The sequence below is a fragment of the Zingiber officinale genome, chromosome 2B (genome assembly GCF_018446385.1).
Source record: "Zingiber officinale cultivar Zhangliang chromosome 2B, Zo_v1.1, whole genome shotgun sequence".
Classification (NCBI taxonomy): domain Eukaryota; kingdom Viridiplantae; phylum Streptophyta; class Magnoliopsida; order Zingiberales; family Zingiberaceae; genus Zingiber; species Zingiber officinale.
The window spans coordinates 15,096,233-15,168,321 of record NC_055989.1 but is presented as its reverse complement, the minus strand read 5'-3'; the positions used below and the strand labels follow the sequence as shown (position 1 = coordinate 15,168,321).

The 72,089-nt window shown below is 40.7% G+C and overlaps 2 protein-coding genes across 3 annotated transcripts; one reads left to right on the top strand and one right to left on the bottom strand.

Moving 5' to 3' along the window:
• The first annotated feature begins 28,714 nt into the window (after window positions 1-28,714).
• Window positions 28,715-31,066, top strand: LOC122045375 (probable pectinesterase/pectinesterase inhibitor 34). The gene is made up of 2 exons (XM_042605569.1): window positions 28,715-30,111; window positions 30,195-31,066. The coding sequence occupies exons 1-2, from the start codon at window positions 29,016-29,018 to the stop codon at window positions 30,890-30,892; spliced, it is 1,794 nt and encodes a 597-aa protein (XP_042461503.1). The 5' UTR covers window positions 28,715-29,015; the 3' UTR covers window positions 30,893-31,066.
• Window positions 31,067-31,728: 662 nt separating this feature from the next.
• On the bottom strand, window positions 31,729-40,260 carry LOC122045374 (dipeptidyl aminopeptidase 4-like). 2 transcript variants are annotated; one of them, XM_042605567.1, is made up of 5 exons: window positions 39,646-40,258; window positions 39,250-39,444; window positions 36,587-36,616; window positions 35,381-36,490; window positions 31,729-32,628 (listed from the first exon to the last, which is right to left on the bottom strand). In XM_042605567.1, the coding sequence occupies exons 1-5, from the start codon at window positions 40,105-40,107 to the stop codon at window positions 32,077-32,079; spliced, it is 2,349 nt and encodes a 782-aa protein (XP_042461501.1). In that variant the 5' UTR covers window positions 40,108-40,258; the 3' UTR covers window positions 31,729-32,076. The 2 variants fall into 2 exon arrangements, with proteins under 2 accessions (XP_042461501.1, XP_042461502.1); XM_042605568.1 differs by lacking the exon at window positions 31,729-32,628 and adding an exon at window positions 33,427-33,504 and having other exon boundaries at window positions 39,646-40,260.
• Window positions 40,261-72,089: the final 31,829 nt, after the last annotated feature.

Here is a 72,089-nt window from a genome sequence, read left to right as displayed (position 1 = left end):
AGAGCAAAGGGAAAGGGAGAAGGGAGAGGGCTGACCACCAAGAGATCTCCAAGCAAGAGAATAAGAGTTGTATCTCATGAAGCCCCCTCACCCCTTCTTTTATATTACTTGCCCAAGGCAAATAAGGAAAAATCTTTTATAAAAAATAAAATCATCCAAGAGTTTTTCCTTTTTCCTTTTTATTTTTCTTTTTCTTTCCTCTTGATTGAATCAATCACCAATCAATGGTTGTGATCAATCCTATTTGGTTTAGGATTAAGCTTGGCCGACCCTTTGCTTGGGCACCAAGCAAGGTGGCCGACCACCATATTTAGGAAAGGAATAATAATTTTTTTTATAAAATTTTACAAGAGAAAAAACTCTTATAAAATTTTACAAGCTCTATTTTCTAGAGTTAAAAAAGGAAAGTTTTTTAAAAATTAAAATCATGTTTTAAAATTTAAAACTTCTCTTATAAAATTTCATTTTTTAACATGATGATAGAAAATTTTAATTTTAAAACTTATCTCCTTTTTTTCTTAAACCATGAGGATGGTTAAAAAAGAAAAGTTTTAAAACTTTTAAAACTCTCTATTAAAACATGTGGCCTAATTTAAATAAAGAAGGTTTTAAAAATTAAAATCTCTCTTTTAAAACTTATAGTTTTCTACAAAGAGAAGATTTTAAAAATTCAAAAACCCCTCCTATTTGAATTAATCTTGGCCGACCCCTACAAGCTTGGTCACCAAGCAATGGGGCCAGCCCCTATAAGAGGATGTGGCCGGCCATTGCTTGGTCACCAAGCAATGGTCCGCCCCCCTTCTTGGACACCAAGAAGAGCCTTACATTTGGATGGACTTGAGGCTATAATGAGGCTACGATATGGACCTAAAGGAGAAATTGATTTTGGCCTTCCGATGAGCTTGAGTATCCCGTGCTCACCCCGAACACACAACTCAAGTTCATCGATAACAACTCATTCCACTAGAAAGTTATTACCGCACTACCGCACCAATCCCAAATTACATTATGAGCTCCTTCTTATCATGAGTGTGTTAGTCTCCCTGTGTTTAAGATTACGAATGTCCACTAATTAAGTAAGTTACTGACAACTCACTTAATTAATATCTAGCTCCAAGAGTAGTACTACTCAACTTTATTGTCATGTCGGACTAGGTCCACCTGCAGGGTTTAACATGGCAATCCTTATGAGCTCCTCTTGGGGACATTCTCAACCTAGATAACTAGGACACAGATTCCTTCTATAATCAACAACACACACTATAAGTAATATCATTTCTCAACTTATCGGGCATATTGATTTATCGAGCTAAACCTCACCCTTTGATAAATCAAAGAAATAAATATTAAATATATGTGCTTGTTATTATATTAGGATTAAGAGCACACACTTCCATAATAACTAAGGTCTAGTTCTTTTACTAAGTCAGTACAAAAAGAACTTACCTAAATGATCCTACTCAATACACTTAAAGTGTATCAGTATAAGTTATTAGTTAAGATAAACTAATACTTAATTACACTACGACTATTCTGATGGTTTGTTCCTTTCCATCTTAGTCATGAGCAACTTGTTTATAATTTATAGAGAACCGACAACATGATCTTCTGAGTGTGACACCACACTCCATGTTATCTACTATATAAATTAATTAAACAATTACATTTAACAAATAAATACAGATATTGACCAATGTAATTCTTTATTTCTAAATAAATGTTTATACAAAAGCTAGACTTTTAGTATACACTTCAACAATCTCCCACTTATACTAAAAGACTATGCTGCCATTAAAGCTGCCATACATCTGATTCCCAACCTTTCAACATATCCATTAAAAGCTCTTGCCTTAAGGACCTTAGTGAAAGGATCTATAGGTCATCACCTGATGCAATCTAGGCGGCAACAACTTCTCCTCGTTTATACGATTTCTCGTATTGGGTGGTACTTGCACTCTATTGTGTTTACTTGCCTTATGGACTTATGGTTTCTTCGAGTTTGCTACTGCACCAAATTATTTTGGGTAAACCAGAAATCATATCTAAGTCTATCTTGAAGTATCTGAGCCATACAACTTCTATGGCTACCTAAGAGGCTGCTATATACTCAGCTTCTATGGTGGAGTCCGAAAAAGCACCTATGCTTATCACTCTTCCATAGTTATGACTTCACCTCCTAAAGTAAACACAAAACCCTGAGGTCGACTTACTATTGTCCCTATCTGATTGGAAGTCAAAATCCGTGCAACCCACAGGGACCAAATTATCTGCCTTGTAAGCTAGCATATAATCTCAAGTGCCTCTAAGGTACTTCAATATATGCTTTACTGCAGTCCAATATCCTTGTCCAGGGTTACTTTGATATCTGCTAACTATGCCCTTCGGCAAAACAGATTTCTGATCTCGTGCATAGCATACATTAGGCTTCCGACAGTCGAAGCATAAGGAACTGCCTTCATTTCCTCAATCTCCTTTGATGTTTTCGGAGACATCTCTTTAGATAAAACTACTCCATGCTGAAAAGGTAAGAAACCTTTCTTGGAGTTTTGCATGCTTAAAATGAGCAAGGATTGTTTCGATATATGAAGTTTGGGATAAGTAAAATATTCTTTTCTTGTGATCCCTTATTACTTTGATCCCAAGAATATATGCATTCTCCCAAGTCCTTCATATCGAATTGTTTGGACAACTATACCCTTACTTCTGACAATACTTTGATATTGTTTCCAACTACCAAAAATATTATCTGTGTATAGTACAAGAAATACCACCACGTTTCCATCACACTTCTTGTATACACAAGACTCATTCGGTTATTAAATAAATCCATAGGTTTGGATTACTTTATTAAACCAGATGTTCCAAGACCTTGAAGCTTTACTTCAGTCCATAGACTGATTGAGCTTACACACAAGATGCTCTTTGCTCTTTGCAATGAACCCTTCTGGTTGCTATATATGGATGTTTTTTTTTAAGACTTCCATTAAGGAAAGCTGTCTTGACATCCACTTGCCAAATCTCATAATCCATATGAGAAGTAATAGATAAAAGAATCCGGATAGACTTAAGCATGACTACCGGTTAAAAAGTTTCCTTTTCCAACAAGCCTTGCTTTGAAAGTTTCTACTTTCTTGTCTATCCCTCTTTTCCTATTGTAGACTTATTTTCACCCAATGGCTTTTACACCATTTGGTGATTTTATAAGCTCCCAGACTCTATTAGAATATATATATTCTAATTCTATATTTATTGCTCTTTGCAAAGATGCTGCATCTTTATCTTGGAGTGTTTCGTCATATGTTCGGGGATCAGATTCATGTCCACCAGGGATCGAGTCCAAAGACTCTCCCAAAACATGAATCTTTTAGGTTGCCTAACAACCCTCCCACTACGACGAGGCACTTTCTGTAATTGTGTATCATTTGTGATACGTGTTGCAGTTTCTTGTGATATTTCATCTTGTACGGTTGGTACTAGGTTAGACATGCCCTTTAATTTCCTTAAGAACAATTTTTACTCATGGGCTTGTGGTTTATAGTATAGTCCTTTTTCTAAAATCGGGCATTGGTGCCAACAATGATCTTCCGATTTTAAGGACTAAAAACCTCTTTTCGTTTTTCTAGGATAACTCACAACAAGTGAACTCATGTCCAACTTATCAGTGTCTCTCACGTGCTAGACCATCCAAATCTGAATATGCTTCAGACTAGGCTTACGCCCATTCTGCAATTCTGTGGGAGTAGAGAGTTCTGACTTAGAAGGTACTATATTCACTTCCGTTTCCAGTGTATATCCTTAAAATAAATTTGATAATTTTCTGAATAACTCATCTTCGATCTAATTATTCCATAAGAGCCTTATACCTTCTTTCTACTACACCATTCTATTGGGGTGTACCATGTGCAGTTAGTTGGGATTAAATCCCGTCTTCTAATAAGTGACTCTTAAACTCTCCTAAGAGGTACTCGCTACTACGATTTCACCGTCGTGTCTTGATACTTTTACTTTGACGTTACTTCATATCAGCCTAGTACTCTTTGAACTAATCAAAGCACTTAGACTTGTGGCGCGTTAAGTAAATGTATCCTTATCTCGAATAGTCATCTATAAAAGAGATGAAATATTCGAAACAACCTCTTGCCTGGATAGTCAAAGGTCTCCACAAATTAGAATAAACCAATTCCAACATATTTTTGGCTTCATACCCCTTAGACTTAAAAGCTTCTTGGTTATTTTTCCTTTCAAGTAAGACTCGCAGGTTGGAAAGATTTCCACTACCAATGAACCCAAGAGTTCATTGGTTATTATCCTTTGAATCCTACTCAAGTTAATATAACCTAGCCTTAGATGCCAAAAATATGATTGGTTCATTTCCGAAAGTTACTTTCTCTTATTTAGAAAATGTGTTATTAATTTTCATTTATTGCATTGTGGGAGCTATTGGATTATAAATTGTCAACCAACGCACTAGAACAGATAACTTCCCTATTTTTCTTGATAACAAGTTTGTTATCAAAATAGACAGAATATCTATTCTTTAATAGTTTAGAAATCGAAATCAGGTTCTTTCTAAACTTAGTACGTAAAGACAATTTCTAAAAATCCATATTTTATTCCTATCATAGGATAAGCATCTCCCACTGCAACAGTTACCACTTTTGCAGCAGTGCCTATGTAGACGGTGATTTCCCCTTCATATAGTTATCGGGTTTCCTGGAACCTCTGCAATGAATTGTAGACATGATCAGTGGCTCCCATATCTACACACCAGGTACCGGTAGATAACACCACTAATCATGTATTAACTAATGAATGAAATACACCTATTTTGGTCTTAGTTCTAAGAGGGCAGTCTACCTAAATGTCCAAGTCATATTTCCAATCATTACAATTGGGACTACTAAATCTATTCTATAGTATAACAACTAGGGGATTGACAAACATTTTAAATCCTAAGAATCACAAAAATATTTGGTCAAGACCAACGCCTTAAAATCCCCATGAATTTTGTATGTCATGATAGTGTGGACGTATACAAAATCAAAGAGGAGATTTTATCCATTAATTTTATTATCTCGTCATCCTAACTTTATGACAAATAAAATTAATAATTGGTCTATCAAATATTTGGTCAAAACTTTGAATTTGAAATAACATTGATTCCTCAAACAATATTATTTAAATTCACCAACACCTCAAACACTGGGAATTTTGCATGCCACGATAGTGTGGACGTATACAAAATTGAACATTTGTAAGAGGAGGGTTATACCCATTAATGACCTTGTCAACCTATCTTTATGACAAATAAAATTACCTCAAACACCGTGAATTTTATATGTCACGATAGTGTGGACGTATACAAATTCAAACATTTGTAAGAGGAATTTTACCCATTAATTTTATTATCTTGTCAACCTGACAAATAAAATTTCCTCAAACACCGTGAATTTTGTATGTCACGATAGTGTGGACGTATACAAAACTAAACATTTATAAGAGGAGTTTTTCCCATTAATTTTATTTTCTTGTCATCCTGACAAATAAAATTACCTCATATATCGTGAATTTTGTATGCCACGATAGTGTGGACGTATACAAAAACTCGATATTTGTAAGAGGGGGTTTTAATTTTATTATCTTGTCAACTTATCTTTTTGACAAATTAATAGTTGGTTTTCTTCGGTCACACAAATAATAGCAGTGACTCCGATGGGGAGGATACTATTGGACGTGCCTAAGTGTATACCATTATTTGACACTAAGTCCATTAATAAGATTGTGCCCCTTCCGATGGGGAAGATCACACGCTCTTAATTAATTTTCTATAGTCATCCTAAATGGAATTTTGATCTAGTGAACCGCAAACAAACAAACTCATCCGATATGGAGGAAGACACTCAGAGCCAACGCGTAAGTTTGCTTACATCACTTACAAACCAGTAATGGAGACCGTGGAATTTATTAAAATAAATCCCTCTCCCACTTAGTTATTTAAAATGAGGAATTTTAAACTATCCTAGCATACATCACATGCATATAAACATCACAGTAAATAAAAGTAATAAATTTAGAAATTAATTTTCCAACTATTATGACATTTTCCATCACTGTCTTCAGTATGCTCCAACCCTAGCTGTTACCATCTTTAGCCATCGCCATCGAGTCGAGTTGTCGCATCCATCTTGCTTCTTATTCTGCTGTGCCTCTGGTGCTCCAAAAGTACCACGCCTCGCAAGAATCCGATCTGCAACAAAAATAGAATTTTACATATATCGATCCTATATTCCACGAGGGAATGTACATGTATTCTAGATCGAAAAAATAAAATTCTAAAAATAATACAGCTCCTGCTGTATTTTATACATACAATCATGCACACAAATAATGCCCTTGACATGTCCAAGGGTCCAATCACACACAATATCAATAAGCCATAATAGTTGGAGCCTGTAACCAAAGAGTTAGCACATCCTACTATTTTCCTGCCTAAATTATGTATGGCATGTGCATAACCTATTTGAATTCTAAAAATACACAGAGGCAAACCCTAGCTCTGATACCAATTGTTAGTTAGTCCTAGGAAAACATACTGGTTCCACTGTACAAAAATTTTTGTACAAGTGTCGAACCTTTCCTTAAATAACCTATTGTGTTCTTTAGAAATTAAATTAGGAATCGCATATGGAACTTAACATCATTGATTCCAAATTTAACTTATCTGTTCTTAATGGTTTAGATTTGAATCACAAACGGAACTTAACACTATTGATTCAAATCTACCTAAGTTATTAATTCCATAAATATTAATTTCCAAAATTGGCTTCCAGGACTGCATGGCGAGGCATATGGCCTTCTTGGATATGGGAGCAACCACCACCGCCTAGGCAAAGCCTTTTAAGGAAAGCTAATATTTATTTCCTTAAATAACTCTAGGTTAACCAAAAAGAACAATCGAATCACAAATTTGAAAAAGAAGAAAACACAAACTCAAAAAACTATTTCAAAAAACTAGATCTAATTGCCTCTTGTATTTAGAATTCTTACAAAGAAAATAACTAGTATAATGCGGAAGAAAACTACTAGTTATACCTTCTCTTTGTAAGCTAATGACCTCGAGATCTTCTGCCGTATTCCTCGCCTCACCTTGGACGTCATGTGGGCGACGATCCTCCAAGATGAACACCACCCAAAAGAGTCCTTCCTCCTCCTCTAGAATTCGGCCACCACCACCACCAAGGAGAAGAGAGCAAAGGGAAAGGGAGAAGGGAGAGGGCCGGCCACCAAGAGATTTCCAAGCAAGAGAATAAGAGTTGTATCTCATGAAGCCCCCTCACCCCTTCTTTTATATTACTTGCCCAAGGCAAATAAGGAAAAACCTTTTACAAAAAATAAAATCATCCAAGAGTTTTTCCTTTTTCCTTTTTATTTTTCCTTTTCTTTCCTCTTGATTGAATCAATCACCAATCAATGGTTGTGATCAATCCTATTTGGTTTAGGATTAAGCTTGGCTGACCCTTTGCTTGGGCACCAAGCAAGGTGGCCGACCACCATATTTAGGAAAGGAATAATAATTTTTTTTATAAAATTTTACAAGAGAAAAAACTCTTATAAAATTTTACAAGCTCTCTTTTCTAGAGTTAAAAAAGGGAAGCTTTTTAAAAATTAAAACCATATTTTAAAATTTAAAACTTCTCTTATAAAATTCCATTTTTTAACATGATGATAGAAAATTTTAATTTTAAAACTTATCTTCCTTTTTTCTAAAACCATGAGGATGGTTTAAAAAGGAAAGTTTTAAAACTTTTAAAACTCTCTATTAAAACATGTGGCCTAATTCAAATAAGGAAAGTTTTAAAAATTAAAATCTCTCTTTTAAAACTTATAGTTTTCTACAAAGAGAAGATTTTAAAAATTCAAAACACCCCTCCTATTTGAATTAATCTTGGCTGGCCCCTACAAGCTTGGTCACCAAGCAGTGGGGCCGACCCCTATAATAGGATGTGGCCGGCCATTGCTTGGTCACCAAGCAATGGCCCGACCCCCTTCTTGGACACCAAGAAGAGTCTTACATTTGGATGGACTTGAGACTATAATGAGGCTACGCCAGAGACCTAGAGGAGAAATTGGTTTTGGCCTTCCGATGAGTTTGAGTATCCCGTGCTCACCCCGAACACAAACTCAAGCTCATCGATAACAACTCATTCCACTAGAGAGTTATTACCGCACTACCACACCAATCCCAAATTACATTATGGGCTTCTTCTTATCATGAGTGTGTTAGTCTCCCTGTGTTAGTCTCCCAAATTATATACTTGTACCTTGATCCATTTCCACCTTAATTTTTTGGGATGGTTTTGGCTCCTTAAGCAAAATTTTGTGTAACCGCAAGACAGAGTTCAAAACTAAATGAAATTGTCTACTAATGTCTCCCCGGATTTGGCCGCGCGTTTCCACCTTATTCTTCATATTTTGTGCAATAATGTGAAGAAAAGATATTGCAAATTCATCAATTGAGATATTTATGTTTTCTTTCAATTTTGTATGCGTCGTTAGAAAATAACAAAGTTTGCTTAAAGACCTTCTATCCATCCTACAGTTATCAACACATTGTTGATAACTATGAAAAGTCATCTTATTTATGTTTATAGATCTATAATATTATATCTAGACAATGTCTGATAAGCATATGATATGCTCGTCCTCAATCTAGCACTCCTCTTAATAGCTAAGACAATCGCCAACAATAAAAGCATATAACTTGCTTTCCATTATCTTCATGTGCATAATGAGTACATAAATCATTTTCACTTCCTGTCTTATTGCTAACCGAGCCATATCGGCCTATCATGTAAATAGGGCAATGAACTAAACAGTAAATTAACAAGGTAGAAAATCTCAAATTCCAATAAAATTGGAAAACTAATAATACTGAATAGATACCTACGGATCGGTTGAAATAAAATTTGTAGGTTCAACTTACAAGTTGCAAGAACTAAACAACAACTAAACAACACCAAAACAAGTACTAAACATCGACTAAACAACAAAAACTAAATAGCAAGATCTAAACAAAAACTAAATAGCAACTAAACATCAAGAACTAAATAGAACCTAAAACAAAAGGGCAACAAGATAATGCTAAAGCAAACATGAAGAATGCCGGTAGGGTTCTTTCATGGGGAAAAATAAGTAGACCAGATTTTGAACTGTTGAACTTGTTCAATGCAACCTTACAACAAAATTCATCATGGGATTTGCTATGGAAATAAATACAGGTAAAAGCAACCCCTTATTATGATCAACAATTAAATGTGAACTTTTTAAAGAAAACTATTTTAGCTAGAATTATTTCACACCCATGCACAGGCTCTACACTCTTGCCCGTTCATGAGCTCTTCACCCTTTACCAATATTTGTGAGCTCTACCCCATAATACTGTAAAAAAATGATTAAAAGTCTAAGGTACATATTAACAGGGTTGAAGATCATACCTTTTCCAAGAAGGCGAGTGGGGATGTTCGCGAATGGGATACCTTTTGAGCAGGGAGGGAGCCGCTAGGGTTCTTCGCGGGGGTTGGGGGGTGCTAGGGTTCTTCGCTAGTGGAGAAGCCCTCGCGAGAGTAGGGAACACCTTAGCGAGAGGGAGTAACGCAGCTAGGGTGTTACGAATGGGGATGCCTTCATGACAGGGAGGAATGCCGCTAGGTCACCGCGAGAGGAAGGATCGCTGCGACAGGGAGGAACACTGCGTGTACGCGAGAGGGAGGATCACCACGGAGAACGTTGCGTATGCTAGGGTTTTTTGTGAATTGGGAATACACTCGGGTTGATTATATCTAAGGGAAAATTGAGATTTGATAAACCTGTAGGGTTATTTTTGTTTCAATGGGTAAATATTGAAAGCTAATTTTGATTAAAAAAATTTCGTTAACCCTGGAATCAAGAAAATCCCACTTTTCTGAAGTTTTCCGATTTCAGATTATATGTCTAAATTACTGACGTGTCAGACATGCATCATGACTTGGGAATCACCAATTACCTAAACCAAATAAGGTTTTGGTTAATAACTTTAGATGGATAACCAAGGTTATCAAGGATACCCTTAATCAAACATCCCTTAAAAGAATTGATACACTCTGGAGGACTCTTTATAATATGTTTCTTCATCATTTGAGCTAAAACATCATATGTAATAATTACGTGGTTACATATGTTTTTTTAATAGGTGGTTGATCTAAAAACGGTAGATTGATGAATTATCCATGAGTACTCTCGATTTACCCTAGTGATTAGTATGAAACTTTTATATATCGAATCAATCGGCATAAGATTAATCGACATAAACTGAATATCCGATCTCAATTATAAAAAAAATAAAAAATTATGTTGTCAAATTTATTATATAGGCATATGAGATAAGTTGATCATTCTTGTGAGTGAATAGAAAAATATTGATAAATTTGAAATTATAGATACATAAATATATTTTGATTACATCGTAGCAATTTGAGTTAGAAAAGTTACAATTCCATCCTTTGAGATTATATTAATGCTATATAATTATAATTTTTCTCATGTTACAATTTCTCGTGGTATAGTGTTTACATTCTGGTATAATTTAAATATAAAAAACAATTTTAGAAAAAAAAAATGATAAAGAATTCTGTTATCTTTCATGAACCCTCTAAACTCGTATAATGCATTTATTTTATAATTTAGACTAATTTAAGGCCCATATGATAAATTTCGATAAAACTACTATATTGATCTAAACTTGTCAAATTTTACAAGCAAAAACTTCTGTGTTCCTTAGTCCTTCTAAACTAATACAATGCGTTCCCTTTATAAGTTAAATTAGTTTAGGTTTATACAATAATTCTATTAATGTAGCAATTTTTGATAAAACTGTTAAATAAAACTAAATGATTAACATACATAAATACTACTCCTATAAACATTCTTAATCAAGCGTGCTTAGACGAGAATAATACTAAGATGAATAACTCATGGAAAGTCCTCGTGTTATATATTTTTTTCCCACATGATCTCAAGTTGACTAGAGGAACAATACTAGGATGGATGATCCTGGGAAGTCCTCGTGTTGCGTTGCAATTTTTTTTTTCACATTATGTCTAATTGATTAGAAGATCACAGATTTGTTATAGTAAAATAAGAGATTAATCTCCAATCGATACATATTCTCGGAAAAAAAATTCCTTTCATCCCTAACTAACTTAGCAACTGACTATAAATTAATCTAGCAATTTATATCTCCTTTATAATCTGGAAACTAATTACCAAGCATCCGAAGTCAGCAAATTATTATTTTTGGTAAGTTTTTTTTGCTACAGTTAACCTTCTAAATGAATAATTTATTCCTTTTCAAATTTCATGCAATATAAAACTAAAATAGCTAAATTTCACATCAACATCTCTTGTATGTGCGTTAACCATCTACAATTATTCAATTTCTTTCTTTTTCAATTTATATCATTATGATCCTGTCCAAACATGAGTAGACGGACGCTGAAAAGATACCGCTCACGTTGACTGGATATCGATTGAAGATGGTGTGAACCTCCGACGAGCTAAGCTGTGGCTACAGTAGTGAAAGCATACCTCCAATGAAGTTCTAGGGCTCCTTATATAGAGCTACCAGGGGCGCGTGCACGCTTCCCAAGGCGCACACGCTTCTCAAAGCATACCTGGAGAGGTCGTGTCAAAAAAGTGTGTCTGACGTCGTATCTTAACAACCCAAGCATATTCCTGACGTGACAGTGGAAGCTTCTACCGTACGATCCTTTGTCTGACCATGTTGTCGACCATGCTGTCTGCCGATGCTATTGATCCCTAGGAAAATATCGCCACTTGCTCCTTTTGTCTGCTATTGGGTCGAGCGGGAGATCCGCTCGGCCACTCTGCCGCCAAAGTGATGCAACCGTCGGGCCGAACGTCCGCTCGGCTAATGATTTGATGTCCGGCTCCGTCTTGTCAGGCTAAGGCTTCTTCTCCTGCCGGGTCGAGGCTGCGTCCACTGCTTGGCCAAGCGGGGCGGACGCTCGGCCCTTGTCTTTCCCTGCTTGAGTTTCATGAGCGTCGGAAGCTCGGTGTTCGACCGAGCTGTCGAACTGTCGGGTCGGCTACTCTTCCTGCTGATCGAGAAGGTAGTTCGCCCGATCGGACGCTTGCTCAGGACGTTGACCACTTTGATCTCCTACCGGACGGGCCCCATCTTATCACTAGATCACGTGCCTCCCCCTCAAGTCTAGTCGAAGGAGGCTGCAAGTCCGATTGGCTGGACAAGTAGTCTGGTGACCAATTGGCCGATCAGTCAATGGGCTGGTTGGATCCCGATCGGCCCGTGTAGGACTGCTTTTTCTAGGCCGACCGACTCTTTGAGCCTTTGTACTTGGATTTTTTCCTCATCGCTTTCGGAAGGGCACGAGTCGGGCTGTCAATGCTGACGTCGCCCAAATCTCCTCGTGATATGCGCAAATCACCCCTATTAAGGCCGAGCACGCGCTCACGCCCATTAAATGCTGCCCTGTGGGAGGACGACACATGTTGCCGGTGCAGCCGCCGCATGTCCGAGGTGACAGCTGTTGATGTGACGTTTGGCGGTTCGAATTCAACGGCCGGATGTGTGCTTCGATTCCCGTGCCCTAGATTGGACGACTACGGTCGGCCGCGCCCATCTTTATAAAGCCTCAGCGTTGCCGTTTCTTCCTCTGCATTTTCTTTGTGCTCTTCGACAACTCTGCTCCGATGGTTACTCTGCGTCCAGTGCCTCGGCGATCCCCGGTTGTCCACTGTGGCAATTTCTTGCTCCTTGCGGTGGTTTCCTCTCCCTCGTAAGCTTTCACTCCTCATTGCTGCTTTCCCGCCGCTTCTTTTTCGCCACTGTATTTTCCAGCTTTCTGTGTTTTCCGGCCATCTTTCCCTTCGTATCCTCTGCCTTTTCATTTCCCAGTAATGGCGAGCTCCTCGCAGTCGTTCGACCCCATTTTCGGTCTCTGGTACGCCACCATGGAGACTCGGTTCGACGCGGGCGACGCCGTGAGTCTGATAAATGCCTACGACATCCCTTCTGACCACGAAATAATTTTACCCTCCCCATCCGAACGGCCCAATGACCCGCCGAACGACATGGTTTTCTTCTTCTGAGACCAATTCATGGTTGGTCTTCGGTTTCCCATTCACCCCTTCATAACCGAGGTTTGTAACTACTTCCGTGTCCTGCTTGCCCAGCTTGTCCCTAACTCTTTCCGCGTGTTGTGCGGCGTGGTAGTGTTGTTCCGAGTGCACAACATTCCACTGACCCCTCAGGTCTTCCATTACTTTTATTACTCCAAACAGTCCGAGCTAGGCACTTACCTGTTCCAATCCGTATCGGTCTGGTCTTCTTCAACAAGATGCCCTCCTCCAACAAACACTGGAAAGAGTACTTCTTCTATTTGAGACTCCCCAAGCGGCCAAGCTCCTGGTCCAAATGGCAAGTCGGACTTCCTACTCAACCCGATTTGAAGAAATACAAGACCCGGCCGAACTACCTCAACGCTGCTAATATGCTGGCTGGCCTGAAGTTTGACATTCATAAGTTGTTGCCGGAGGGGGTGATGTACGCATTCAGGCTAAGTCCGATCCGAACGAAGCTCCCGAGCAGCCTAGGTATGAAATTTCTCTAACTTTCTTCCTTTGAGTCTAACTTATTCTGTTCTTCTTTTGCAACCGATATCATGATGCACGCCCGGGCGGTAGACATAATGAAGGCTAAGCAAGCCGAGATCGAAGCAGCTGCTGCCAAGGAGATGGGGCGCCTTGGCTTGACCCCGGTCGGCTCGCAAGAGGGCACAGTTGAGGAGACCGCAGCTGTGGGTGACGGGACCGCCGAGCGAACGCCCAGCACAGGAGGAGCGCGACCCAGGATTGGTCCGAGAAGTGCCACCCATCATCCCTGCTGAGGGCTTGGGCTCCTCAGGCGATGAAGTGCCGCTCACCTGTAAGAGGCGCTGAACGGACGCGCCTTCCCGATCCGCCACCTCAGCCGTCCAAGCCTCTGCGAGGGGAGGACCCCGTCTCCAGCTCCCGTAATAGTGGAGGTTACTTCCTCCGATCGAACTCCGCTCGTGGCTGAGCTGCAGGAGCAGCTCCTCATTCAGCCGATCACCTCCCTTCCTCCGGCTAGGTGGAGGATAACACGATCCGCCATTCTTCCAGTTCCCCCTGCTCAAGCTTCCGGCCCGTCGACCTTCGCTCAATCGGTGCCGAGCGGGAAACGATCCATCACTGTCACCCTTCGCCTGTCGACTGAGGATTTTCTCGCGCCAGGCGACCAGCCCAGCTCTCCTCAGCATCAAGTTTACATTCAAGGTCAGCTCGCCCACGTCTGGGAGGAACCTAGGGCACGAGCGGCGATGAAACTGTAGGTGCAGCGGAAGCCGGCAAGAAGGGGGTGAATTGCTGAAAACAAAAATAAAATATACCCTCCTCGGATTTCAACTCAATAAATAGCAACTATACAAATAAAACAGGAAAGTAAAGTAAAACAGAATTTCAACCTGGTTACAACCAAGGAGGTTGTTAATTCAGGGCGATGAAAAGCTCCACTAGCAGAATCTCCTCTACCGTAGGTGGAGAAGCCTTTTTACACTTAGAACGCTCACTTAGTTGCTAGGAATTGATTAGAAGTTGGATGCTTGAGTTGTTGTTTAATTCATAGCTCCAGGGGCCTTTAAATAGCCTCTGGAAATTCTATCCCGAGGGTCCAAGGCGCCTCCAACAAGGTCCAAGGTGCATCTAGCTCGGTGAGTGGATAGAATTCTATCCGGTGCTCGAACGGTCATTCTGACCTGGCTCAAGACGCCTTCAACAAGCAATGAAGGCGCCTTCAATGTTGAAAGCGCGTTCAATGCATGTTTAAGGCGCCTTCAAGTTCCTGCTACAGTAACTTCCTGCTACAGTAATTTCCAGCCTCTTTTGACTCCTTTTCTTCTTCGCTTTGGCTTCCGAAGCTCCGTTCTTTTGGGTGATTGCGGCCAACCGAAATAGGGCTCACCCGAACCCAATTCCCGGCCTTCTCCTCGAGCAGGCTTCCGTCCGGCTTCTCGTCCCTCGAACGTCGCACACGTTCTTCTCGCTCCACCGGAGTACTCTTCCGCAGCTCTCTCGTCCTTCGGACGCATCAGGCCAGTCGGCTCCCTTCCCGTGTCGTCCTTCTCGTTAGCTGCGTCTTCCGCTCGACTTCCTGCGCTCCTAAGCTCCTGCACACTCAGACACAGGGATCAAACACAAAGCAGGACCTAACCAACTTGGTTGATCACATCAAAACACTACGGGGTCCAACAATCTCCCCCTTTTTGATGTGCATCAATCCAAGTTCAAGTTAGGGAAAAAATAGACATAAAAATAATTTTAAAGAAAAATTACTAAACTAACCAGTTAAGCATAACTTTTGCAATAAATAAAATTGCAACACATTTTCAAAAATAAGTTAAAATTTAATTTTCCTAACTCCCCCTAAACTTGTACCTTTCTCTCCCCCTTTGATCACAGCAAAAATGGGATAACACAAATGAATTTTAGTATTTTCCAGGAAAAAAAAATTTATAAGGATTTAAAAAGAATTTCTAAGTAAACTGAATTTTTGGAATTTTCCAAAGAAAATTTGCAAGTCAAAAAGAAAATTAAGTTTTTAGAATTTTTCAGGAAAAAATTTCTAAGTTAGAATTTTCAAGAAAAAGTATTTTTTTTTGTTTATTTTATAATTTTAAAAAAAATGTTTGATAACCTTTCAAAGCATTATTTAATTCTAGTTTAAATGCTTTTTCAGAAAGTTTAATTAAACCTTTCATTTCTATATTTGGCTTTCAGTTGGTGGCGAGGCACTAGGCCTTCTTGGTTATTGGAGCAACAACCACCTTCTAGTCAAAGCCGCATAAGGAAAATCAATGTTTAATTTTCTCTCTTGAAGCTTTTAATTTTAAAAGATTAATTTAGCACAGATTTTGGAACCCAATAAAGGTTCCTTCCTACAGGGTTATTCAAAAATCTAGGGGGTACATAGTTTCTTGGTACTTTTCTAAGTTGACCCTGATGATTTCTAATGTACCAATTTAATTTTCCATAAATTCTAATTTTTGAATTCGGAAATTTCTTTAAGCATGCATCATTTTTCAATTTTTCAATTTCATTTTTTAATTTTATATTTTCTAATTTCAAATTTTCATTTTCCTTTTCAAATTTATCTAACTCTTTAGAAAGTGCTTTAATAAATTTAAAAGACTGAGTCGGGGTTAGATTGCGTACCTTACTTACCTGACTCGATGATGCTCCCCCTTCACGGCTGCTTTCTTCTTCTGATGTTCCTCCCCCATCATCGATGCTCATCTCTGAGCTAGACGTTTCTTCTAGCTGATGGTTGGCCATCAGTGCTAGTCCTGAGAATTCTTCGACTTCTGATTTGGAGGACGATGAATCATCCCACGTGGCCTTTAGGTTGTGTTTGGGTCGAGCTGGCTTCTTGCTCCTTTCCTTATCCTTCTGTTTGCTCTTCAATTTTGGGCAGTCCTCCTTGATGTGCCCTTCTTCGTTGCAATTGTAGCAACGGACTATTCTTCTCTTTTGATGACGTTTACTTGACTGCGATCTAAATTTTTAGATTTAAAAAACTTATTAAAACGTCTTACCATTAATGCAACTTCGTTTTCCTCGATTGTCGCTTCGGAGTCAGGATTATCCTTTTCAGCTCGTAGGGCAATGTTGAGGTTCGACTTCTCTACTAGAGTTTCTGCAAGTCAAGATTCGAGAAGTTCGAAGGTTGAAAACAATTGTTCTAATGTACTTACCTCGAAGTCCTTAGAGATGTAGTAAGCATCTACTAAGGAGGCCTAATCGGGAGTTCTCGGGAAGGTGTTGAGCGTGTATCAGATTGAGTCCCTGTTCATTATTTTTTCTCCAAGGTTGTTGAGTTGAGTGATCAGCTCTTTAATCCTCGCTTGGAGTTGCGCTACCTTCTCGCCTTGGTTCATCCGGAGGTTCGTCAATTGGGTCCGGAGGATGTCGCGCCTTGCTAGCTTTGCTTCGGAGGTACCTTCGTGAAGCTCCAGAAATTTTTCCCAGAGATCTTTCGCGGAGTCGTAGCTTCCGATCCGATTTACCTCCTGAGGCGGTAGAACGCTGAGCAGGTGGAACTCAGCCTTTCCGTTGGCGACGAAATATGCTTGCTCCTTTTTTGTCCAAATGTTTTCCTCCTTATCTTTCGGAACTGCATAGTCATATTTCATTATTAAAAGAATGTCAAATTCGGTTTTAAAAAATACGTCCATTTTGCGCTTCCATGTGGCGAAGTCTCCGTCAAACTTCGGGGGATGGATGTTCGCTCCGGCCATCGTCTTGATCTTCGTGCTTCAGTCGGCGGTTAGTCCTTCTGAGGCGGTCAGGGTCTGATACCAATTGTAGGTGCAGCGGAGGCCGGCAAGAGGGGGGTGAATTGCTGAAAACAAAAATAAAATATACCCTCCTCGGATTTCAACTCAATAAATAACAACTATACAAATAAAACAGGAAAGTAAAGTAAAACAGAATTTTAACCTGGTTACAACCAAGGAGGTTGTTAATCCATGGCGATGAAAAACTCCACTAGCATAATCTCTTCTACTGTAGGCGGAGAAGCCTTTTTACACTTAGAACGCTCACTTAGTTGCTAGGAATTGATTACAAGTTGGATGCTTGAGTTGTTGTTTAATTCCTAGCTCCAGGGGCCTTTAAATAGCCTCTGAAAATTCTATCCCGAGGGTCCAAGGTGCCTCCAACAAGGTCCAAGGTGCCTCCAGCTCGGTGAGTGGATAGAATTCTATCCGGTGCTCGAACGGTCATTCTGACCTGGTTCAAGGCGCCTTCAACAAGCAATGAAGGCGCCTTCAATGTTGAAGGCGCCTTCAATGCATGTTTAAGGCGCCTTCAAGTTCCTGCTACAGTAACTTCCTGTTACAATAACTTCCTGCTACAGTAATTTCCAGCCTCTTTTGACTCCTTTTCTTCTTCGCTTTGGCTTCTGAAGCTCCATTCTTTTGGGTGATTGCGGCCAACCGAAATAGAGCTCACCCGAACCTAATTCCTGGCCTTCTCCTCGAGCAGGTTTCCGTCCGGCTTCTCGTCCCTCGAACGTCGCGCATGTTCTTCTCGCTCCACCGGAGTACTCTTCCGCAGCTCTCTCGTCCTTCGGCCGCACCGAGCCCGTCGGCTCCCTTCCCGTGTCGTCCTTCTCGCTAGCTGCATCTTCCGCTCGACTTCCTGCGCTCCTAAGCTCCTGCACACTCAGACACAGGGATCAAACACAAAGCAGGACCTAACCAACTTGGTTGATCACATCAAAACACCACGGGGTCCAACAGAAACCTCCTAGCGCGCTCGCCGACAACCATCTAGAAATGTCCACCGGGGTTAGTATTCTCAACTATCAACTTATGATTTACCTCCGATCGGCACTAATGTTTGATTGCAGTTCTGGGTGGAGAACATCGCCATGTGCCGGCGGTTGGCACAAGTGGAGGACGAGCTGAAGAAGTTCAAAATTTCCGAAGAAGCCTCCTCCTCCCAGGGGCCACCAGTCGCCCGTCTGCAGGCCGACCTGAAGAAGGCCCAACAACTCCTCGCCAAGGAGCAGCAGAAGTCAATCGAACAGGCCAGTAGGATGGGCTAGATGGAGGCACAATTGAAGACATATGATCACAAACTCGAGCTGGCTTCTAAGAGGAAACAACGAGCCATTACCGACCTGGAGCAGAAAAACCAGGATTCTTGGCAGTTGGCCGAGAAGCTTAAGAAGGCAGAGGACTTCTTGGTTACCGAGCGGGAGAGCCGCTCAGCCAAGGAGGAGGAGCTGCAAGACCAAGTGAAGCGCCTTGAAGAGGAGCTAGCGGCCTCCTGTACTGCTCATCAAGAGGTCGAGCCGGGTCGCTTCGCGGTCCTGAAGCAACAATACCTCCACTCGGACCAATTCTTGGAGAAGGCGACCAACCGGATTGTCCACTCGTTTGAGCTGGCAATCGAAGCTACGCTCCTCCAGCTTAGGACGAACGACCATATTTCTGAAGCTCTGCCCGACAAGGATGTCTACCACGTCCAGCTTCTCGAGCCCATTCCTGACAAAGCATTTGATTACATTGAGTGAGCGAGGGGCTTGTAGAGAGCATATTTTTTGTAAGCTTTGAATGTACTCTTGTCGTTCGGCAGTGTTTAATTTATCATCAATGAAATCTGTTTGTGCTCTTTCCTCATATGCTATCTTTTTGCCAGTATTTGGTTGTATAGTTCTGATCGACTGTTACGATCGTACTTTCATTACTGAAAGATTCGCTAGGATCATACCTCCGGGGTTTATAATCGTCGCACGACTCTGGGTTTTAACGTTTCCGCTAGACGATCTTCTAAGGCAAGAATTTAAGGTCACCACTCGACCGTCGATGGAGACATTGGTTTAATGTCGCCGCTCGACGATTTGGTGAAGACCGGGGTTTAAGGTCGCCGCTCGACCGTCGATGGAGACATGGGTTTAATGTCGCCGCTCGACGATTTGGTGAAAATCGGAGTTTAAGGTCGCCGCTCGACCGTCGATGGAGACATGGGTTTAATGTTGTCGCTCGACGATTTGGTGAAGACCGGGGTTTAAGGTCATCGCTCGACCGTCGATGGAGACATGGGTTTAACGTCGCCGCTCGACGATTTGGTGAAGACCGGGGTTTAAGGTCGCCGCTCGACCGTCGATGGAGACATGGGTTTAACGTCGTCGCTCGACGATTTGATGAAGATTGGGGTTTAATGTCGTCGCTCGATCGTCAATGGAGACATGAGTTTAACGTCGTCGCTCAACGAGTATTTGGGTAACCTTTCATTTTTCATTTCAATCTTACAATCAAAAGGGCACAGGAAAAATGGAAAGTACACCTCAATTACATTGGCACACATTTCATCCAATTCGGTACGACTGGAGGTGGTTCGCGCTCCAAGGGCGTTCTAACCGCCACCCATCTTCATCCTCCAGGTAGTAGGCGCTCGAGCGAAGGTTTTCCACGACCTTGAAGGGTCCGGCCCAGGGAGCCTCCAATTTGGTGACATCGCCTACTGGCTTCACCTTCTTCCACACAAGGTCACTGACCTGGAATGACCTCGGGATTACTCGTTGATTGTAGTTATGTCTCATCCTTTGCATGTAAGTCATCAGCCGAACGACTGCTTTGTTGCACGTCTCATTCACGAAGTCCAACTCCAGAAGCCTCCGCTCAACATTGTCTTCACTGTAGTGCTGTATTCTACTAGATTCGACTCCGACCTCGATCGGGACAACCGCTTCACCGCCGTATATAAGGTGGAACGGGGTTACACCCATGCCTTCTTTGGGGGTTGTGCAGATTGCCCATAACACGCCAGGGAGTTCGTCCACCCAACTTCCTCCGATGTGGTCGAGCCGAACTCGTAAAATTCGCAAGATCTCCTGATTGGCGACTTCAGGCTGTCCGTTGCTATGAGGGAATGTGACGAAGGTGAAGGCCTGCTAGATGCCATATTCCTTGCACCACTCTTTGAGTTTCCATCTGGTGAACTGTCTGCCATTGTCTGAGACGAGTCGACGCGGAATGTCGAATTGACAGATGATATGTTGCCAGATGAACTTCTTGACCATCTGTTCGATTATTTTTGCCAGCGGTTCGACTTTAACCCACATGGAGAAGTAGTCTACCGCAACAAGCAAAAACTTTCGCTGTCCGGTCGCCATGGGAAAGGGTCCCACAATATCCATGCCCCACTGGTCGAACGGGCAAGACATAGTGGAAGCCTTCATCTCTTCAGTCGATCGATGGGAGAGGTGGTGATACTTCTGACAGAATAGATAGTTAGCCGCTGTCCGAGCGACATCTTCCTATAGAGTTGGCCAGAAGTACCCGGCCAACAGAATCTTCCTTGCTAGTGACCAACCGCCCGGATGCCCTCCACAGGAGCCTTGGTGTACCTCTTGTAGTATATATTCGGCATCTTCTGATCCAACGCATTTAAGCAATGGCCTGGAGAAGGATTTCTTGTAGAGTTGGTCCCCGATTAGGATGAAATGACCGGCTCTTCTTCTCAATAAACAGGCTTCCTCTCGATCGGACAGCGTAGCTCCTGATCGAAAGAACTCTATTATGATCGTTCTCCAATCGCTAGGGAAGGTGAGACCCTCTATCCGATCAACGTGCGCCACCAAGGATACTTGCTCGATCGGCTGAGTATTGATGATCGGCGAGAGTGAGCTCGCCAATTTGGCCAGCTCGTCTGCCGCTTGGTTCTTCACTCGGGGGATCTTCTGGATGATTACCTCCTGAAAGTTTGCCTTCAGCTTTTCGAAAGCTTCGGCGTACAACTTGAGCCGCGTATTACTGATCTCGAATGCTCCCACCAACTACTGAGTGACTAACTAAGAATCAGAATGGATAAGAACTCTACTAACGCCGACGTACGGGCGGCTTGTAGGCCGGCTATAAGAGCCTCGTATTCGGCTATGTTGTTAGTTGCCCGGTAATCTAGTTGAACGGGATACTGCACCCGCTCTCCTTCTGGGGAGACAAGCAGCATGCCAATCCCGCTACCCTGACGAGCGGACGACCCATCCACATATACTTTCCAGACCAAGTTGGGTTCAGGGTTTTGTACCTCTGTGACAAAATCAGCTAAGGACTGCGCCTTAATTGCTGTTCCGGGTTGATATCGGATATCGAACTCACTGAGCTCCATCGTCCATTTAATTAACCGGTCGGACGCCTCTGGGTTAAGCAGGACTCTTTCCAAAGGGTTGTTGATCATCACAATGATAGTGTGCGCGAGAAAGTAAGGACGGGGCCTCCAAGCGGCGAGTACCAATGCAAATGCGAGCTTCTCAAGACCGGTGTAGCGAAATTCAGCATCCTTTAATATATGACTCAAGAAGTACATTGGCTACTCTTCGCCGTTCTGCTGAACCAATGCCGAGCCGACAGCGTGCTCGATTGAAGACAAATAGATTCGGAGTGGTTCACAGGCAATAGGCTTAGCTAGTATAGGTAGTGAGTTCAGATATGCTTTAAGCTCCTCGAAGGCTTAGTCACACTCCTCATCCCACTGGAACTTGGTGGCTTAGCGCAGGATCTTGAAGAAAGGAAGACTCCGGTCGGACGACTTGGAAATGAATCGAGATAATGTTGTTATCCGCCCGGTGAGGCGCTGAGCTTTTTTCAAATTTCTTGGTGGTGGCATATCCTGGAGTGCTTTTACCTTGCTGGGGTTTGCCACAATGCCCCGCTCGGTGATGATGTATCCCAGGAAGCACCCACTCTTTGCGCCGAATAGACATTTCTGGGGATTCAACTTGATGCCTTACGCTCGAAGGGTCTGACAAGTCTCCTTGATATTTGCGCAGAGATCAGCGGCTCGGAGGGATTTAATCAATATGTTGTCGACATATACCTCCATGTTGCGACCGATCTGCCACCGAAAGACTTTGTTCATCAGCCTCTGGTAGGTGACTCCTGCATTCTTCAAGTCGAACGACATTACATTACAGCAGTACGTACCGTCGGCGGTAATGAAGCTGTCTTTCTCTTGGTCTTCACGGGCGAGCGACACTTGATGATACCCCTGCTACGCGTCCAGCATGCATATCAGCTCGCACCCGGCCGTGGAGTCTACCATCTGATCTATCCTGGACAAGGGGTAGAAGTCCTTCGGGCACGCCTTGTTGAGATCCTAGAGGTCGATGCTGACCCTCCATTTATTGCCCGATTTGGAGACCAGCACCACATTGACGAGCCAGCTCGGGAACTAAACTTCGCGTATGTGTCCGACCTCCAACAGCTTCTCGATCTCCGCCCGAATGATTAGATTATACTCAGCGCTAAAGTCTCTCTTCCTTTGCTTCACTGGCCTAGCGTCTGGTCGGACGTGGAGCTCATGTTGCGCGACGTTCGAGAAAATGTCGGGCAACTCGTGGATAGACCATGCGAACATGTCATGGTTCTGCTGAAGAAAACTGATCAGTTCGGCCTTCTGCCCGTTCTCTAGGTTAGACGCTATGAAGGTTGTCGCCTCTGCTCGGCCCGGATGTATCTGCACCTCTTCTTTCTCCTCATAAACCAAAGTAGGGGGCTTCTTGGTTATTGCGCTCACCTCCATTCTGGGTGTTTTTCGAGCGGACTTTGCCTCGGTCTTGACCATCTCGACATAGTATCTCCGAGCGGTCAGCTGATCACCCTTTACTTCTCCAACTCGATCTTCTACCGGGAACTTAATCTTCTGGCAGAAGGTCGAGACGACCGCTGGAAATTCATTGAGGGTCGGTTAACCCAAAATGACATTATAGGCTAAGGGGGCATCTACTATGATGAAGTTGGTGTTGGATCGAGAAGCGCTAGAGAGGGGGGGTGAATAGCGCTCGTGGCTATTTCGTTCGATTATCGGAAAACTATCGGAGTAATTAAAATGCAGCGGAATAAAATAAATAAACACAGAGACACAAAGGGATTTACTTCGTTCGGAGCCTAAGACGACTCCTACTCGAAGGCCCGCGATCCTTGATCGCTTCCGGTGGGCAACAACTATAAGCTCGATAAGAATTACAAATTACAATGAAAATATTATAACAACTTTATACCGACAACTAAGGAAGAAGAGAACAGAGCTCCGGGTCGTCGGGAGGTTGTTGCAGCACTTCTGGATCGTGTCATTAGCAGCTAAATGCAAAGCAATCGCTTGGAAGTTGTTGTACTGAAGTGCTGGTTGAGACCCCCTTATAAAGGGTGTTCAAGGCGCCTTGAAGGCTGTTCAAGGCGCCTCCATGCTGCCGAGTCCTCCGCGTGGATCAAGCTTGAACTGGTCGAAGTTCATCTGCTTAAGGTGCCTTATATCCTCCCCAAGGCGCCTTCCAAGGCGCCTTCCAAGGCGCCTTATACTCCCTTCAAGGCGCCTCCATGGATGCTTCGCAGCCAGGTCAGCTTTTGCACCCAAGGCGCCTCCAAGCTCCATGGAGGCGCCTCGGACACTGTTCATCCGAGGGAAAACTTCATTATTTTGTACCTGCAAGACATGTTAGTCCCAAACAATATTCTGCAACACAAAGTTAGCATAAAACAACAGTATGAATATGATAAAGAATGTTATGATAGTCTCCGGACTGTCCGGGTCTGACTTTGGATTTCCGTCCGGAAACCCTAGGTCGACCCGACGCCTACTGTTCCCTCTACGGGGAACGCGTCCTCACCTACTCCACTCAGGAGATTTACCTGTTGCCAGTACGATCCTCCAGATCGACTGGACTTTTGCTCAGCACTCGACACTTCCAGACTTTCTGCTAGACATCCGCTTCCCGGCTAGTCCAGTCTTTCACCTGATTCGCGACACTAGGACTTTTCACCTAGGGTTACCACCCCCTAGGACTTTTGCCTGAAGCCATCGACCTGCCAAGACTTTCCGCATAGGGTTACCACCCCCTATGACCTAGGGTTACCACCACCTAGGGTTTTCCCTTTGCCTAACCGCAGCTAGGACTTTCCTGAAACACTCATTCAACATGTTAGATAACAACAAGACTTAACTTTGAATCCTTTTCCATTATCAAAACTTGGGTTCGATCGTCGGATGCTTCCCGCACCAACAGTTGGTGGCTCTTGTCCTCCGAAGTGGTTCCTCCCCGAAAGAGATGGCCATCTTGACCTGGCCAATCGGCAAGACTTCATTGCCGGTGAACTAGTATAGAGGGGTCATCATTGGCAACAACTCACCCCAATCAATTTAGAGCTGGTCGAATGCCTTCTTGAAAATGATATTGACCGAGCTGCCTGTGTCAACGAATATACGATGAATAGTGTAATTGGCTATTACCGCTCGAATAATGAGTGCGTCGTCGTGCGACACTTCAACTCCTTCGAGATCACGGGGGCCGAAGCTGATCTCGGGCCCGCTGGCCTACTCATGGCTGCAACCCACCGCATGGATTTCCAGTCGCCGAGCATGTTACTTCCTAGCTCGGTTGGAATCCCCGCCGGTCAGCCCGCCAACTATGATGTTGATCTCCCCTCGAGCAACATTGCTCCTATTCTCCTCCTCCCGAGCGGACGACCTATTTTGTTCACGTTTGGCTCTCACCGACTCTGCGCTCCTCCGATGCGCCGATCAGAACAATGATACTCGTGTCGCCGATCAGGAGAGGGGGATCGACGACGATAACTCCTGGGCGCTAGTTGGACAATCGGATTGAACCCACGACAGTCGTGGGTGTTATGTGTTGCAGACTGATGGAACAAGCAGAACAAAGGGGTCCATACCTTCCCCTTGGGTCTCAGTCGTTCTGCGGCAACATGCTGAACGGCGTGTGGCCTTGCTTCCTGGTGTGGCCGCTCCCCTTCGGCCCGTAGTCCTCTTGGCAGCTGATGGCTGGACAACGACTGGTGCTCGATCGGCGCCGATGGTTTGGATGGAGCCTCTTTCCTTTTGGTCGCCTGGGCTTCCTCCACGTTTATGTACTCATTGGCCTTCTTCAACATGTGATCGTAGTCGCGGGGTGGCTTCCGGACGAGCGATCGGAAGAAGTCTCCGTCCACGAGTCCCTGCGTGAACGTGTTCATCATGGTCTCGAACGATACCGAGGGGATATCCATTGCCACCTGGTTGAAGCACTGGATGTAAGCTCGGAGCCCTCTGACCCTGCTTCATGGAGAACAGACTGACGCTTGTTTTTTGATAGCGTTTGCTACTCGCAAAGTGGTGAAGGAAAACCGTTCAGAAGTCCTTAAAGCTTCTGATCGACCCATCCGACAACCTCCGAAACCACCGTTGTGCCGAGCCAAAGAGAGTGGTGAGGAACACTCGACACTTGACTCCATCTGTATACTGATGCAGAGTAGCGGTGTTGTCAAACTTACCGAGATGTCCGTCTGGGTCGGTCGACCCATTATATTCTCCGATCGCCAAGGGAGCGTAGTGCCTTGGTAGCGGATCCTGTAGGATGGCTTCGGAGAATTGCCGGTTGATCCGCTCGAGCCACGAATCAGCTCGGGGTGCTTTGCCCTTTCCTGCGTCCCGCATGGGAGCCTCGTTCGAACAATCTCTGTCCTGGTTGGCTTGAGTAATTTCCGAGGGCGTCTGAAATAACGCCCGGTGAAACGGAATCGGCGCTGGTGGAACTTCTCCTGGAGTGCCAGTCGGCATCTTGTTCTGTCCCCATATGGAGAGTTGCTCCAGCCGGTCTTCATGTGCCGCTCGGCCTCTCGAAGCCGATGTTGCTCGCTACGCCATCCGGTCGGCTAGCGCCTTTTGTTGCTGTTGCTCGACCATTTTCGCCGCTCGTACCTAAATGAGTGCATCGAGCTCCTCTGGAGTGAGCGTCACGGTGTGGAGACGTCCAGCTTCTTCCATCTCTTCAGCTCGAATTTAGGTGCGTTCCTACAGACGACGCCAAATTTGATCCTGTCCGAGCGTGAGTAGACGGACCCTGAGAAGGTGGCGCTCATGTTGATTGGATGTCGACTGAAGATGGCGTGGACCTCCGACAAGCTAAGCTGTGGCTACAGTAGTGAAAACATACCTCCAATGAAGCTCTAGTCCTCCTTATATAGAGCTACCAGGGGGCGCGTGCATGCTTTCCAAGGCGCGCACGCTTCTCAAAGCATACCTAGAGAGGTCGTGTTAGAAAAGTGTGTCTGACGTCATACCTTAACAACTCAGACATATTCTTGACATGACAGTAGAAGCTTCCACCGTACGATCCTCTGTCTGACCATGTTGTCGACCATGCTACCTGCCGATGCTACTGGTCCCTAGGAAAATACTGCCAACTGCTCCTTTTGTCTGCTATTGGGTCGAGCGGGAGATCCACTCGGCCACTTTGCCACCAAAGTGATGCAACGGTCGGGCCGAACGCTCGCTCGACCAGTGATTTGATGTCCGGCTCCGCCTTGTCAGGCTAAGGCTTCTTTGCCTGCCGGGTCGAGGCTGCGTCCACTGCTCGGTCGAGCGGGGCGGACGCTCAGCCCTTGTCTTTCCATGCTTGAGTTTCATGAGCGTCGGAAGCTCGGTGTCCGACCGAACTGTAGAACTGTCGGGCCGACTACTCTTCCTGCTGATCGGGAAGGTAGTTCGCCCGATCGGAAGCCTGCTCAAGACGTTGACCACTTTAACCTTCTGCCGAGCGAGCCCTACCTTATCATGAGATATTGTAAGAATTTTGAGTATGGGTACTGATGGAGATAATCAACCCCACGTGACATAATCAAGTCAAAAGTTAAATTGAATTGGAATATAAAGTCAAGATATGCTTGGGTCGGGTCAAGCAAGACAAGCTTAAGTCAAATTAAGTCAAACTGAGTTCAGGTCAAGTTGGCCCTTACAAGAAGACCTCCAGTAAAATCCATATGAGTCACACCCTGATTCACCTCAATGGTTGTTAAAGTATCGATCATCAAATAGAGGTATCTCTCAATATAGAAAGGGAAGAGGTGTGACTTCTCACTAAAGAGGAAAGACGTATGTCTTTTTGTCCTTTCACTCTCTATTTAAAGATAACTAAATTGCGAGCAGAAATAAGCAAGTTCCATTATTCTTATTTTTTTTATTATTCATTTTCGTCTGTCATTTTCTTCATATTTTTTCTGAGGTCTTATCTGACCGTCAAAGGATCTTTGCCAAGCCTTAACCCGGCCGCCCTCCTAACATTTTTGTCGAGACTTTTCAAACCTCTATCCGAAGATTCCTATAGTACTCGGCAGTTGGAAGACCAACCTCTTAAGCCGTCTTTAGAAGTCTTCCCATTAAAGGTCGACCTTCTGAGCAATCTTCCCAACAAAGATGACCTCCCAAGGAAGTTTTTTAATAAAGTCTGACCTCCTAAGCAAATCATCCTCTTGAGAAGCCGACTTGATAAAAGCTTGACCCAATTGAGGTCTGACATGAAGAAAGACGATCTAATTTGTATCTAGTAGATCGAAATTACTCGATTGTAACTACTTTGATCAAGTCATCCTATCCCTTGATCTCTGACCGGATCATGTCTTAGAGAAATAGGAAAAGAATAAATTATGAGTGAGAGAGTTAGAATGTACTATTATGAGATATGAGATTTAAGATTTTTTGCAAGATTTATAGGATAGAAAATGCTTCTGAATGAGTAACACACAACAAACTTGAATGCTAAAAGAAAAAATTTTAAAAAAAAAAAGGAGAATAAAGAAGATAAGTACTAAAGTAGACCAAGAGATTTGCAGTGAGAACAAGAACAAGAACATTGGTAGGAAAATGAAAAGATGCATCGGTTTAACGAAATTAAATGATTTTTTTAAAAAAAAAATACAAACTCCCTCAATTTTTAGCCAAGGGTCCACCTTTCCCTTATCTTCTTAGCCCACTTTAATTAAATATTTCCTCATTATGTCTCACATGCCCTGTTGCCCGCCTCTTAATCATCCTTATCTTTCAGCCTTGAATGTGCAAACCCTGAAATCAATCTTAATATACAGTAAATGATGTCACTCAAATTAGCCATAAAAATTAAAAGGTTCCAAGCTAAAGTTTAGTTAATCAGATATTTATTAGTCAATTTCTAACTGCGTAAGGCAACTATAGTCCACTTAAAATATTTTCACAAGGTTAGATTAGTCATCTCCAAAATTAATCGTTAACAGTAGGATAAAGACCTTAACTAGTTAAGCCTTTTAACTCTTCTGTGTTGGCCCTGGGATGAATTAGTGAAGCTATTGATGTATTCATCTTTTACCACCAATTAACTAGTTAAGTCTAAAATTAAGATATCTAGATTAAAATAAATAAGGAAGGAGTTGTTGGGGGTAGTGCGGTGAGATGAAGCAAGAGCAGCGAGGAAGTAGAAGACGGTAGGATAAAGACCTCCCACCCAACTCCAGTTAGTTGTTGTTAGTAACTACTCTTCCCTTCGTTTACTTATAGACCAAGAACACTGGCCCTCCTAACACACGCTCCAACTCCTTCCTTCCCACCACATGGGCTACGGCCGAGTCGACTCGTCCGAGTCACTACCCTCCTTATCCGATCTGCAACTGCAAGCGAGTCGCGACGCGTCCAGGACCAGGGCACGCCGTCGGCTGTCACTCTGCCTTGGTCTTATCGGCGTGCTTTTGCTCGTCGGGTTCCAGGTGGCGCACATTGTCCTCCGCCGCGACTCGGCTGAGACGACGACGCCTCGGCCGGATCGCAGCCGGCCGATGAGCCAGGCCATATCGCGGGCCTGCGGCCTGACACGGTACCCGGTCCTCTGCGTGCGTTCGATGCTCGACTTCCCGGGCGCCCTCGACGCGGCTCGGGAGCGTGACCTCGTCCATGTGTCGCTCAACATGACGCTCAGCCGCGTCAGCGCGGCCATACACGGTGCCTCCGCGATTTCCGGCGCTGCCATGGACCAGCTCGCCCGCTCCGCTTACGAGGACTGCATGGAGCTGCTCGACCACTCGCAGGAGCAGCTCTCCAACTCACTTCTTGCGGTGGCCACCGCCGGTGCTTCGCCGGCGTCGCGAGCCCGAGTCAGGGGGTTCTCCGACGAGGACGTGATCACCTGGCTCAGCGCCGCGCTCACCAACCAGGACACCTGCGACGAGGGGCTGCAGCAGGTGGCCGACCTCCGCGTGAAGCGGCACATGGAGAGCCAAACCAAGGACCTCAGCGAGCTCGTCAGCAATTGCCTCGCCATCTTCTCTGGTTTGGGCCGCAATAAGGATTTCGCCGGCATTCCTATCCACGACAAAAGGAGGAGGAGGAAGCTACTAGAGTTCCCGTCGTGGGTGCGGAAGAAGGACAGACGCCTGCTCCAGTTGCCGGCGGCGAGCATCCAGGCGGACATGGTCGTTTCCAAGGACGGAAACGGCACTTACACCTCCATCGCCGACGCAGTGAATGCGGCACCAGACTACAGCACCCGCCGGATCATCATCTACATCAAGGCCGGCCAGTACTACGAGAACATCAAGGTCGGACTGAAGAAGACGAATCTCATGTTCATCGGCGACGGCAGAAGCAACACCATCATCGCCGGATCGCGGAGCGCGTCCGACAACTTCACCACCTTCCACACAGCCACTTTCGGTATTTGTTAATTATTGTTAGGGAATTACTGACTTTTAACGAAACAGAGAATGATATTTGGGTGGTGAATTTGGTGTTTGCAGCGGCGACGGGGACGGGGTTTATAATGAGGGACATCACGGTGCAGAACTGGGCGGGGCCGGAGAAGCACCAGGCGGTGGCGCTGCGGGTGGGGGCGGACCACGCAGTGGTTTACAGGTGCAACGTCATCGGATACCAGGACACTCTGTACGTGCACTCTCAGCGGCAGTTCTTCCGGGAGTGCGACGTCTATGGCACCGTCGACTTCATCTTCGGCAACGCGGCGGTGGTGCTGCAAAACTGCAGCCTGTGGTCGCGCCGGCCAATGCCGATGCAGAAGAACACCATCACCGCTCAGAACCGGAAGGACCCGAACCAGAACACCGGCATCTCCATCCACGCATGCCGGGTGGTAGCGGCGGCGGACTTGGAGCCGGCGAAGGCCAACTACTCCACCTATCTCGGTCGGCCGTGGAAGCTCTACTCCAGGACGGTGTTCATGATGTCGTACATCGAGGACCACATCCACCCAGCGGGGTGGCTGGAGTGGAACGCCACCTTCGCCCTCGACACCTTGTACTACGGCGAGTACATGAACTACGGCCCGGGAGCTGCCATCGGCAAGAGGGTGCAATGGCCGGGGTTCCGGGTGATCACGCTGCCGGAGGAGGCCAGCAAGTACACGGTGGCGCAATTCATCTTCGGCTCCTCATGGTTGCCATCCACCGGAGTCACCTTCTTGGCCGGCTTATCCGTATAAAAAAAATAATTCCTTCTCTCCTTGATTCCATTGCCTTTGTTCTATCATATGTGATCCCTCTTCCTGTGCATGGTGTAGTTTATTTTTTCCTCAATTTTGTTTCAGAAACAGATCGATCGCAACTCCGATCCTTCAAGTTCTTACAACCATACATTTTACGAATTCCTAACATTCTGTCGAAGATTTGTATCTAATGATAGCGACTTCAATTAAGGGCGATAGCTAAGAACAGCTGCGAGTAGGACCACGCTGTCCTCTAGCAACTCAATTCCCAGGATTCGTCAGCAATCAATCAATTTGCTGCTGCTGATTGCCAAGGAGACCAAAACAGCACGATGAGAGCAATTTAGAAAGCAGAGGAAGAAGGTTCTTCCTGCTGATACACTGCTTCGTGGCTCGTGGAAGTGTCGGTGAGAGGCAGCTCAGGGCTGGAGAATTAATTGGAAAATTTATGGATCGGAGAGGTTTCAAGGGTGGTGGTGGAATTGATGAGGGTGAGTGAAATTGAACGGTGGGGTTACGCACTGCCATTAATGTCTGACCTCACGTCACTATGCGTGCGTATTCTTTTCAACGTGTTTCCTGGCATTTCGCATTTGCCATGGCCAATGAATGAGGGTAAGGAGCAGAGGAAGAACAACATGATAGAAATGGAGTCACACCTTGGAGAAAGTGAGTTTCTTAGATCTGAGATTGAAATAAGGTGGGCTCGCAAGGTAGAGGATCGGATGACACGGAGAGAACTAGGGAGTTGGTGCGTCCACTGACAAAAATTTCTACCAAAATTTATTATTTGTCAAATCTCCGTAGCAATAGCAGTGACTTCAAGCATACTCTGGGAGATTCAACCATTGCTAGGTTAAACAGAAAGAATGCCTTCAGAACTCATCTCGAATCAGACGGGAATTTGTTGCTGGTCATACAATAAATACATGAAGGTAACCACTCAATCTCCATTGTCCAAATTGTCCGGATAACATCAATCCAACAAAAGCTCCCACTTAACTTATTTCCAAGGAAACCCTACGAGGAAACTGATCCTCAAATCTTTTTTATTTGAGAAAATCTGAAGGGTTTGGACCGGCCTTCCAGTTCAAGGCTTCCATAACTGGACCTTCAACCAGACTGATGGTAATGGCACATATACCAATTCAACTAGCAAAGGAGGAAAAATTCTGCACCTCTCACAAATTTCTCTCTATGAATTCCCAGATCCTCTCTTCCATGTAAACACGATCTCGTAGCCGACGCGGCATGTGCCTTTCATCTGGAAAAAGCAGAAGCTCGTACGGCTTGCCAGCGGCAATGAGTGAGTTTACAAGTCTAGCTGTGTGCCTGAAGTGCACATTCTCGTCGATCATTCCATGAACAAGGAGTAGCTTCCCTTTCAGCTTGTCCACATGGTGCATTATTGATCCGTACTCATAGCCTTCAGGGTTTTCATCCGGCAAGCCCATATACTTCTCGGTGTAGAATGTGTCGTATCCATCCCATGAAGTCACTGGGGCACCTGATACTGCACAGCAGAAAGTGTTGGGAAACCTTGCCAGGCTCATTGCTGACAGAAAGCCCCCATAGCTCCAACCATATATACCAATATGGCCTGCTTTGGCAAGACCTTGCTTCACAAGCCACTCTACACCTGTCACTTGATCTTCCACGTCTAGCTGGCCAAAGTTATGCTTCAGATGGCCCTCAAACTTCAATCCTCGCCTTGCAGTCCCTCTGTTATCTAGCTGCATTATAGAAGGAAAAATTGTCCTTATCATGTTCTGCACCATAATCATTTTATTATAGAGCAACTGTACCAATTATAGCAGAGATAAGCAAAACAATAATTGATAGCAATAGGAAAAGAGGTCAGATGCAAGCAGTAGTTTTTTCATGGACCATTAATGACAAACAATCATATGACTATCTACTATGACATGGCATAGAGATTCATTAATACAGTTAAGCAATGAAATATCATTCTGACTCCAACCAGAACAATACAGTTTAGGTACTCTTCTGTCATGCCAACACAGCACACACAAAAAGCTTTGGCACATATTAAAGCATGCCAAGATCAATTTAATTAGGTTTAAATTTTTATCATCATCTTCCACAAACTAGTTTCTCCATTTCCATAAATAATGCCATTAATTGGTGAAAGTTGAACTTAGAAATTGCTGCTTCACTTTTCCCTCTTTTTTTTTTTTTGGTTAGTATTCAATCTCTTTCCCATGATTGGCTGCAATAATTGAAGCATCAGCAGCATCCCAATCAGGTTTTTATGCAGCAACAAGATGAGATATGTCTATCTCGGTATATACCACTGAACTTGTGTTGGGCACGAACAACATAACCACATTTACCCATTCATTATCAGTCAGTGATCAAAATGGTACATCCCAGTCATGCCAACCAATATCAATCTGCACTTAAACCATAAAGTTAATGGCATTGTACAATTCCTCTCCTATCCATTGTGACATAACCTGGTCAGCTAACAAGAATATGATTCATTTGGATGTACAATAAAAAGGGTTAATTATATATACAACCCGGCAGTTTACTTGTAAATACATGTGCCTCCTATTTTCTCTAAAATCTCCAATTCAGTTTGTAACCTGGCCAATTTAATCAAATTTGACATAAGTTTATACACATTGCGTGAGCTAAATAATACTTATTTAACTAGAAATGATTGTAATACAGGTAATTGTAGGCACCCAACTTAAGAAAACAAAATTTGAAAAGATAAGTTGAATTCAATCAGAAGAAGAAGAATCTAACTAGATTCAACATAGTATCTCATGATTGTGGGAATATTGCCACAAACCAGTTCCAGTTAGCACATCCAGACTCAGGGAGGTCAAATAGGGCCAAAATGAAAGGTGGGACTAGATCCCCATAGAATGTCAATCAACAAAGGTTATGAATCTTGGATCTACTTTGTCAATTAGTTAAGGGGTTTAAAAGCTAAAAATCTGGATGTCAAATAGGGCCAAAATGAAAGCTGGAAACAGATTCCTAGAATGTAAGTTTGTCAACAGAGGGTATGAAGTTTGGCTCTACTTTGTCAATTAATTGAGAGGTTAAAATGCTACAAAACTAAGTAGCTAACCGCGCAATAAAGAGAATTGATTGGTAATTCCATGCTGATTTGGTAATCAATGTTGAAGAAACTATCGAAGCTCAAGAGACAGCTTTGAGTCTCTACCCCAGTTTCTGAGAAGAACTTGTTTATGGGACACTGGGACTAGCTTGGAAAGAGAAGTTGAATCATAAAGATTGAGTTATTTTGTATCTACTGCAGGAAGAAAAGAGAACAGCATCTGAACAAAAGGAGCTAACCAAGCTCAAGAGACAGGTTTGACTCTCTATCCTAGATTCTGAGAAGAGTTGGTTCATGGGGCACCAGGCTAGCTTGCAAAGGGAAGTGAGTGCTAAAGATTGAGCCTATTTTGTAGCTTGGAAGTCGACATAGGAAGAAACAACTGTACACAAACAAGCAACAAAGAAAGAAAAAAAAAAGTAAATGTGAAGTGAAAAGGGTAAATTGGTTATTATTAGAGTTTGTTGGGACTCTTCTATCTCATATTGAACCATTCTATCATCAGTTCTTCCCATTGATTGGACTTCTGCTCAAAATAGTAACTAAAATATGTGAAAAAGCATATAAACCATGCACACTGCAGGTAACCAATGAGATCGGAACAGTAAGAATGCAAGCTTCCATGCGCTCAAGAGACACAAACTCTAGCCCCATCCTAATATTGGTTGTAACCTTGTAATAAGAGATACAACAGCAATATTTTATTTTTGCAAACTGAGGGAGTGTTTGGTTTGAGTGTTTTCCATTTTCATTTTTAGGAAAACATGCGCTTTCTGAAAAATAATGTTTGGTTTGTATTTTTCACGTCTATTTTCTAGAAAAAGAGACGACGTTTTCTGGAAAAGTAGAGAATGTCTAAAAGTCATTTTCTAAGAAAAGGGAAAATGCGGATTTCCAAAAAATGAAAATGGAAAGTGCGCAAACTAAACGCTAAGTTTTTTATATTTTTCAGCAAATAAAATTAGAAAAATATACGGTATAAAATATATATATGAACTACACAAAGAAATATTCACAAACTGAAGTTATATAGTTCACCATATTCAAACTAATTTACTCAAAAAATCTAGAATTAACAACTATAACTTTAAAGTGCTTTGATTTTGAAATAGAACTTTAGTATATACCCAACAATTTCAAGAATCCATGAAGAACAAGTATAAAAAATGACAAATAAATAAAAGAAGCTAATTGTGTTTTTGGAAGAATACATGGTACTAGAAATCAACACCAGTAATATATACAGTTCCCATTTTATCTTACCCTGCTATTGGATATGCATCTTTAACAAAAATGTATTAATTAAAAAATAAATCAGATTGCAGTGCATAGAGAGTATATTTTAGTTAGAAACTTAAAAAAAAAAAGACAATAGCAAACAGATTTACCTTCCACACTAAGATTCCCTTATTCCGTAGGTATTGCGCTCTCATGTCAACTGTATTTATCCATGAATCAACCACAAGCTGAACACTAGGACCACCATAAACACCAATCAATGCTTTATAGGGAGGTGGCCCAAATGTTTTTGCATCAGGTTTGTATAAAGCCCCATACAAAGTTGTACCATCTTTAGCAGATATTTGCACAATCTCCGGCGATAGAAGTTGTAACTTTCTAAAACGAGGAACAGTAAGAGGCTGCTCATACAACGGAAATATCAGACTCCCATCATGCAAGGAACAAAGGGTTACTCTGGGAGGAGAGTTAAGAGAATCATGGACATCGACAAATCTCTGCATCTGATGATCAAGGATAACTGCATGTCTTCCACTGCCATGAGTCAACCTCATTGGTGGTTTTAAAGGAATAGTCCAGTCTGGAATAAGGCTAGTGCAATATAAGTTAAATTCCAATGGCCCATCCATGGTGCCAGTGAAGTAAATAAGACCTGCATTTTCATTTACACCGGCGATTTGCTCAACCATCCAATTACCTTGTGTAATGGGTCCTAAGCAAGCCCCACTCTTGTCATGAAGGTAGAGGTGCCTAAAACCAGTCTTTTCACTTGCCCAAATGAAACCACCAGAAAAATTATTCACTCCTTTATCTAAAGGTGTGAAGCAATCATGCAAGTTTATCCAGATATCGTGCTCTTCTACAAGTAAAATTTCCTTTTGTCCAGTTTGAATATCATACTTAAAAATCTCTAATTTGGAATGGGACCTGTTGAGGACCTGAGCTATAAGAGAATTATCTGGCATCCAATTGACTCTAGCTAGATATTCTGCATCTCCACCAGCTTCACCTGATAATCCACAAATAAGGTCCATCCAAGTAACTTCACCACCAGAGGCAGGAACAACTCCGAGTCGAACCTTTACATTAGCAGCTCCAGCAAAAGGGTATGCATGGTCTTCCTGTGCATCTACGCCAACTGAACTTTTCCCCTGGTGCATGATTCTGAAAAGAGGGATCTCAGCTGAGTCAACCTCAGCAAATGCAATATACTTGCTATCAAGAGACCACCAAAATCCAGTCTTCCTATCCATCTCTTCCTAGGGCCAAAGAAATAATTGGCAGAACAATAAATTTATTTTCAGTGGTCTAGCATGAGAATATTTATAATTTCAGAGAGCGGAGAAAAGTTGCACCTGAGCAATGTATTCAGCAAGACCATAAGTCTGAAAACAGAACAGATCAGAACTGTTAGATACTCTGAATGAAGACATCAAATAAGAGATTCATATATACAATAAGTTTATTAACAAAAACAAGCATAGGTGTGGTAGCAACCATGAAAATGTGTGCATATAAATTCAAGCTCACAGCATATACAATCTGCAAAATTTGTATAGAAATAATCCTAGTTTATAAGAAAATCAGGAAAAAAAATATATCAAGAGATGCACTGCTTTGTGCATAGTGAACCCAAATACAGACATTGCAAAGAGTTAACTCCAAATCAGTTAGTGACATGCTATGTTGCTTCAATATAATAGTACTATGTCTGATCTTTTTTCTGAAGGAATATTTTCCTAACATCTGTTTCTGAAGACAGTATTTCAATAATATCTATAGACAATCTAATGAGCTCATAGAATACAGTAAGAGAGGGTTTTACCAATGAGGTTTTTTTAGCAAACTCAGGATGATCAGCATATTCCAAGGATATAGACAGCCTTATCACTAATATACCTCCCAACTCCCAGAAGTACTGTAACTAAAAGAACCAGGTGCCTTGTCATGACTATGCTGATAAGAAATTCTAGGAGCTCACACATTGCCACTGTATTTCATTCAACAGTCGTTACAGAGATATGTAGAGTATCGGGCTTCTTTTGTGTTGCATTACAATTTCTCTAGCATAATCCTTGTTGGACACAAGGATTAGCAGAAACTTCCATCGTCTAGCAAAATTTGCATGTATGGATATGGACCTCCCAATCACCCAACTTCAATTTGACATTAACAGTGCATTGAACAACAACAGAACAAGTTTTACAACACAATAAAATCCAACCGAATAAATTGGACCAGAAGTGAGAAATTGGCAAATTTGAGCCTGGTTGGAAAACAAACTATATTTGTTGCACCTGCAATCCATGCACATAACATAATTTTTCAGAAGGTAAGTGGTGACCTTTTCATAAAATAGAGAGCTGCCTCAACACAATCCACAGAATAATACAGGTGTTCCCCTAAGAATATGGAAAAAAAAATCATGGTCATCCCTTTGATTCCTGCTCGTATTGCAGTCCCCTCTTACTGTATTGTAATTGCAATGACCACCTCCATTTTCCTTGTCTCCGGGACCTAAATCAGTATCCCATGCACTTAGTTGGCATATCAAGATCTCCTAGAATGTTTCCAAACCCCATCACTTCCTTTCCTTAGACCTCTTCCTTGGTCCTTTCTAAGCTTTTCCAACTTCTATCCATGATCTTGCTCGAGTTATGTGCTCTCTGAGGCTACTTACTATATCTTCCTTCTATCAGAAGTTCTCTGAGACCATAAAGTTGACATCACTTCTCACCTAACTTCGCTTGATATGCATGAATCCAACAATAAATTTTGGCCTTTGATATCTTCGGGGAAAAAAGAAACTCGGTCTTTTGAGAAAGTGCATTGCCTATTTTATTATTTATGTATCACTATACTAGTTTCTTGTATGAAAAAAATATTGAATAGTTTCAACTTCCACCATTAATCTTCCACGAGCATGGTACAACCTCAAAACTATAGTTTCATTACGTCTCTTGATAATTTTTCACTTATTTTAAATAAAAACAACCATTAGGAAGTAAAAGGAAGTGGTTCTTGTATTCTAAGATATGTAGTTTGGTTAGATTAATGCATTTCAAAGTTTATCCTACTATACTTATTTCATTCTATGCCAATATGACAACTACCAAGAATAGAAGAATCCTACAAATTAGAGTAGATGTGAAATAGATCTAAATTCAAGCACAGTACTCAAAGAATGGTCACCTGAAATTATTTCTGTTTGTAGCTAGGGGAATTGCAATAGTTTAAACTTCACAAACATATTATTGGAAGAACAAAAAAATATGTCTGCTAAAAGCAGTAGAGCTTGAGTGTGTTTGTGCTTCACATCCAAAGCAATGATAAAACAAGTTGTCCATCGATTGTTCAATGCCGAACAAAAGGGAAATATGTTGCACATATATCTTAGATTTTCCTAATTAATGCAATGAGAACAAGATTTCAAAGAAAACATCATTTTTATTTTTAAATACGAATTTGAGATTTATCTTTTTTCAGTGGTTCTTTTAATTATATTTGTTGTTGTCCCCTACCAAAAAGAAAAACCTAGTTATGCCATCTAGTCCATATAATGTGCAAGGAAATTGCACATATACCATATAATGAGTAAGGAATCAACATTTGCTACCCCGCAACCACCTCGATCTGTGAAACCCACTGAAAGCTTCTTTCTAAGGAACTGCAGAAAGATCAATTTCCTTTGAATAGAAAACAGGTTTCAGTAACCTGATACGTCTTATGATGAGACAACCAAGCTACATAAGCAACAGGAGAGAACTTAAAGAAAACATTGAACCATGAGCTTCTACACGTACACTTCATTGCTCATTATTTGGCATACTAAAAGGAACTCGTCCAAATGGTTAAATGCCAAGTTACAAGACAAACCAAAGTACTTAAGGTTACCAGAGCAAAAGATAGGATAATATTGGATACATACCACAAGCACATGATTTTATTTTCCAAACACCAAAACTAGAAAGGTAAATTCAACCATGTGTAACGCAGTAACAAGATATGAACATCCAACCTTTTGGTTTTCACTTGCTCCAAAAGTTAATTGGTTAGGTTCCCCACCAGACAGATTCAAAACGTGGAGTTCATCATCTCTGACATATGCGAGCTTGCTTCCATCTGGTGACAGATGTGGGTCAATGATTGGCGAACCAGCACAACATGTCAGCTTGAGCTCTGGCTCTGAGCCTGATATTTCCTGGAAATATACCTGATGAAACAGATAATGATCACTTGATATCTCTGTCTCAAAGAAAGAAAGTTTAAGGTCAGCCAGTTCAGCAGCACATAAGATAACTACTTCTGATGAAGCATTTTAATGATCAAACCGAAACTACTTCGAATACAATCGGCCTACTAGCTGAATTTCAACACTAGCCAATCAAATCAGGAAATAGAGCAGCGCACAGACCCCATTTGGCAATGGCACCATGATAGTGGGCTTCCCTGGAGGAAAGCAAGAAGAGGGCGTTGACCTCGCCTTCCACTCGTACCTCGTGACACCCAATCCCCTCTCCCTTGACCTCTCCCGCCTCAGCTTCTCTTCAGCCGAGAGATTATTCTCGTCGAGGCCGCCTCCATCAGGTGGGCTAAACACCAACTCTTGCCGCCGCGAAGCAACGTCAAAGACGAAGACTTTACGATGGAGGGTACCATCGGGGCTAAAGAGATAGGAGATCAGGCGCCCATCAGGGCTGAAGCTGATGGCGGAGGGGGCGACGTATCCCGGCAGCGGGTACTGGACGATCTCCTCCACGGGAAAGAGGAAGGAGTCTTCGTTGGAATCAGCAAGGGGCATCTTTGCTTCGCAGTGCCGCGGTTTCTTCGCGAAAGTCTCCTTGTCGCCGTCCTCCGCAGCCGCGCTGTCCTGCATCAAGGAGGGCAGTTACGCAGGCGGAGGAAGGGCCGGGAGGGCCGCTGTACCAAGAAGTAGGTGCCGGACGGCGAACCCTAGGACGGATGGCGATGGTATCGGGGCCGAAGAGGAATCCCAGCGGTCCCTACTAAGGCCCTTCCCCTCTCTCAGTTCGCTAATATAGTAATATTTCTAGGCACGGCCTCATTTGCATTTGCTCCCGTATATGTTTTGAAATCTCAAATTAACTCCTACAAACTTTGCTTTATATTGGTATTACTCACCCAAGCAGTAATATAGTCCCACGCATAGTTGGTAGAATCACGATTCTACGCAGGATCGATTTAGGGTCAGGATCGGATCGGTCAGGATCGAATCGTAGAATCGTACGATCCTACCAAAAACCCTTAAAATTTTATCATACATGATTAATAATTAGAAAAAATACCTAAAAAACTCATTTACATATAAATAAATAACTAATTTTGTATATATATGCAATTATTTATACTCAACACATCAAATTATATTACTACATGTACAAATTTAAATTAACTTGTAATTCAACTATCATTCTCGCATAGTAATAATATTTATATTTTCATATCATAAAATGAAAGAATATAAAATATCTATTAACACAATAATAATAACACATACAATGTCAAAAATATTTCCTTGATTTATAAGATAATTCAATTTAAATGTCAACAAAGCATCTAACGTATATAACAGAAGCTATTGAATCCTTTGATTCAAATATGAATGCCGGAAATAATCTTCTAAAGACTAGTTGATGTCACACAATACTAGATAATAGACATCCAAAAACTTATTATTTTGAGAAAAATAAATGACAGAATATTATTGATAAAAAAAACTAACTCAAAAATAATTAAACATATATTTAAATAATTTAAAACTCTAATAAGATGAAAAAAAGATAATGGTTAAGGATAAACTTTGAAATTTATTAAAGATCTCTGAACGAGCTTTAATTTGATATATTATAGGCCCCGCGGTTCAATCCGAGTCAAAAGTTATGACCTCCCAAAGCTTCCACCGATCCTGCTCCGATTCTGCTCCGATTCTGCTCCGATTCTACCGATTCTGCTCCGATCCTACCGATCCTGCTCCGATTCTGCTCCGATCCTGCTCCGATTCTACCGATTCTGCTCCGATCCTGCTGCGATCCTACTGCAAAAACGATTCTGCACGATCTTGGATCGATTTTGGGTTTCCGGATCGTAGGATCGTACGATCCTACGATCCGGATCGTGATTTTGCAAACTATGGTCCCACGGTTAAATAATAAATTAGATATCAAATAGAAAAAAAATGATAATTTTAATTATTCTTATTAATTATTTCTGAGATGTGTTCGTTCCCATGAAAATTTTTTATTGATCATCAGGATAAATCGAGAAGTGTACGTAACAATCAATCTAGAAATCCAACATTTAATTACGTCCTTTTATTTGGAGGAAAAAATTTCTATAAATACATCGTAGTTGGTGTTCGAATCGTGAATATTTGAATGACAACTTAGATATTCTACTGCGATATTATAACTCAGGGACAAATTAGATACCAAATAGAGATATATTTTTCACGGCCTAACCATGAGTATTCATATTAACTTTACTCGATATATAATTTATTTTAAATTTTATATTTTAAATAAAAAAACTTTTACATTAAATAGCTTATCATTTTTTAAATTTAAATTTCATAAATACTACTCTCTAAATGTAAAGAATGAAAATATTAAAATATTATTTAATTTTTTTCAAAAAATAAAAGAAAAAAATTAGATAATAAAAAATAAATATTAAATATAATGAAATTTTTATGATAATTTGATATAGTGTATAGTGAAAAATAATTATTTAAATTTATTAAAATAAATAATTTATCTTAAATTTTAAATTTTAAAGATATTATAAAAAATAAAAAAAAAAAAAGTCAAATGCAACTAAAGTTCCTGTTCTTTAAACATATTTAATAAAGTTGAATTTAAAATTAATTAAATTACTTAAATGTGTATTCAAATTTAACTTAACTTCTTTTGTCTAACACTGAATTTGCTTCGAGTTTCAGTTGAACTTGTTTTATAGATACTATTAAATTATTAAATTTAATTAATTTAATTTTTTTAGAACGTATTTATTTATATTAAAAATTTATTTATTTATATGTTTGATAACAATTTATTGATGAATTTTATTAATGTATTCATGAATATTATTCAAAATATTATTTACAAACTATTCATATTTTATTCAGACGTATTAATTAATGGTTATGTATCTATTTTATTTTATTTAATAAACTATATAAACTTTAGGCATATTAAACGATATATATAAATTCTTATTAAATTAACCATAAAACTGGTTACAATTAGCACCCAAATCTTCTGGACCACAATCCTTAATTTATTCTTGACTAGGGATTGTTCATAGGTAAGATTTTATAAATTTTACCTGTGTAATAGGTGGGGTTTATGAAATTCCATCTATAAATAATATTCATAGTGGTCCATTTTTAGGATCGTATTTTATGGTCAAATGTGTCCTACAATTAGTAGATATTTTAAAAAATATTAATCTAATTAAATTTGAAGGGGAAAAAAGTAAATCTAGTTATCATGTGTTTTTGGCTTTCAAAAATATGAAAGAAATATGAAAAAAATGATTAATCTTAAATTAATCAATTTGGTTTTATGAAAATTTTTTATCAATCATCAGGATAAATCAAAAAGTATCGTACAATCTAGAAGTTTAATATCATTTAATTGTAAAAATCAAATAATAAATAGCTAAGAAATAATTGATTATCTTTACCGATTTACCATATCCTGAGAAAAAAACAAATGATAAGAGTGAAGATTGAGTGGATATAGAGGTCGAAGTGAGTGGCGATTGAGAAAGAAGAGAGGATGATGGATGGGTGGGCATTGGACAAAGCGTTGGATCAAATGATAGAGAAGTTGATTGGTAGAGGAAGGAATGGAGGTGGATAATGTCAATTTGGACACTGTAGAGTCCAGGTACGTGGAGTCCCTCTCAATGCATTGAAGCATTGTTTGTGTTCCGCATGGAGAAAAGCCAAACGAGGTTTTTTGTTTGTCTTTAGACGTGGGGAAAAAATTGATAATTAGATGTGCTATATTATATGGTACTTGATCTTGAATTGAGATATCTTTTCGGATGGGTTTATTGGTTAGTACATGAGGTGTTGTCATCATAAGGTATGAGATTCGAATCTCGATAAAGTCGAGGTAAATATCTCCTTTATGTGTTAGTTACTATTCCAAAGGCTAGTAGCCGCCCGTAATTTACCTCCTCTGTGTTGGTCCTGGGACGGGTTGGCGGGGGCGCTGGAGGCGAGCGTATTCGCCTTTTGCCACCTTGATCTTGAATTGAGATATTCGAAGTTGACTTATCGATTTACCCTATTTAATTAGGAGAAATATTATTGTGACATTATTTCTATACCGACAAAAAAACTGACTTTCACTAGAAGAATAGTCCTTATGGGTGTTAAAGATGAATCTGACCTAACGACTCAATATGAGTTGATCCGAAAAAAATCAGGTTCGAATTAGGCATTTTTGGGTTCGGGTTGGAGAGTTAAAAATATTCAGAAGGCATTTTTGGGTTCGGGTTGGAGAGTTAAAAATATTCAGATTGGGTCAGGTCGGGTTCGGGTTGACCTAAATATAGGATTTTTTTTTGTTAAATCGAATTTTATTTTGAAAATTAAGATATTTTAATGTATATTAATATGATGTTTATATGATAATAATGGAGTATTGAAATAAAAGTGAAGAATTATAGGGAAATAGCAAAAAAAAAATGAATCAGATTTTCAGGTTATTCGGATCGAGTTCAGGTTGGTCGGATTTTGGTTCGGATTTAGAGGTTTTGGATTGAATTCAGGTTCGGGTCGGATTTGGGTTGGGTTAACAAAAAAAATTAACCCGACCCGACTCACCTGAATTGACACCCTTAATAGTCCTCAACTCCAGATCCCCTTATTCTTTTCCCTCACAATCCTTTTATACCCGAGGGAGCTTTCTCGTGCTCTTCTTTAATGATATTAATGAGTGTTTCATTTTGTCTTCCTCCTTAATGAGGCTATAATAATTGCATAATGAATGAAACAATATTAAATGAGGAAATATGCTCTCTTACTTCCTACTATTCTTCTTCCCCATGCACTCATGGACCAATGATGGACATTAATATAAAATGTGCTAGATTGCTAAGATATAAATTAGCAATACCATAAAAACACTATTCTACTGAGACAAAGAAAGTCTAAGCTCCTGATCGGTTATTATATTATCTCGACCCTTGTATCTAAAATGATAAAATGAAAGTGACTCAGCTGTTTAAGTGATTAAAGCAGAGTGGTAGATCGATAGCATCCAAGATATATCTTATGTTCAGTCTGCCATAGTTTATAGCTCAATCGGTAATGAAATCACCAAGTGGCCTATATACGAGCCCGATCGGAAGAACATATAGCTATTTGGCCAGTCAGAAACCATATTTATTCACATGTTCACCTAGACTTTGACTATCACATCATCCCTTTTATTGACTTATTGTCACCACGTGACACCCTCTTCAAACCTCCACATCAGTACTGAATGTTAGATTATTACTCGAGTACATGGGTAGTGATCTTGTTCGAAAGCAAAGAAGATCGCAAGCTGGGGGATGTGGCTTGAAGGTTGATGAAGTGAAGACTCCACGCGGTCCTACAACACAAGAGGTGTTAGTACCAGGATGAGAAGGGGTTCTCTGTGTTGGTCTTCCGAATCTCAAGTCAATTTTCTATAAGTGGAGAATAGTAGAAAATTGTAGCTAGAGCATGTTAAATAATGAAGTTGCGCATACTTCCGCTTGTAGATGGGAACCTCCTTTAATAATGTCACTGTAGTGTCTGTGCACGTATTTCAAAGCAATCACACATTTTTCCAAGCATCCTAGGAAACACATAAGTCCAAAAGTGCCTCTGACATCTTTCTTTAAGCGAGCATGCAAATCTTTGATGTGACAGGCTGGAAGCTTCTATCGTGCGACTTGCCTGGGGAACATGCTTTATTGTCAGTGACACAAACCTCCAAAAGGGTGCAAGGAGATATGTAGGTGGGTCCTGCTATAGACTAACCAGTGGCCGCTCGATAGGGGCGCGCCCTACTCCGTTGTGCTGAACAGAGCAATCTCCCTTCACTTAGTTTTCACATAATCGGAGGGATCCTCCCCTGAATGGACACACCGCCCGCTCAGAAGGGACGGTGGCTGAGGAATGTACTGTCTGTTTATCTCGTAACCTTATACTGTCTACTTGGCTCTGCTCGCCCGTTCGAGTGTGTTGTTTGTCTGGGCATAACTCAGCCGAACGACTGACCTCGCCTGATTTGTGGATAGCGTCTTTTTACTTTCCTTGACTTTGACTTCCATGTCAGCCAGTCTTCCTTACTTTGACTTATCTTTGGTGATGTTCCTCTTCATCACCGCATCACAAGCTTTCCCCTCAAGCCTAGTTGAAGGAGGTTGCAAGTTCGACTGACTAGACAGTTAGAATGTTCTAAAAGTCTTCTTCCCGATCAGTTATTCTAGGGTTTAAAACCATCACTCGACTATAATCCTCACTGTTCAAGGGTTTATAGTTGCTACTTAGCCGTGTCATTCATTGATCAAGGGTTTATAGACGTCGCTCGACTGTGTCGTTTATTGCTCAAGGGTTTATAGCTGTCGCTCGGCTATGTCATTCCTTCCACTCGCCTCATGTCATTTGTCGAGAAGTTGCCTTTTATCCGAGCGGAGATGCTGGGATTTAGAGCCGCCGCTTGACTATCACGTGTGCTTTAGCTAACTTTGAATTTTCTTTTGGTCCTTCTTCTCATCGACTATGTACGGTCCGAGTCAGTGTCGCTCAGATCTATCGTGGACAAACCTTAGTCATTTTCTAACTTCATTCTAATCTCTGCTCCGCCCTCTCACCCCCACGTAGTGTCTTTTAATTATCACAGACGTCACCCAAATTTCTAGAAAATCATTCAAATCCCCGTCCATTAATGCAAAGCACGCTTGGTCATACATGTAATCATGCTTTCTCCTTCCTCATTAATGCCACCTATAATTGAATGTCACACGTCGCCTCTTTCCGCTACTGCATGTGTGATGTGATAGGTGACTATTTAGATTTGATGCAATGGATGCCTTTTCAAAATCAACGACAAGATCCAACCTCATTTTCCAAAGCCGTGAATCAGACGGCTCCGAGAAGCCATCCCCGAGGTTTTTAAACCCTTAACTTCTCCCTTCGCCTCATCGTCTTCCTCGTCCTCGTCTTCTTCTTTCCTGCTTCTCAACCCAAGTTCATCACCGGTACTTTCTTTTTCAGTAAGCTTCCTCTCTTTTTACCTTTCGATCTTCGGTTTCTCTCTTTCATTTCATGGCGTGTTCGCCTTCTCCCCCTCCGACTATCTCTGGACTATGGTACACCTCCACCAAGTCCAAGTTTAACGGTCATGAGGTCGACCAAATGAAACTAACTAATCATTTCTCCGACGATTAGTAAATTGTCATTCTATCTGCCTATGCTCATCCTCATATGCCTCCAGATGACTTTCTTCCCTCCTTTAAAAATCAGTTTCTTTCCGACCTACGCTTTTCCATTCATCCCTTCTTCCTGGAAGTTTGTAGATATTTTCACATTCGACTGCATCAATTAGTGCCTAATTCCTTTAGATTACTATGAGGGATTGTTGTCTTATTCTATTTGTACAGGATTCGCATTTTACCCCGCATGTTTCACTACTTCTATTATCCAAATCTTTCCGAGTTGGACACTTTTCTTTTTCAAGCCCGAGTGGGCGCTGTTTAGTTTGACAAAAATGTCCACTTTCAATAAGCATTGAAAAGAGCATTACTTCTTTGTTTGTCTCCCCGACCAACCCGACTTTTCGACTGGCTAGCAGATAGAATTGTCAAAACCCCCTCCGACCGGTAGATACCGAGGCCAAACGGCTTACCTCCAAGTAGTTGCAAGCCTAGTCGGTTAGAAGTATCATATATACAGGCTGCTTTTGGAGGGAGTATTGTATGTGTTTGGGCTAAGCCTTATCCGAACACAGCTGCCCATCCCTCTTGGTATGCCTTTTTTTCTTTGTCATCTTTGAATTTAATTGATTTCTCTTTCATCTTTACAAATCAAGTCATGAATCGAGCGTTGCTGAGCGACAAGTGTAAGCTTGCCAATGCGGATATCAACGCTAAAGGAGTGCCTGAGCTGGAGAGACGTGGCTTGTTGCCAATCAAGCATTCCAACGAGTCGACCGACGAAGTAAGGGGACGCCGAGTGGCGGCTAGCGACACAGCAGCCACCACTGGCGAGCTACCCGAACGCCCCTCCCTAGCGTCGATTACTGTTTCGTCTGAATCGGCTATGTTGGGCGAGTTGTTGATCCAACACCGCAAGTGGCACCGAGAGGAATCCTCTTCTCACTTGACAACTTTGGCTTTGCAGGCTTGTGCTCTAGCAATGACTTCCCGACCTCCTTCCGAGCAAGGGGAATCCTCCACTTCTGCGATTCCTTAGAGGGAGGTTGTCCTGCCGACTCCTCCTTCTTCCAACCAGATTTCTTCGTGTTGGATTGAGTCGCACATGAGAAGGGAGAGTGAATCATGTGATTTTGAAAAACTTGTTCTTTTAGATTTTCAAAACAAAGTACGTAGTAGAAAAATACATAAATCAAAGTACAAGAAGATAGAGATAGATGTTGGATCAAAAGCGCTAGAGGGGAGGGGGGGGGGGGTGAATAACGCTCGTGGCTATTTCGTTCGATTTAAAACAGAGTCGAAAATACGCAGCGAAATTAAGTAAGGAAAAATAAAGCAAACACAGAAGGACACAGTCGTTTACTTGGTTCGGAGCCTGTGGTGACTCCTACTCCAAGGCCCGCGGTCGTTGACCGTTTTCGGTGGGCAACAACTATAAGCTCGAAAGATTGTTACAAGATTATTACAATTAGAACTATAAAAGAAAACAATACCGATAGTAAGAATATCAAAATCTGGAGTTCCGGGTCGTCGGTATGTCGTCACAGCACTTCGGGATGAATTCGTTAGTAGTTGAACGCAGAAGGATCGCTTGTGAATTCTTGTTCTAAGCTGCTGCTCGAAGTCCCCTTTTAAATAGTGCTTGAGGCGCCTCCAAGCCTGTCTGAGGCACCTCCAAGCCGCCGAGTCACACGCGTGGATCAACTCTGATCTGGTTGTGCCTTATCCCATTGAAGGCGCCTCCAAACTGCTCCAAGGCACCTCCAACGCCTGGTCCAAGGCGCCTCCAGTGACCTCCTATGCGCCTCCAGCGTCTCTGGACAGCTGGCTTCGGCTAGCACCCGAGGCGCCTCCAAGCCCCATGGAGGCGCCTCGGACACTGTTCATCCGAGGTCTAAGTTTCTCCTTTGTTCCTGCAAAATGTGTTAGTCTCAAACATAAACCCTGCAAAACAAAATTAGCACAGATATAATATAATAGATATACTTGATAGTCGTTGGACTGTCTGGGTTTGACTTCGGATTTCTAACCGAAAACCCTAGGTCGACCCGACGCCTACTGTTATCTCTGCGGGGAACGCGTCCTCACCTACTCCACTCAGGAGATTTACCTGATGCCAGTGCGATCCTCCAGATCGACTGGACTTTTGCTCAGCGTTAGAAGCTTTCGGACTTTATGCTGGACTTTCGCTTCCCAGCTGGTCCAGTCTTTCACCTGGTTCGCGACACCAGGACTTTCCACCTAGGGTTCCCCCTAGGACTTTTGCCTGAAGCTCTCGACCCGCCAAGACTTTTCGCATAGGGTTACCACCCCCTAGGGTTTTCCACCTGCCTAACCGCAGCTACGACTTTCCTGAAACACTCAGTTAAGTGCATTAGATCACAAAACAACTTAACTTTGAATTCCTTTGCCATTATCAAAACAACGGTTGATCGTCGGAAGCTTCCCGCACCAACAATAGACACGGTCGGTTTTACTTGGTTTCCAGTCTTCAGCGACTTTTACTCCAAGACCTAGGTCCCTCAGACCTATCGATGGATAATCCACTAAAATACCTCTTCCGGAACTACCGGAAGAGGGAATCGAGTACAATGAAAGAATAAAAAAGTGTGTAACACGCTACACTTTTCTTTATGCAATAATTAAGTGCAATATTAAAATTTTGTTACCCAACACCCTTGAAGATAATTGGATCAAGCTCAGTGTTGGATAGCTCCTTAGCAGCAGTAGGAAGCCAGAGCAGTCAGAACTCCAAACGAACCCGTACTAGCTTATAGAAGAGTTGTGTCTTGAATGTTGCTCAAATAGGGGCTTATATAGGTTGTGCAAGACACCTTCAACCTCTTCCAAGGTGCCTCTACAAATAAAGTTTATCCCCCAATCTTTGATGATGATAAAATATATAAACTTCGGGTTTTATCCTCTGGAAGGCGCCTTCAAAACTCTTCAAGACACTTTTCGGCAAGCTCAAGGCACCTTTAACTGCTGGTTTGACATAGCAATCTTCCGAAGACCATAACTTTTGACTCCGAACTCATAATCAAGTTCTGTCAGTTGCCACGTGTGTAGAATTCGAAGGTCTTCATTTATCTCTACAAATAGAGTTAGAAAATATATACATGAACAATTTATAAAGATTTAAGAGTTAGATCTTGTTTTTCCGAGATCAGAATATAGTCAGGGTGATAATTTAGATTTCTAAAATAGACTTAAATTGGACCTGTTGTGCCCAAAGGATATCCACATATCTCCACAATGACATGATATTATCCACTTTGGGCCTAGGTCCTCATGGATTTGCTCTTAGGCTCTCCCCAAAAGGTCTCATGCTAATGGAGATATCATGCATCCTTTTAACCCCATGATTTTTACCAAATATTTCCAATGTGGGACTTTGATTGAACCCCAACAATCCTCCCCTCAAACAAAGGGTCACAATTGTTGGTGCGGTTAGCACTAACGATTTAACCCAGGTTTTGATGAATGACAAATAGGTTAAGTTAGTTTTGTTGTTGTCTGACACTTTGATCGAGTGTGCAGGAGAAGTCCAGACAGGTCGACGGGCTGACCGGATGTCTGGCACGAAGTCCAGCTAGGTCGACGGGCTGACCGGATAGCTGGCGAGAAGTCCAAGCGGGTCGACGGGCTGACCGGACGCTTGGCGAGAAGTCCAGCTAGGTCGACGGGCTGACCGGATAGCTGGCGAGAAGTCCAAGCGGGTCGACGGGCTGACCAGACGCTTGGCGAGAAGTCCAGACGGGTCGACGGGCTGACCGGACGTCTGGCAGGTAAGTGAGGTAAGTCACTGGAGGGGAGTGACTGCGAGGACGCGTTCCCGGGAAGGGAACATTAGGCGTCGATCCGGCTTAGATCCATTTCGGATGTCTAAGTCGAGATCGTGACTAGATTCCGGTCTCGGAAAGACGGAATCTAAGTCATACTCTTTTTATCCATCTGTTGAACTTTAACTGTGCTAACAATCTGTTTTACAGGATGTATATTTGCCTCGGACTAACTTTGTTTTGCAGGAAAAGGGAGTTTTCTGGAACAAGGTGGTCCGGGCGCCCGGAGGGGATCCAGGCGCCCGGAGGTCCGGGCGCCCGGAGGTCCGGGCGCCCGGAAGGGGTCCGGGCGCCCGGAAGGCGAATTCTATCCAGCCAAGTCGTCGCCACGTGGAGCATCTCGATTTGAGCAGTTACGTCACATTCCAGGCGCCCGGAAGGAATCCAGGCGCCCGGAACAGCATATAAAAGAAGCCCCAGGCAGGAGCTTCAAAATCAATCAATCAAGCTGAGAACTCTTCTACTGCTGGTCTTGCTGCTCGACATTCAGTGCGACGCCAACAAAGCTCCGACACTACGCTCCGTTCTTTTCCCTTTTTGTAGGTATTTGTTTTTAGTTTTCATTAGCATTCCCTGTACGGTTCTTTTGTAATCATCATTTCGAATTGCTAGTGATTGCCCAACGAAAGTGGTCAAGGACCACGGGCCTTCGAGTAGGAGTCGTCACAGGCTCCGAACGAAGTAAAACCATTGTGTCTATTTTACTTTTCCGCTGCGTTTATACTCGATATTTTCGAATCGATATTCACCCCCCCTCTATCGAATCTAACGGTCTTACAAGTGGTATCAGAGCAGGTACCGCTCTGATTTGGTGCAACCACCAATCAGACAGGGGGTGATTTTTTTTTCTTTCAATTAATTCTAAAACTGGTGTATCGTTAACTTAAATTAGTGCAACACGAATCTAGATTTTTTTTCTATTTTTCTCTTCCCGCACTACTAATCCAAGACCAAGTCTTGGGATATTTTTTTGGTTATTTACCTGTGCACAGAATGTCCCAACAAGAAGGATTCAGCACAGTGCGACCTCTACTCTTCAACGGGGACGACTTCCCGTACTGGAAGAAGCGCATGGAGGTCTACCTCAAAATAGACTTCGACCAGTGGATGAGCATTACGAGACCCTACAAAACTCCAGTGGACAACTCCGGGAATCTAGTGGATCCTGAAGACTGGACAGCAGATCTGAAAAAAAAATCATCAACAGAAAATAAAGCGATCAACACTCTACAGTGCGGATTGACAAGAGAAGAACTGAACAGAGTCGGTCCACACAAAAACGCTAAAGAGCTGTGGGACAAGTTGATCGAGCTGCACGAGGGAACGAGCGACGCTAAGGTAACAAAACGAGACATGCTTTTAAATAAAATTTTTAATATAAAAATGCAGGAAGGAGAAACAGCGAATCAACTCCACGCGAGGATCAAGGATATCCTCAACGGGCTTCATGCGATAGGCCACCAGATGGAGAACAGAGACTTAATAAGGTACGCATTAAACGCCTTTCCACGTAATAGTTTGTGGGCATCAATAGTGGATGCCTACAAAATTTCTAAGAATCTTTCTGAATTAAAATTAGACGAGCTTTTCTGTGAATTAGAATTACACGAACAAACTAATGCTGGAGCCGAGAAAGGTATAGCTCTATTTGCAGGTTCCTCCAAAGAAAAGAAAAGCAAGCCTGAATTTGAAGAATCTGACCAAGACTCCGAAGACGAAGAACACCTAGTGAACTTGGTAAGAAAAATGTTCACCAGGAGAAAGAGGAGCTTCAGCAAAAAGGACCTTCAAAAGATCAGCTCTCCCTCAGAACAAAAGAACGTGACTTGCTACGGCTGCAACAAAAAGGGACACTACAAGAACGAATGCCCAAAACTGAAGTTCGACAAACCAAAGCCAACCAAAAAGAAGGCACTCAAAGCAACGTGGGATGACTCCTCGGACGAATCGGAGGAAGAAGAGCAGGAACATCAGAGCCACCTCGCACTGATGGCCCGCGAAGCCGAAACAGAAAATGAGTCGGAAGATGAAGACGGGTCTGAACCCGAAACAAGCCACGAGTCCGTACTCGTTTTCGAAGGCTCGAATGAGGTATATTTTAATTTAAACAAAAAGTTTTTTAGAATCATTTCTTGTCTAAATAGTAAATTAACTAAAGTAGAAAATGAAAACAAATTACTTCTTGAGGAAAATCAAAACCTCAAGGAACAAGTAAAAAATTCGAATCCAACTCAAGATCTAACACTTGAGGAAGAAAATTTATCATTAAAAAAATGAAATAAACAATTTAAAGGAGATGTTAGAAAAATTCACAACAAGATCAAAAAATTTAGACTTAATCCTAAATAATCAAAAAGCATGTTATAATAAAACCGGACTAGGATATAAGTCGAATTCAAATAAAACCTTCAAATCATTAATAACCCAATACAAGTCAACCAATCTAGCTTGGGTTCTGAAAGCGTGTCTGACCACGCAAGTAGGACTTAATCAATATTATATACCTAAAGAAAAAATACATTATAGAAAAGTGAATAAACCAAACCAAAATCCAAAATACAAACCTAAATCAAATTCAAAATCTAAACAGTTTAAAAATCAACAAAATTATCACCAAGTTAACTATAACTATAAAAAGAATCGACACAAGCCTAAAACCAAAATCTAAATTAATGGCCAATAATTCAGGGGGAAGCTCTAGAATAGCTGGCACCTCCAAAACTAACCTACCCGACAGGGTAACCCAAAACAAACTAACCCGGCAGGGTAATTAGGATTAGTTAAAAAGAGACCAAGTTTAACTTGACTCATGGTACTTGTGAAGTTTTTGGATGATAGTACGTTAGGGAAGCTTGGGCATCGCATGTCTAGAAAGATATGGCTTCGATCTGGTGCATTTGGCCAAGTGAAACTGACCGAAGCTACCCTTAAACGAATCCTAACCAGTTAGACCAAGATTTAGTACTAAGTTCCGTGGATAGGACTATTCGGAAAACCTCGAAAGGTTGGTTACTTCTAATGATGTCCATGTGACTCACCAAGCTTAGAAGTTTATCCGAAAAATGCCTATTTGTGGAAACCAAAGCTAAGTCTGAATCTAACACAAGTTAAACCAAAACTCTGTAATCAAACCAATTTCATCTCACAAAATCATAGGATTCCCTGATTAATAATATAGATCGGGTGAGATGAATAAGGCTTAAATTTTAAACTTAAAAATTAATTTCAAAATTTTAATTTTAACTTAAAAATTAATTTAAAAATTTTAATTTTTAACTTAAAAATTAATTTCAAAATTTTAATTTTAAACTTAAAAATTAATTTCAAAATTTTAATTTTAAACTTAAAAATTAATTTCAAAATTTTAATTTTAACTTAAAAATTAATTTCAAAATTTTAATTTTAAACTTAAAAATTAATTTCAAAATTTTAATTTTAAACTTAAAAATTAATTTCAAAATTTTAATTTAAACTTAAAAATTAATTTCAAAATTTTAATTTTAAACTTAAAAATTAATTTCAAATTTTAATTTTAAACTTAAAAATTAATTTCAAAATTTTAATTTTAAACTTAAAAATTAATTTTAAACTTAAAAATCAATTTCAAATTTTAATTTTAACTTAAAAATTAATTTCAAATTTTAATTTTAAACTTAAAAATTAATTTCAAATTTTAATTTTAAACTTAAAAATTAATTTCAAAATTTTAATTTTAAACTTAAAAATTAATTTCAAACTTAAAAATTAATTTCAAACTTTAATTTTAAACTTAAAAATCAATTTCAAATTTTAATTTTAAACTTAAAAATTAATTTCAAATTTTAATTTTAAACTTAAAAATTAATTTCAAATCTTAATTTTAAACTTAAAAATTAATTTCAAAATTTTAATTTTAAACTTAAAAATTAATTTCAAATTTTAATTTTAACTTAAAAATTAATTTCATAATTTTAATTTTAAACTTAAAAATTAATTTCAAATTTTAATTTTAAACTTAAATTAATTTTAATTTATCTCAAAATTTTAAACTTAAATAATGCATGCTCAAAAGACTAACTTTAAATCCTACTTACTGTAGGAAACCAAGTGGATTTTGGACAGTGGTTGCTCCAAACATATGACTGGAGATTACACCAAATTCACTCAACTCACTTACAAAAGCCTAGGAACAGTTGCCTTTGGAAACAACTGCAAACTCAAGGTAATTGGTATAGGTAATATTGAATTAAAATTAGACTTTATAATTACAAATGTTTTACTTGTTGAAAATTTTAAATATAATCTTCTAAGTATAAGTCAATTATGTGATACTCGGTATAAGGTCAAATTTCTATCTACAGAGTGTTTAATCAAACATCTAGATAATCCTACCATAAGTCTAAAAGGCTTTAGAAAAGACAACATTTATGCCATCAACTTAACCATTTCTTCCATTAAGTGTTATTTAACACAAAAAGAAGAAACTTGGTTATGGCATAGGAGGATGTCTCACACCAACTTTAGAAATATAAGTAAACTAAATGGACTTGTAAAAGGCTTACCAAAGTTACCTAACTTAGATTCAACCATATGTAATGCTTGTCAACAAGGCAAACAAACTAAATCAACCCACAAACAAACAAATCAACCACAAACTAACTCAATCTTAGAACGTCTACATTTAGACCTTTTTGACTCCCATGGAGTCAAATCTATAAATGGAAACTTATATTGCTTAGTAATTATAGACGATTATTCTAGGTTTACTTAGGTCAAATTCTTAAAACATAAAGATGAAACTTTTGAAATTTTTTCAAATTTTTGCAAACAGATTGAAAACGAAAAAGATATTAAAATTAAAAGAATTAGGAGTGACAACGGGGGAGAATTTAAAAATCACCACTTTAACAGTTTTTGTCTAGAAAACGGTTACCATCATGAGTTCTCATGCCCTAAAACCCCCTAACAAAATGGAATTGTAGAAAGAAAAAATAGAACCTTACTTGAAGCTTCTAGAACAATGTTAAATGAGTATAACCTACCTAAATACTTTTGGGCAGAAGCCGTTAGTACAGCCTGCTATGTACAGAACAGAACAACAATAAATAAAACTCATAACAAAACGTTCTTCGAATTGTTTTATAATAAACAACCAAATATAAAATATTTTAAGGTATTTGGGTGCCCAGTTTTCATCTTAAATACAAGAGAACATTTAGGAAAATTCACCTCTAAAATTGAAAATGGAATTTTTGTAGGATATTCCCTAAATAGTAGAGGCTACAGAATTTACAATAAGGTTACCTTAAAAATTGAAGAAACTACTAATGTAAAGTTTGAAGAAACTAAACAAGACATAGGATCTACACAAACACCTGAGTTTGATCCAGAAACCAACCAAACTCTAAGTCATGAAGAAGAGGAACAACATCAAGAGAATCAACCTACTAGAACAATAAGGGTTAACCTAAATCATCCAATTGATCAAATAATCGGTGACCCAGACTTAAGAGTTCAAACCAGATCATCCTTTAGAAACCTAAGTCAAATTTCATTAATTTCAAAAATTGAACCCAAAACTGTGGATGAATCCCTACAAGACCCAGATTGGATTGTAGCTATGCAAGAAGAACTAGCCCAATTTGAGCGTAATGAGGTCTGGGACCTAGTTCCACCACCTAAGAATAAGAAAATAATAGAAACAAAATGGGTATTCAGAAACAAACTAAGTGAAACTGGGGAAATTACTAGAAATAAGGCTAGGCTGGTTGCCAAAGGATTTAGTCAAGTTGAAGGACTTGATTATGATGAAACATATGCCCCAGTAGCCAGATTAGAATCCATTAGAATGTTACTAAGTTATGCAGCCCATAAAGGGTTCAAACTATACCAAATGGATGTTAAGTCTGCCTTTCTTAATGGACTAATAAAAGAAGAAGTTTATGTAGGTCAACCTCCTGGGTTTGAAAGTCTAGAACACCCTGATTATGTATTTAAGTTAAAGAAAGCATTATATGGACTTAAACAAGCACCCAGGGCATGGTATGAAAGACTAACATCCTACTTAACATCTAAAGGATTCAAACAAGGTCAAATTGACCCAACCTTGTTTGTTAAATCATTGAATTCAAACATATTTATTGCACAAATTTATGTAGATGATATAATATTTGGTTCAACAAATTCAGATTTTTTAGAGGAGTTTATTAATCTAATGGAAAAAGAATTTGAAATGAGCCTAGTAGGAAAATTAACTTATTTCTTAGGATTACAAATCAAACAAACAAATGAGGGAAATTACATTTATCAACACAAATACACTAAAGAATTACTTAAAAAATTCGGAATGGAAAATACAAAAGAAATAAAAACACCTATGGCAGTGAACACAATCTTAGATAATGACCCAAATGGAAAATCAGTTGACCTAAAATATTATAGGAGTGCAATGTACTTAACTGCAAGCCGACCTGATATTTTATTTGCAGTTAGTATGTGTGCTAGATACCAAACTTGTGCTAAGGAATCCCACTTGACACAAGTTAAAAGAATTTTTAGATATCTTAAAGGAACAATAAATGTAGGAATTTGGTATCCTAGAACCAATAATTTTGAACTAATAGGGTATTCTGACTTAGATTATGCTGGATGTAAATTAGACCGCAAGAGCACAAGTGGAGGATGCCAATTATTAGGTTCATCACTTGTTAGCTGGTTTAGTAGAAAGCAACATTGTGTTGCTCTATCTACAACTGAGTCAGAATACATAGCTATAGGTGAATGTGTTGCACAATTACTATGGATGATGCATACTCTAAAAGATTTCAACTTAAACATTACAAATGTAAAAGTATTAATTGATAATATAAGTTCAATTAACTTAACCAAGAACCCTGTGCATCATTCAAGAACCAAACATATTGAAGTTAGGCACCACTTTATCAGGGATCATGTTACTAAAGGTGATATTGAACTCAAATACATTGAGTCCAAATCAAATTTAGCTGACATTTTCACAAAACCACTCCCTGAAAGTGAGTTTAGCAACTTATGCCGAAAATTAGGAATGTGCTCAATAGACTAGGAATTTTAAATTTCAAAATTGTTTTCAAAAATCACTCTTTCAAATTATAAGTCAAATTTGTTTGTTTTCAAAACCTTCCATTTTCAGACTTTCAAAAACAGTTTTGGCCTTAGACTAGCTTGGAATCCATAGAAAGCATGCATCCATAGGGCTAGTTTTTTAGCATCTCACCAACACCTTAGGTTTACCTTGCTTGTGTTTGACAAACATAGAAAGGGGTGAGATGCATAGGCAAACTGTCTGGACTTAAGATGCTTATCTCAGTGCATCAGCATAAGTCTGGACGTTAAATACAAATCAGACAGTAATCAGATTAAGTTCATCAGTCAAGTCAAACACTGACTGGTTATAATCAACTTAATCTGACTAACCAAGTGAACGCTACTATCTCCTGATAGTTAGTTAGTACCTAATTGGTTAGACAGCTGGTTAATTCTAAATGTCAAGTTCAGGGGGAGAAATTAATCAAAATTTTATGTGTTTGACAAATGTTTTTTTTAAAAAAAAAACTAGCTTATGTTTGAACATTAATTTTCAAAAAGTTAAAATTAACTAAGTTTAATCCCACCTAATTTTTTTAAAACCTGAGTTTAAAAGTTAAAACAAATTATCCTTAAAAATTTACTTTGGCAAAAATTTTACTTCTTGAAAACTTATTCTTACTTGTTTAAATTTTTGCTTTGTTTTTTTTTTTAAAAAAAAAATCGAAGTTGAAAATTTACCTTGTTGAAAAATAAATGTTAAGTAAATTTGAAAAACCTGATTTGAAAATTTTTACACACTTGAAAAGTTAAACTTAATTAACTTTAAATTTATACTTTTCAAAATTCAACTTGTCTCCCCCAAGTCAACTTGACTATTTTTTAACTTGGTGTTAAAAATTGAACCAAACTTAGATATGTTGCAAAAGCTGTTTACTTTTTAACTCTACACTATAATTGTTTACCCTTGCTTATTTTTGATGAATGCCAAAGGCGGAGGGTTAGGTGGTTAAGTTAGCTAAACCAATTTGAAAATACAGACTAACTTTAAAACTACATAAATGCATGTTGTTTCTTGCATATGTTTTCACTAACTTAACCAGGTTGTCATTCCATCAAAAAGGGGGAGATTGTTGGTGCGGTTAGCACTAACGATTTAACCCAGGTTTTGATGAATGACAAATAGGTTAAGTTAGTTTTGTTGTTATCTGACACTTTGATCAAGTGTGCAGGAGAAGTCCAGACAGGTCGACGGGCTGACCGGATGTCTGGCACGAAGTCCAGCTAGGTCGACGGGCTGACCGGATAGCTGGCGAGAAGTCCAAGCGGGTCGACGGGCTGACCGGACGCTTGGCGAGAAGTCCAAGCGGGTCGACGGGCTGACCGGACGCTTGGCGAGAAGTCCAGACGGGTCGACGGGCTGACCGGACGTCTGGCAGGTAAGTGAGGTAAGTCACTGGAGGGGAGTGACTGTGAGGACGCGTTCCCGGGAAGGGGACATTAGGCGTCGATCCGGCTTAGATCCATTTCGGATGTCTAAGTCGAGATCGTGACTAGATTCCGGTCTCGGAAAGACGGAATCTAAGTCATACTCTTTTTATCCATATGTTGAACTTTAACTGTGCTAACAATCTGTTTTACAGGATGTATATTTGCCTCAGACTAACTTTGTTTTGCAGGAAAAGGGAGTTTTCTGGAACAAGGTGGTCCGGGCGCCCGGAAGGCGAATTCTATCCAGCCAAGTCGTCGCCACGTGGAGCATCTCGATTTGAGCAGTTACGTCACATTCCAGGCGCCCGGAAGGAATCCAGTCGCCCGGAACAACATATAAAAGAAGCCCCAGACAGGAACTTCAGATTATAAAAAATCAAGCTGAGAACTCTTCTGCTGCTGGTCTTGCTGCTCGACATTCAGTGCGACGCCAACAAAGATCCGACACTACGCTCCGTTCTTTTCCCTTTTTGTCGGTATTTGTTTTTAGTTTTCATTAGCATTCCCTGTACGGTTCTTTTGTAATCATCATTTCGAATTGCTAGTGATTGCCCAACGAAAGTGGTCAAGGACCATGGGCCTTCGAGTAGGAGTCGTCACAGGCTCCGAACGAATTAAACCATTGTGTCTATTTTACTTTTCCGCTGCGTTTATACTCTTATTTTTCGAGTCGATATTCACCCCCCCTCTATCGAATCTAACGGTCCTACATAAAATATTGGAGAAAACTAACAGGAAAGATGGAGTAGAGAAAGAGAAAGAATCAGTGTGTGTAATAGGTAGTCTAGAACCATCACCAATGACGACGCTATCATTCCCAAAGTAAGGCCTATGCAACGACAGTGTAGCAAGATTAGTGGTGACAAGATGAGAGGCGCTAGAGTCAACAACCCATTCCCGAGAATCAGATGAAGGTGTATAATGAACGATAGTGTGCATAAACGACACACTATACGTGGGGCGCGGAGCACGCGGAGGAGCCGACGGAAGCAGAGCAAGTATCGAGGCAGTCAAATGATTGCACTGGCGAGAAGAGTGACCTTGGACACCACAAATCTGACAGCGCCCAAGATAACGATTGGGACTGGACACAACTAGATGTGCAGGAGGATGCGCAGATAGCGCAGGAGTAGACATGCGTGGCTGATAGGATATGGGCGGAACCTGCTGGCGACCACCATGATAGTTTGAATACCGATTACGAGAATTTCCTATTGGAGCCACAAGAGCAGTCATTGGCGTGGAAGATGGAGATGGTGTTGAGACTTTTAACTGGGCTTCATAGCTGAGAAGCTGCTCGAATAACTCATCAAAGGTAATAGGAACGTCATGAACTTGCAGAGCATGTGAGATATTGCAGTAATTTTGGCTAAGACCATTCAGGACACGAATAGAGAGCTCATCAAAGTCAACTTTGACATTCATAAAGTTGGTGATATCAGCTCTGATACCATATTGACGATAGAATTCACTGATAAAAAGTTGAAGCTCTCAGAGCCTACAGAAAGCAAAACAATAGTTTTCCTTCAAATATGTACAAGAAGTTAAGGGCAAGAGATTTATCTGGTTATTTTTCTATATCAAGTAGGATTGAGAAAGAACTCGTGGCAATGAGGAACTATTATAAATTCCACGAATGATAGCTTGGCCTCTAGTGTTGAATAAGGTTCATCGTCAGATCCAGCACCAGCTTGTGCATCGTCGACACTGCCGTCATGATCATTCACTTGTCCATTTGTCATCGTACTAGCCACTGTATTTTGCTGGAGTAGGCAGCAAAGGAAATTGCCCCTCGAGATAATGGATTGTTCATCAGAAGCAGCAGAAGACTGAGAATCATTGTCAAAGAATTGAGGTATAAAGTCCGTTATCTCTTTTTCGAATAGAGCGTTGCAAGACAATGATGTGTTTCCTGAAGCCAGCTCCTCAACTGAGCTTGGTGAAGTTGTGTCTTGTGAATCAAAATCAAGTGTCCTCCCGAAAGAATCCCGTGTTTCCATCTTATTGGAGATTGATGATGTTGCACAAGGGGGACCAGGTTCATAAAAGCGGGAAAAAGTGGTTCTAGAATCATCCTTAATAAAATCATTAATATGGCTTTTAGAATCATTTTGATCCTCTAAAACTGAGTACTGAGGATTAAAGTAAGGCGATTCTAATATAATATCAGGTTGTTGACTAAGTAGTTTCAAATGAGGATTACAGTCGATCAATTTCTCAAAATTCTTGCTCAACAAGGTCTGGGGACATTGAAGTAGATGCCTCTTGTGTATGCATGCTTGGCCGTTGGTAAAATCTCGAGTTGCTTGTCACGGTGTATGCTTCCTTGGTTGGGGATCAGTCGCTCGGAAGAAAAGAGGTGGTCTTGCCAACACAATATTCAAAGTCCCATGGGCACCTTCAAAAAATACTTCCTTAATTGCAATAATGAACAGTGAAACTGAATCTTGCACTTCAACCCACCTTCGAGAACTTCCCATACAAGTTTATGTTTGGCGAAGTAACATTTTGCCACTAAATCACCTTCATATCTAGACACACACTTCCGTGTCCCAATCCTCAATAATGAGGTAGGAAAATTTGAAGCTTTGATCTTGCTCAATGAGCTTGAAGAAGCTGTGAAGTCTGATTGTACACCAACTTTCGAGCCCTTCGAGCTAGTGAAGCAAAAAGTTTTACCGCCTTTGTCTGAGAAAACATCATCTGACTCATATCAACTAGAGACCGACTCTTCCTGGGGCGAAGACCCAATGGTCCAGGATCCCCAAGCACATTGTTGTACAGAGCCTGCTAACACGAAGTGCTCGCGTCCCTGGCCCTCTTGTGGAGACGTACGCGCTTCTCGTCCAAGGGTACGCCACTACAAGAATTCAAACTTTTAACGACACATTTTAGCGTCGCCATATGTATGTAAAATGCGTCACAGAACATTTTGCGACGCAAACACGCGTCGCCGGCATGCGTCGCAACGGGTTCGTATGCAAAAGTCAATATGATCTTTGGCGACGCATTAAGGTACGCGTTGCTGAAGGTTACAACATTTTGCGACGTAAGTATTGGCGACACCTTCTTTTATTACGTCGTCAAATGACGTCGCCATAGGTGATGTCATTTCGCAACACTAATATTGGCGACACCTTCTTTTATGGGTCGCGAAAAGGTTCTATCATGTCACGACGCATGAAATGTGTCGCGAAATGTATTTTTTCTATATTTTTTCTTTAATTATTTGTGACGCAGTCTATGCATTACAAAATATATTGCTCATTCAGTCACAACATCATAATGTATCTAAAATACATCATAAAAGTGCAATTTACTATTAATTAGTCAAATATTTTTAAAACATGAACACAACTGGTCAAATATTATCCAAAAGAACATAAGTAGTGAAATGCGCATTACATAATGTTGCAAAATAAAAAACTACATAGTCGATGATGGAGGCGGGGGAGGTGGCGGAGGAGGTTGTATTGAAGAGCATGTTGGTGGAGGCTAGAATGAGAAGCCAGGAATGACCCGTTGAAGTTGGTGCAATAATGCTTAAAATTTTTGATGTTGCTCACGTATAGTCAGATTCTGTTCATCAATTGTTTTTTTCATAGTTGCAAATTTTTCATAATCATCATGATGTTTTGAACTTATATTTGTGGCTCTAGAACCACCCACTACAGATAGTTTAGGTAATGGGCCTAAACCCTTCACGTAACAAGACCGTGAGCCTAGGGACGGATCTAAGATTTATAGATGGACTAGGCTATGAATATGAAATAATTATGAATTAAGTATCAAAATAAAATAAATGAAAATAAATTAATTATTTTTCTTTAATGTCAAATTACAATTATAAAATACCTATCTATTTTTCTAAAACAATAAGATAGATTGCAGGGGTAATATGCATTTTATACACGATAATAAGTATAAAATCTTTTTCTTAATATACAATATATACAAATACGTCGTCTCAAACGTATTGCGACCTATTTATTTTAATACATATGATTACTTCGATCCATTAAATCTTTCTTATTATTTTTTTATATTCTCTTATGAGATAAAATGATATTTTTTTTATCTATATTTTACGTTTATTAAAAATGATTTTTGACAAATTTAATTTAGATGGGTTGTCTAAATGTAATTAAAAATAAATGGGTTTATAATATATGATTGATTCAAAATATTAAGCTATTTATGTATTAATAAAATATTAATTTAAAAAACATCATTTTTTAGCAATGATAGTATTTTAAATTAAAAAATAAATAAATAATAATTACATAGGATACCTATATTCAAACGAAAATAAAAATAGAAATATTAAAAATGTGATAAGATATCTTTCTAATTCACGAATTGAATAATTAATATAAGATATTTTATGTGGTTCACAAAATCTCATGCACTATTTGAAGCAGAGGTAATGAATGAAGATTTTTAGGATTATCGATTTGTTATACGTGGGGCTACCGAATTGGAAGGGAATCGACCATCACAGCTGTTGTTTGATTTGGGAAGATTGTTGTCTCCATCGCCTTGAGGGGAAGGAGATTTAGGAGAGATCGACTCTTACAGCTAAGTCTTCCTCCATCGGTTCATGAGCAGCCGCAAGTTTGTTCTTCCATTTGCATCCTTCCTTTGCTAGCCATGAGTTCTGAGAATCCATATTTGGTAGTGAGATCGTTGTTTCTCTTTGGGTTATTTCTAATATTGGTCAACCTCCTCAGTCCTTCCCAGGCTTGAGACTGTGAAAGAAGATAATCTTCTTGCTCTGATAAACTTCAATTCTAAACAGATATTGTTCAGAAACTTGGTGTTCTTTCCTTTCTCGTTGTGGTAGCTTGATAGTTTTTCTATTTGAGGGGTGGGCTACAGCCCATGAGAGCCCCAACGTAGATCCGTCTCTGCGTGAGCCTAAGATTTGCGTCATGATATTGACATCCTTTGGCTGGCGCACATTATCAAGCTTGTCTCGACGAGCAAGATGCACAGGAGAGAAGAAATCAACAATGGTGAGAGGGCTAGAACGAAGAAATGGAAATTCTATTCATAAGCGCCCTATTAGCTACAGATTTGCTTTTTTTCCTAACAACGATTTGGAGGCAACGACGAGAAGACTTTTTGGTGAAAACAGGATTACGTGAACGAACAAGAGAATAGGGTAGGGTTTTAATGTATAAAAATAAAATAAAATATGAATTATTTAATAATTATTTTATTTGTTTTAAAATGATATTTATTTTGATTTGTAATTTTGTTAAAAGAGAATACGAGTAGTTAATAAATTAAAATATTAATTATTTAATAATTTGTTTAATTTGTTTTTAAATGATATTTATTTTGATTTATAATTTTGTTAAAAGAGAATACGAGCAGTTAATTTATTAAAATAAATTAAAATAATAATTATTTAATAAATTTTTTCTAATATTTTTTCAAATGATATTTATTTTAATTTATAATTTTTTTTTAAAAAATAATCTCGAATTTTATTTTAGCGACGCTTAATGTATTTACGTCGCCAAATGACCACAATTTGAGTACGACCATAATGTCACATTTGGCGACGCGTTTTCTATGTCGTGTCGCCAAACGATCCAGGGAAAATTTTGCTGCCTTTTAGCGACGTGGAGTGACGTGCGTGTCGCCAAAGGCCTTCATTTGACGACGCGTATTGTTTAATGCGTCGCTAAATGATACAAAATAAATGTGGGAAAATTCCCTCCTAATGTTCTGTCTTTTAGTGACGCGAAACATTCCACGCATCGCCAAAAAGTCATATTTTGTGACGTTGACCGTGCTATGCGTCGCTAAAGTCAGAATTCTTGTATTCCTCCACTTCCAACTTCACCGCCGAGGAGGCAGAGCCGAGTGATGGGTGGAATCGGCTCGGCGCTTGCCGGAATTCGAAGACCAAACCATTCTGCCCACTGTATTTTGCTGGAGTAGGCAGCAAAGGGAATTGCCCCTCGAGATGATGGATTGTTCATCAGAAACAGCAGAAGATAGGGAATCATTGTCAAAGAACTGTGATATAAAGTCCGTTATCTCTTTGTCGAATAGAGCGTCGCAAGACAATGATGTGTCCTCAACTGAGCATGATGAAGGAGTGTCTTGTGAATCAAAATCAAGTGTCCTCTCGAAAGAATCTTGTGTTTTCGTCTTATTGGAGATTGATAATGTTGCACAAGGGGGCCAGGTTCATAAAGGCCGCAGAAAGTGATTCTAGAATCATCCATAATAACATCATTAGTATGACTTTTAGAATCACATTGATCTTCCAAAACTGAGTACTGAGGATTAAAGTAAGGTGATTCTAATATAATATCAGTTTGCTGACTAAGTAGTTTCAAATGAGGATTACAGTCGATCAATTTCTCAAAATTCTTGCTCAACAAGGTTTGGGGGAATTGAAGTAGATGCCTCTTGTGTATGCATGCTTGGCCGTTAGTAAAATCTCGAGTTGCTTGTCACGGTGTATGCTTCCTTGGTTGGGGATCAGTCGCTCGGAAGAAAAGAGGTGGTCTTGCCAACACAATATCCAAAGTCCCATGGGCACCTTCAAAAAATACTTCCTTAATTGCAATAATAAACAGTGAAACTCAATCTTCCACTTCAACCCACCTTCGAGAACTTCCCATACAAGTTTATGTTTGGCGAAGTAACATTTTACCACTTAATCACCTTTATATTTAGACACACACTTCCGTGTCCCAATCCTCAATAATGAGGTAGGAAAATTCAAAGCTTTGATCCTGCTCAATAAGCTCGCAGAAGCTGAGAAGTCGGATTGTTCACCAACTTCCGAGCCCTTCAAGCTAGTGAAGCATAAAGTTTTACCTGCATTTGCCTAAGAAAGCATCATCTGACTCGTATCAGCTAAAGACCGACTCTTCCTGGGGCGAAGACCCAACGATCCAAGTTATCCAAGCACATTGTTGTACAGATCCTGCTCACATGAAGTGCTCGCATCCCTGATCCTCTTGTGGAGACGTACGTGCTTCTCGTCCAAGGGTTCCTCCACTTCCAACTTCACCGCCGGAGGTGGCGGAGTCGAGTGCTGGGTGGAAACAGCTCGGCGCTTGCCGGAATCCGAAGACCAAACCATTCCGCCCACTGTATTTTGCTGGAGTAGGCAGCAAAGGGAATTGCCCCTCGAGATAATGGATTGTTCATCAGAAGCAGCAGAAGACTGAGAATCATTGTCAAAGAATTGCGGTATAAAGTCCGTTATCTCTTTATCGAATAGAGCGTCGCAAGACAATGATGTGTTTCCTGAAGCCAGCTCCTCAACTGAGCTTGGTGAAGTAGTGTCTTGTGAATCAAAATCAAGTGTCCTCCCGAAAGAATCCCGTGTTTCCGTCTTATTGGAGATTGATGATGTTGCACAAGGGGGACCAGGTTCATAAAAGTCGGAGAAAGTGGTTCTAGAATCATCCTTAATAAAATCATTAATATGGCTTTTAGAATCACTTTGATCATCTAAAACTGAGTACTGAGGATTAAAGTAAGGCGATTCTAATATAATATCAGGTTGTTGACTAAGTACCTTCAACTGAGGATCACAGTCGATCAATATCTTAAAATTCTTGCTCAACAAGGTCTGGGGACATTGAAGTAGATGCCTCTTGTGTATGTATGCTTGACCGTTGGTAAAATATCGAGTTGCTTGTCACGATGTATGCTTCCTTGGTTGAGGATCAGTCGCTCGGAAGAAAAGAGGTGGTGTTGCCAACACAATATCCAAAGTCCCATGGCCACCTTCAAAACATACTGCCTTAATTACAGTAATGACCAGTGAAACTCAATCTTGCTCTCCAAGCCGCCTTCGAGAACTTCTCATACAAGTTTATGTTTGGCGAAGTAACATTTTGCCACTAAATCACCTTCATATCTAGACACACACTTCCATGTCCCAATCCTCAATAATGAGGGAGGAAAATTCGAAGCTTTGATCTTGCTCAATGAGCACGAAGAAGCTGAGAAATCTGATTGTACACCAACTTCCGAGCCCTTCGAGCTAGTGAAGCAAAAAGTTTTACCTGCCTTTCTCTGAGAAAACATCATCTGACTCATATCAGCTAATGACCAACTCTTCCTGGGGCGAAGACCCAATGCTCCAGGTTCCCCAAGCACATTGATTCTAATATAATATCAGTTTGCTGACTAAGTAGTTTCAAATGAGGATTACAGTCGATCAATTTCTCAAAATTCTTGCTCAACAAGGTCTGGGGACATTGAAGTAGATATCTCCTGTGTATGCATTCTTGGTCGTTGGTAAAATCTCGAGTTGCTTGTCACAGTGTATGCTTTCTTGATTGGGGATCAGTCGCTCGGAAGAAAAGAGGTGGTCTTGCCAACACAATATCCAAAGTCCCATGGGCACCTTCAAAAAATACTTCCTTAATTGCAATAATAAACAGTGAAACTCAATCTTCCACTTCAACCCACCTTCGAGAACTTCCCATACAAGTTTATGTTTGGCGAAGTAACATTTTACCACTTAATCACCTTTATATTTAGACACACACTTCCGTGTCCCAATCCTCAATAATGAGGTAGGAAAATTCAAAGCTTTGATCCTGCTCAATAAGCTCGCAGAAGCTGAGAAGTCGGATTGTTCACCAACTTCCGAGCCCTTCAAGCAAGTGAAGCATAAAGTTTTACCTGCATTTGCCTGAGAAAGCATCATCTGAATCATATCAGCTAAAGACCGACTCTTCCTTGGGCGAAGACCCAACGGTCCAAGTTCCCCAAGCACATTGTTGTAAAGAGCCTGCTCACACGAAGTGCTCGCATCCCTGATCCTCTTGTGGAGACATACGCGCTTCTCGTCAAAGGATTCCACCACTTCCAACTTCACCGCCGGAGGTGGCGGAGTCGAGTGCTGGGTGGAATCAGCTTGGCACTTGCCGGAATCCGAAGACAAAACCATTCTGCCCACTGTATTTTGTTGAAGTAGGCAGCAAAGGGAATTGCCCCTCGAGATAATGGATTGTTCATCATATCAGCAGAAGACAGAGAGTCATTGTCAAAGAATTACGGTATAAAGTCCGTTATCTCTTTGTCGAATAAAGCGTCGCAAGACAATGATGTGTTTCCTGAAGCCAACTCCTCAAATGAGCTTGGTCAAGTAGTGTCTTGTGAATCAAAATCAAGTGTCCTCCCGAAAGAATCCCGTGTTTCCGTCTTATTGGAGATTGATGATGTTGCACAAGGGGGACCAGGTTCATAAAAGTCGGACAAAGTGGTTCTAGAATCATCCTTAATAAAATCATTAATATGGCTTTTAGAATCACTTTGATCCTCTAAAACTGAGTACTGAGGATTAAAGTAAGGCGATTCTAATATAATATCAGGTTGTTGACTAAGTAGCTTTAACTAAGAATCACAGTCGATCAATTTCTCAAAATTCTTGCTCAACAAGGTCTGGGGACATTGAAGTAGATGCCTCTTGTGTATGTATGCTTGGCCGTTGGTAAAATCTCGAGTTGCTTGTCACGATGTATGCTTCCTTGGTTGAGGATCCGTCGCTCGGAAGAAAAGAGGTGGTGTTGCCAACAAAATATCCAAAGTCCCATGGCCACTGTCAAAAAATACTGCCTTAATTACAGTAATGACCAGTGAAACTCAATCTTGCTCTCCAAGCCGCCTTCGAGAACTTCCAATACAAGTTTATGTTTGTCGAAGTAACATTTTGCCACTAAATCACCTTCATATCTAGACACACACTTCCATGTCCCAATCCTCAATAATGAGGGAGGAAAATTCGAAGCTTTGATCTTGCTCAATGAACTCGAAGAAGCTGAGAAGTCTGATTGTACACCAACCTCCGAGCCCTTCGAGCTAGTGAAGCAAAAAGTTTTACCTGCCTTTGTTTGAGAAAACATCATCTGACTCATATCAGCTAGAGACCGACTCTTCCTGGGGCGAAGACCCAATGGTCCAGGTTCCCCAAGCACATTGTTGTACAGAGCCTGCTAACACGAAGTGCTCGCGTCCCTGGCCCTCTTGTGGAGACGTACGCATTTCTCGTCCAAGGGTACGCCACTACAAGAATTCAAACTTTTAACGACGCATTTTAGCGTCGCCATATGTACGTAAAATGCGTCACAGAACATTTTGCGACGCAAACACACGTCGCCGGCATGCGTCGCAACTGGTTCATATGCAAATGTCAATATGATCTTTGGCGTCGCATTAAGGTACGCGTTGCTGAAGGTTACAACATTTTGCGACGTAAGTATTGGCGACACCTTCTTTTATTACATCGCCAAATGACGTCGCCAAAGGTGATGCCATTTCGCATGAAATGCATCGTGAAATGTATTTTTTCTATATTTTTTCTTTAATTATTTGTGACGCAGTCTATGCATTACAAAATATATTGCTCATTCAGTCACAACATCATAATGTGTCTATAATACATCATAAAAGTGCAATTTACTATTAATTAGTCAAATATTTTTAAAACATGAACACAACTGGTCAAATATTATCCAAAAGAACATAAGTAGTGAAATGCGCATTACATAATGTTGCAAAATAAAAAACTACATAGTCGATAATGGATGCGGGGGAGGTGGCGGAGGAGGTTGAATTGAAGAGCATGTTGGTGGAGGCTAGAATGAGAAGCCAAGAATGACCCGTTGAAGTTGGTGCAATAATGCTTCAAAATTTTGATGCTGATCACGTATAGTCAGATTCTGTTTATCGATTGTTTTTTTCATAGTTGCAAATTTTCCATAATCATCATGATGTTTTGAACTGATGTTTGTGGCTCTAGAACCACCCACTACAGAGAGTTTAGGTAATGGGCCTAAACCCTTCACGCAACGAGACCGTGAGCCTAAGACTTAGGTCATGATATTGACATCCTTTAGCTGGCGCACATTATCAAGCTTGTCTCGCCGAGCAAGATGCACAGGAGAGAAGAAATCAGCAATGGTGAGAGTGCTAGAACGAAGAAATGGAAATTCAATTCATAAGCGCCCTATTAGCTCCAGATTTGTTTTTTTCCTAACAACGATTTGGAGGCAACGGCGAGAAGACTTTTTGGTGAAAACAGGATTGCGTGAACGAACAAGGGAATAGGGTAGGATTTTAATGTATAAAAATAAAATAAAATAAGAATTATTTAATAATAGTTTTATTTGTTTTAAAATGATATTTATTTTGATTTGTAATTTTGTTAAAAGGGAATACGAGTAGTTAATAAATTAAAATATTAATTATTTAATAATTTGTTTGATTTGTTTTTAAATGATATTTATTTTGATTTATAATTTTGTTAAAAGAGAATACGAGCAGTTAATTTATTAAAATAAATTAAAATATTAATTATTAAATAAATTTTTTCTAATACGTTTTCAAATGATATTTATTTTAATTTATAATTTATAAAATTTTTTAAAAAATTTTAATCTCGAATTTTATTTTAGCGACGCTTAATGTATTTACGTCGTCAAATGACCACAATTTGAGTACGGAAAAATTTCCATTACTATTAGTGACGTTGAGTGCAGAATGCGTCGCCATAATGTCACATTTGGTGACGCGTTTTCTATGTCGTGTCGCCAAATGATCCAGGGAAGTTTTTGCTGCCTTTTAGCGACGTGGAGTGACGTGCGTGTCGCCAAAGGCCTTCATTTGACGACGTGTATTGTTTAATGCATCGCTAAATGATACAAAATAAATGTGGGAAAATTCCCTCCTAGTATTCTGTCTTTTAGCGACGCGAAACATTCCACGTATCGCCAAAAAGTCATATTATGTGACGTTGACCGTGCTATGCGTCGCTAAAGTCAGAATTCTTGTATTCCTCCACTTCCAACTTCACCGTCGAGGAGGCAGAGCCGAGTGCTGGGTGGAATCAGCTCGGCGCTTGCCGGAATTCGAAGACCAAACCATTCTGCCCACTGTATTTTGTTGGAGTAGGCAGCAAAGGGAATTGCCCCTCGAGATGATGGATTGTTTATCAGAAACAACAGAAGATTGGGAATCATTGTCAAAGAATTGCGATATAAAGTCCGTTATCTCTTTGTCGAATAGGGCGTCGCATGACAATGATGTGTCCTCAACTGAGCATGGTGAAGGAGTGTCTTGTGAATCAAAATCAAGTGTCCTCTCGAAAGAATCTTGTGTTTCCGTCTTATTGGAGATTGATGATGTTGCACAAGGGGGCCAGGTTCATAAAGGCCACAGAAAGTGGTTCTAGAATCATCCATAATAACATCATTAATATGACTTTTAGAATCACATTGATCTTCCAAAACTGAGTACTGAGGATTAAAGTAAGGTGATTCTAATATAATATCAGTTTGCTGACTAAGTAGTTTCAAATGAGGATTACAGTCGAACAATTTCTCAAAATTCTTGCTCAACAAGGTCTTGGGACATTGAAGTAGATTTCTCTTGTGTATGCATGCTTGGTCGCTGGTAAAATCTCGAGTTGCTTGTCACGGTGTATGCTTCCTTGGTTGGGATCAGTCGCTCGGAAGAAAACAGGTGGTCTTGCCAACACAATATCCAAAGTCCCATGGACACCTTCAAAAAATACTTCCTTAATTGCAATAATGAACAGTGAAACTGAATCTTGCACTTCAACCCACCTTCGAGAACTTCCCATACAAGTTTATGTTTGGCGAAGTAACATTTTGCCACTAAATCACCTTCATATCTAGACACACACTTCCGTGTCCCAATCCTCAATAATGAGGTAGGAAAAGTCGAAGATTTGATCTTGCTCAATGAGCTCGGAGAAGCTGAGAAGTCGGATTGTTCACCAATTTCCGAGCCCTTCAAACTAGTGAAGCATAAAGTTTTACCTGCATTTGCCTGAGAAAGCATCATCTGAATCATATCAGCTAAAGACCGACTCTTCCTTGGGTGAAGACCCAACGGTCCAAGTTCCCCAAGCACATTGTTGTACAGAGCCTGTTCACACGAAGTGCTCGCATCCCTGATCCTCTTGTGGAGACGTACGCGCTTCTCGTCCAAGGGTTCCTCCACTTCCAACTTCACCGCCGGAGGTGGCGGA

Bases quoted from the DNA above. Each gene is read 5' to 3' on its own strand.
- LOC122045374 (XM_042605567.1), bottom strand. From the start codon at position 40,107: ATGCAGGACAGCGCGGCTGCGGAGGACGGCGACAAGGAGACTTTCGCG. The intron at 36,491-36,586 runs GTGCAACTTTTC...CTTTGGCCCTAG, and splicing joins TTGCTGAATACATTGCTCAG to GAAGAGATGGATAGGAAGAC. The intron at 32,629-35,380 runs GTAAATCTGTTT...TCTATAATGCAG, and splicing joins AGGGAATCTTAGTGTGGAAG to CTAGATAACAGAGGGACTGC.
- LOC122045375 (XM_042605569.1), top strand. From the start codon at position 29,016: ATGGGCTACGGCCGAGTCGACTCGTCCGAGTCACTACCCTCCTTATCC. The intron at 30,112-30,194 runs GTATTTGTTAAT...TGGTGTTTGCAG, and splicing joins CTTCCACACAGCCACTTTCG to CGGCGACGGGGACGGGGTTT.